The sequence below is a fragment of the Carya illinoinensis genome, chromosome 3, assembly GCF_018687715.1.
Source record: "Carya illinoinensis cultivar Pawnee chromosome 3, C.illinoinensisPawnee_v1, whole genome shotgun sequence".
NCBI lineage: Eukaryota > Viridiplantae > Streptophyta > Magnoliopsida > Fagales > Juglandaceae > Carya > Carya illinoinensis.
In genome coordinates this window covers 22,336,313-22,408,401 of record NC_056754.1, presented here as the reverse complement: position 1 = coordinate 22,408,401, position 72,089 = coordinate 22,336,313, and the positions used below count along the sequence as shown (strand labels likewise).

At 33.8% G+C, this 72,089-nt stretch overlaps 4 protein-coding genes across 9 annotated transcripts in view; 2 read left to right on the top strand and 2 right to left on the bottom strand.

The window, feature by feature from the left end:
- The window catches only part of LOC122303830 (vascular-related unknown protein 1), a 3,553-nt gene extending 2,095 nt beyond the window's left edge, over window positions 1-1,458 (bottom strand). Inside the window, exons 1-3 of one of the 3 annotated variants that reach the window (XM_043115801.1) lie at window positions 912-1,458; window positions 713-781; window positions 470-609 (exon numbers count right to left, since the gene is read on the bottom strand). In XM_043115801.1, the coding sequence (XP_042971735.1) occupies window positions 470-609; window positions 713-781; window positions 912-1,220 (518 nt within the window). In that variant the 5' untranslated portion in view covers window positions 1,221-1,458. The remainder of the gene's footprint in view (window positions 1-469; window positions 610-712; window positions 782-911) is intronic. The other 2 variants (XM_043115803.1, XM_043115802.1) reach the window with 2 other exon arrangements.
- A 17,229-nt stretch (window positions 1,459-18,687) lies between these two features.
- On the bottom strand, window positions 18,688-19,467 carry LOC122304621. Its single transcript, XM_043116880.1, has one exon. The coding sequence runs from the start codon at window positions 19,465-19,467 to the stop codon at window positions 18,688-18,690; it is 780 nt and encodes a 259-aa protein (XP_042972814.1).
- Window positions 19,468-41,506: 22,039 nt separating this feature from the next.
- Window positions 41,507-47,682, top strand: LOC122303820 (homeobox-leucine zipper protein HDG2-like). Of its 4 annotated transcripts, none has more exons than XM_043115790.1 (13): window positions 41,507-41,840; window positions 42,060-42,567; window positions 43,154-43,371; window positions 43,526-43,643; window positions 43,872-44,060; window positions 44,171-44,611; window positions 44,718-44,819; window positions 44,969-45,169; window positions 45,266-45,440; window positions 45,559-45,830; window positions 46,460-46,555; window positions 46,692-47,081; window positions 47,345-47,682. In XM_043115790.1, exons 2-12 carry the CDS (start codon window positions 42,463-42,465, stop codon window positions 47,058-47,060), a joined length of 2,286 nt encoding a protein of 761 aa, XP_042971724.1. In that variant the 5' UTR covers window positions 41,507-41,840; window positions 42,060-42,462; the 3' UTR covers window positions 47,061-47,081; window positions 47,345-47,682. The 4 variants fall into 4 exon arrangements, with proteins under 4 accessions (XP_042971724.1, XP_042971728.1, XP_042971727.1 ...); XM_043115794.1 differs by having other exon boundaries at window positions 43,135-43,371; XM_043115793.1 differs by having other exon boundaries at window positions 41,508-41,840; window positions 43,143-43,371.
- Window positions 47,683-57,297: 9,615 nt separating this feature from the next.
- LOC122304620 lies at window positions 57,298-59,922 on the top strand. Its single transcript, XM_043116879.1, has 3 exons — window positions 57,298-57,415; window positions 57,926-58,262; window positions 58,416-59,922. The coding sequence occupies exons 1-3, from the start codon at window positions 57,298-57,300 to the stop codon at window positions 59,920-59,922; spliced, it is 1,962 nt and encodes a 653-aa protein (XP_042972813.1).
- The last annotated feature ends 12,167 nt before the right edge of the window (window positions 59,923-72,089 follow it).

Genomic DNA, 72,089 nt, shown 5'->3' with positions numbered 1-72,089 from the left:
CCGTGAATTACCAAATAGCTGAATAACTTTTAAGGTGTAGATCAGGCCACCAGTACTAAAAGATAACAAAAAATAAATATAAATGCTTTCTATTGTTTCAGTACGTTTCCTGTTATTAATCTGTTCGGGTAATATTGTTTCCTTACCTATCCTGGAAATTAACGCCTGATCTTTACCTAACTGTAGCAAAAAAGATGAAAAACACTTGTTTTCAGATGCAATATTGCCTCAGTTTCTTGTCGATGATATGGATATACACAGCAAAGAGGTTATAGAAGAGAGAGAGAGAGAGAGAGAGAGAGAGAGAGAAGGGTTTAGAAAAGCATGGTGCTAACGATATATAATATGATGTCGAGGAAGTAATTTCTTTGTACGCTAAGATCGTGTCTTACAAGGAAGATGGGAGGGAGACTGAGATCGAGAGGCAGATATATATTCTAGTCGAAATTAACCAAAATAGTTCACTTACTTGGACAAAGGAACCAAACACAGCCCCCTCTTCCTTAACTCTGTGTAGTCATGATTATTCTTTCCACCAAAGTTCATGATTTCCCTTCTTTCATCTGCCTGCAGTTCTGGATTGTAATGATCTAAAGTATCTGCCTTGCTCTATAAAATCATCAGAACCAAAATAATTTATCAGGTTCTAATACCAAGCCAATCTTATTTTCTGGGAATTTTTTCCATTTGAAAACAAAAATTAAAAAATTACCAAGGAACTAATAATATGATGATCATGTGCCTTTCTTGGATTCATATCTCCTGGTTCCAAATCACCAACCTACTCACAAAAATGGGTGAAGAAAAGATTATCTAACAAAGGATATGTAAAATGAAAAAAAGAAAAGAAATTAAGTTGCAGAAATTACAACATAAGAGGAAGGAATTGAAAAGATGGTTAGTCATTTGACCTTGGGACTGCTAACTGGAGAGCTAGCAGTATCCTCCAAAGAATCGTCAAAAGAAATTATTTTGGTTCTTGTTTTCTTGAAACCCAATCTCTTGGGAATCTTCAGATTGCTATTGGAATTTTTCCATGTAGCAGAAGAAGCAGCATCAGAGACCACAGAAGAGGTATGCAAACTAGAATTAGAGGAACTGTGTCCTTCATAACTTGATAAATCTTCAAAGTATGCAGTCCAACCACTCTCTTCAGGGCTGGTTGTGGTTCCTTTAGAAGCAACAGCTTTGTTAATACATGAACTCAAAGAGTTTTCCATCAATCTAACGTGAAGAAAATAAAGATCGAAAAGATACGAGACTTCTGTTTTGCCAGGGGCTGAGATCGAGGGCTAGCTATTGTGAAGGAGGATTTATATCAGAGAACTATTATTAAAGAAGGTAGGGGGGATGAAAAAGGGAACCCCATATTGTGGAATCTCTGGGTGGGCCAGGTGGGTTGAGGAAGTTAATTAGCAGTTGGAACAAAAACCAAGGCTGAGAGAGAAAGGCAGAGAACGTGCAAGGAAAAAACAAATCATAGAAGGAGAGAGGGGTTGACCTTCGCGGTTCAGAGGTGTTTTTCACACAGCATTAGCGGCTATTTTCTTTGGTAGGACTTACCTTTCAAACATATCAATAAATCAGTCTATAAGAAACGCAAAACCAGCAAGACTGACGGACTCAAACATCTTGAACACTGATTCAATGTTAGGTCCACAAATGGTCTTGAAAAACTTCAAGTTGGACTGAGGACTAATTAAATTATGTAGCCCAAGTTGGACTTGGGGTAGGGCTCTGTATACAGTAAGCATTTTGGTTTTATGGATAACTTTCCTTTTTAAAAGGTTTTCCATCTCTTAAAAAAATGATCTAATCATAATTAGTTGTTTTAGTACTCTCTGTGTCAAAACAAATAAAAACCCACACTCATATCTCATAGAAATTTCCTTCCTTCTCAAAAAAAAAAAAAAAAAAAAAAAAGAAGAAGAAAGGAATTTCTTCCTAAGCAAATCTTACAACTCTTTCAACCCTATTTTTTAAAAGATCCCACGCCTCTTTCATATATAAAACACAAGAAAATCGCCTCAATAATTTCATAAATTCCAAAAAAAAAAGTCTTCATTCCAAGCATAGTAGTCAAATAAAAACTCGAATATTACCTTTACCTCAAGGATCAATGATGGGCATCATGTGCATATTTCTCAGCTGTTGTTGAAAGAATTATAAAAATTCTTGTTCTATGGCATGTATGCAAAATAATAGGTGCATTGCTAATATAATAATATTTATATGAAAGAAATAGTTATATATTAAACCTTTATCACATTTTAATTTCACTATGTTGATGTGGTATTGTCTATCATCTTTTAAATCTATTATTTTAAAATATAAATTATTGATCTCATGCACTACAACAGCTTCTATATTTTGTGACAGACCAGATTGTCACAGAAAAAATTTTAAATATCATAGAAACTTTTTTGTGACAGTTAGGAACCATTAATGTACCGACATGCTAAAGTTGATAAATATTTTTTGTGGTGGTTTACCATACAACTGTCACGAAAAATATTTTTTGTAATGGTTGATAGTCTGTTATTGGTTCCTTCGTGTGAACATGATGATAATTTGTGACAGTCAATTTCCATCACAAAAAGTACGTTTGAACATAAGTTTTTCCATTCGAATGTTTACCCGATCGTGTATCATTTAAACGTTACTTTTGTAACGTTCAATTATGTTAGTTCGTACGGTTAATATATACATTTACACGTACAATTTGTCTGAAGGTTTGAAATGTGATGTTCGAATTTTTAAGGCAATCGTCTATCTCACTAGTTCAAACATGAACAAATAGACATTCGGACGGTTTGTAAATGCGTTCCAACATTATAAATGTGATGTTCGAATGGTACTATATATAAAGTTCAAACATCGGGTTATTATTAGTTTGAACATAAAGGGATATACATTTGGATGTGTAAGGATACGTTTGCATGTTCAAACATGATAGTGTATGATCAAACATTGTTATTGCACATTCTGTATTTATGTTTGAACGTGATTACACATTTGAACGTGTGAGGTTTACATTCAAATGTATGGTCAATCAAAACTAATAATTAGATTAAATTAAATATCTTTCAGATTGTATCATACATAGCAAAGAGACAATCTCTAGCAATATTTGAAAGGGTACAAAATAAAATTAAACCTAATAGATGATAAATGTTTCAAATAGAGATTAAAGTTCATTTCTTTTTCTTTTCTTGACTACTGCGATTCTGCTACAGTAACATAATACACTCCATTTGGACCGACATCTCTCTCTGTATTTGTTTTTGAAGTTCAATGTATATTCTTTCCTCCTAGTCTCTTTTTTTCTCCTAGAAATGAGTCTCTAAATCTTACTATCAAGATAAGAGATTCTTCAACTCCTGTTGTCTCGACTTCATTTACTCAATTTCTTGATGCGTGGCGTCTAAATCTTTAATAAAATCATTAACTTCTAAACCTGCGGCTGTGGAAGATGAGCCAACACGCCTAAAAGAACGTCCTAGCCCTTTGACCAAGTCAGACTTAGTTCTAAGGACTTGCATAAATATGTTGATGTCACTGTGAAAAAATTCCTTAGAGGCATAATGTAGCTCAATCATTTTCTCTTGCAAGAATTATAGAAACTACAATGAGTAACAAACATATAAAAAAGCCCAAATAGAAACATAATAAAAAAATGATATCTATCTTGGCATAATTATTCACAAAATTGAATTACTTACGTAATTATCTCGATCGACAGGATCAATCCCCTCACAGTTGGCATTAGTATGGGTAGTAGCATACACATGAATAAGGGAGAATTTTTTAGGATTATTGTGTTTCTAATAAAGCCATATTAGCAAAATTAAATCATGTTAGCACTTAGTTAAAGAATATGATAAAAAGATTTATATATGATAACTAATTACGATTTTCTTTTCAAGACGTCAGAATGTCCTTAAACCAACTTGATGATGAATTGTTAAAGACGACCTATTCTATGCATTACTAAAACTAGAGTACTATTGGAGAACGTAATAATGTTAAATATAACCTATGAAACAATGACATCATTTAAATAAGTTAATAGAATAAATCTCAATTACTTGATAATTTGGCCTTCGCAAAAATGTCACAGTACTTCCCTCAATCATTTAAGTTCATTTATTGAAAAGGTGCACGAACAGCCTCTTCCAACATCTCACATATAAGCCAAAAATGCAATCCTATATATTAAATATGTGTAGTGGGGTATTGCTATTTATCAACTTAAGTTGTAAATTATACAAGTTAATAGGCGTGGTGTATTATATCAATTTTCCATATTCTAAATCAAATATATTACTCATTTTTAATTATTTTTCTAATTTAAATACATTTTTGTCGTGGGTATTGCCATTTATCAACTTAAAATGTGAATTATATAAGTTAATATGTGTGGGATATTAAATGTTTTTCCTAATTTAAATTAAAAAAAAAAAGGTTTGGTGGGTTTTTTTAACTAGCACTATACATGTTTCTAACAATATATATTCAACACAATTCACAACACAATCACATTAAATTTAACTTCACCCAAAACTAAAAATCATACAAATTTAATCACATTTATAAATTTTATTCAATTCTCTTCATTTTTCTCCACATAATACATGTTTCTAACTATATATATTCAACATAATTCGCAATACAATCACGTTACATTTAACTTCATACAAAACCAAACACCATACAAAGTTAATCACATTTATAAACTTTACTCATTTATCTTCCAACACAATACATGATGTTTCTACGATATATATTCAACACAATTCATAACACAATTACATTAAATTTAACTTCACACAAACCAAACACCATACAAAGTTAATCATATTTATAAAGTTTACTCATTTCTCTTAATTTTTCTAACAAAATACATGTTTCTAATAATATACTTAACACAGTGCACAACACAATTACATTAAATTTAACTTCCCATAAAACCAAAATCATATAGAGCTTAATAATTTTTCAAAGTGATAAATGCTATTACCAAACACCCAAATCCTTTAGAAATAACTATACGTCTATATATAGCACAAACAAATTTCAAATAATTTGTTTTTTAAAAAATATGCCTAAAATGTTCAAACATTTATACATCCAAATGTTAACTGCAATAAACCTTCGACTTTAAGTTCAAATGTTAACAAACCAATGTTCGAACATTAGTTCGAATATTAACGAAGAAGTGTTCGAACGCAAGTGGTATATTTGGAGGTTTGTTCGAATGTTAATTGTTTAAACATTCAAACATTTTGTTCATTTGAGGATGAGTACATTCGAACGTTGAGTCGTATGTTTGAACGTTATGTTATAATTTTGTATAATTACGAACATTTTTTATTTACATTCAAACATACTAACTCACTCAAAAATGAGTAACACAAAAACTATCCCAAGTGCATGATGATGTCGCATAATAATTAGGAATAATTTTCTAAATCGTCTCCTCAGAAAAAGTTACTTAAAATTAAACTCGTTTAAAATGATGAAAATATTAACAAAGAGAAAATAAAAATGATGGTATGTGCAATGGATGGAAGAGTGCAACAAGATTGAAAAGGGGCACTAGTCATGGACTAATTTCATATTTTTAGATTTTTTTGAGTGTCAAAAAGAAATGTAAAAGACTAACAAATTGAAATTAACAATCAAAGAATCAACTAAACTGAATAATCTTAATTAATCTGAAAATTAAACAATAAAACTGAAATTATTTAAGTCCTAATTAAATTTCAATCAATCTAATATGCAATGGAACTAAGAGATTAATAAAACTAAGCTAAGAATTAAACTAGATTAGAAAGTAATTGACAAAATACGAACTGAAAATTGAAAAGTCCTAAAATCAATATTCTAAAGTTCATCCTTATATTCAAATCACAAATTTTCAAAATTAATTCATAGCAATTGTAATCACTATTAAATGAAAGATTAAAAAAACGTGAAAAATAAATAACACAAAGTAAATAAACAACAAATAAATTGCCCAAACTTCTACGCAAAAAATCTCAAAATATTTCATGAACTTAAAACTGAAATTAAATAAAAGGTAGGGAATGAAAAGATCAAGCCAATTGAATGGAGATGGAAATTGAAAGCAGTGAAGGAGGCTAGACTATAGCAGCAATTAGACTCCTCAAGAAACTCTTCAACGGCGCTGTAGTTCCTCTTCTACCAATTAATAATTCCGTGCATTGTTGAATAGAAGCTCTCAAAAGAAAAATTGGTACGGCTGAAAAATGCTCCAAATAGAATATGTGTGTTCTGGCGCCCAGGAGAGAATTCTTTATATTTTTCGGCGTTGGGTGAATAAAAAAAATGCCTATATCTCTTGCACTGCACAAGTTAAAGTCTCCAAGATGTAAAATTATCTTTCGTGATTGATTGAATCTCTTTAAAGTTTTTGAAAGCCAAGTAAGTTCTGTCCAAGGTTAAAGTCGGTGTGAATTTAACTAAACCAAGAGGATTATAAGTGTGTGGCCCAAATGCCCACAAAGAAAAGAAATATATATGTGTAGGTCAAAAGTCTATCCAATAGTCATATTGGCCGTCCAAATCTTAAAGTTCTTTAATATAAAATGAAATCTCCAATTTGTACAATTCTCTTTGACTTCTCAAAATGAAAAGGTCTTTTTTTATTTATTTTTATTTTTTACATTTCTTTTGATCACTACATATAAAAATAAAATAAAATAAGAATAATAAAATATATAAAAAAAATTATGTGTTGTGCATATAAAGAAAAATTACTGAATTAAATCACAACTTCTAAAATTAAGTATAAACCATGCTATTAACCAATATAAAAAATAACTTAGATTTATTCATCTTAATCATTTTTTTTTCATATAAAACCAATAATAATATAATGAAAAATTAAAATATATTGGTTCTAAATGTATTAAAATATGCAATAAATCAGCTCAATCACGTACATATCAGAAATACTAGTTTCATATAATTAAAAAATATACCAATTGCATCATATTGCACACCATCATTTAATAACTAACAATGTCTTATAAAATTTCAAAATTAGATATTAAAAGTTATATACACTGGCAAAATTGATAAAATTCATTTCTTCTTCTTTTCTTGCACACCGCGATTCTGTTGCAATAATATAACATGCTTCATTTGCACCATCATCTCCCACTGCACTTGCTCTTGGACTTCGCTTCGTATTCTTTCCTCTTGGTCTCTCTGTTGGTTATGCAAACTCATCTTTAAATGAGACTATCACTCTAAGAGGAACTCTAACTCTTGCTGTCTTGACGTCATATACTTATTCTCGCGCCATGCAGCTTCTAAATGTTTGGTAAAATTATTAATTTATGAAGTCAATGAGGTTGAAAAGGATGAATCGAAATGCTTGAAAAATCGTTTCAAACCTCTTGCCATACTAGACTTGGGCATGAGCACTTGCGTGAATATGTCTATGTCACTAAAAGGGGATTCCCTAAAAACTGACTGTATCTCCATCATTTTTTCTTACTATTTGAAAGAAAACATACAATAAGTAACGTATTAAAAGAAATAAAAATAAAAAATAAATTCTTCTCAAGTGCTATAACTTGTACTCAAATTCTCGAAAGGGTTGAATCCATCGGTTGTGAGTCTCAGGCGTATGTTTCGAGCTTCTATACCAAACTCTGAGTATTGATTATCGAAAATTGTCACACAAGTGAGTCAACTAGATGCCTTATATATGCGTCATCTTTAACTCTTTTCTCCTCGTACCATATCATATAGTGACCTGTCTTTTTACACATATATAGTCTTTGCAATCTAAGTCTCAAGGGAAAATATCGTAACACCTTAATTAGCATGTTTTTCTTACCCTTTTACCTCGACTCTCCAGATATAGGACGTGCTTGTTTCTTCTCATTCTACTTCTAAAATAAAATAATCATTCTTGCATACATGTATGGACTTATACTCAAACCCTAATTCATTTCTCAACTGTTTTACTTCATAAAAGCTTTTCGACAATACAGACCCTTCGGGAAGTACCTTGTTAAATAAGTCTGATGCCATGTTTCTTGCTTTCATCGACATCTCACACAATGACTTAATGTGAATCCACCGTACAATAAATGACATTTTGGAATGTTTTATACAGCCTGGATAAAGCTCGCATTTTGCATCTTCCCACATTGCAACGAAATTTTCAGAATCAATCCCTCGCCCACTTGAGGTATTGTCGTCAATCTCATCCATAAACATCCTAGTTCTAATGTCATCCAACATCTTCTTCATCTCATCCTGATCATAATCATCATCCATGTACCGCAAATAATTCAGATGACCAAATAATACATCCTCTAACTGTTCATACGGCTCACCATGCAGTACTCATCGGGTATACCCCAAATTTATACCATTTACAAAGATATGACTTTCAACTTTATCGCACAGAAATTTTTACACTCTCAACATAGGTACTTAATGTAACCACGACTATCAGCAGAAGCCCGAGCAAAATCAATGAAATTTCTTACTCCACATGCATAGGGTATGTAATCCTTTTCAAGTCTATCACCTAGACATATCTAACGTTTGTCTATTTCTAAAAACATCTATTAGTAACACGTATAAGTGAAAATTTACATGCATGCCATGTTCCAATTGTCATTGCTTTTTTGATAAGGTAGTTGGTCATATCTCATTCAAGATTATATTATCAATATTGTACATATTTCGTCATTCTACTACTTTTCACGTCAGTAGAAATTTCAACAGCACCTCTCCATAATTCTGTAAGTATCCATGTTCACATAGAGAGATTGTGACCCTACGAACAGTATATCCAAAGAATAGTAGAGGAAGATACTAAAACTTCATACTAAACGTGTTCAGTACGAGTAAAAATAATGTATAATACAGATAATATAATCTCAAACTGTCCATACTGAACAATTTAGAAATTATTGGACACCTAAATGTACACTAATTCACAAATAGGTCTAAGGTTAATTATGCAATGTCACACAATAGCTTACAAAAAACACTACAAACAATATTGTTTGAATTAACATTGTCAAACAAATATAATAATGTTATATTGTTAAAATAGAGCTGAGATGAAATAATATGTTCACAAGTTTCCTGTAAGTAGACAATGAGAGAGAATGATATTGAAAAAATGTATAAATTTAGTCTAATTACTTAACTGTTACAAACTCTCCGGCGTTGACAACTCTGAACGCTGGAAAGCCTTTGACAGTCAAGCAATTTGACATATATTTCTTTGAGATAATTCTCTCTCATTATCTACAAGACAAAAATATTGTGAGTATATTCTTCAATCTCTCGCTAATTTAACAATATAACATTATTATCTGTTTGACATTGTTAATTTATAAAATTAAATAAAAAGTTATTATTTATGGAAAAGAAAGCTTCAAATTTTTCAACAGGCAATAAAGTATTTTAATTTTTATTCCTAAATTATAATTTTAATTGTTATTATATATGTTAATTACTTATTAATTGATATCTATGTAATTTTAAATTGTTATAATATAATTGTTATTATATATATTTTAATATAATTGATACTTATTGATTTCTTATTATTTATATAATAACTTAGTATAAGTTGATTTATTTTAATTTCTTACAAAAATAAGCATATATTAGTTATAATTAGTTATTATGCCTAAAATGTTTACTAATATTTATATACTTAATTAAGTGAGTTATTTATTTATATAGACAATAAGTATATATAAATTTCTAATTAAGCATTTATTTGATCCTTAGTTATTTACTCTCTATTTTATATTAAATAGAAAGTAATTTATTCCTTCCAACTCTCAACTTATTTAGTAGGTTCTAGACTTTTTATTTTTTATTTTTTTTCTGAAGAGTATTTTACTTTATATATATATATATATATAATATAATGATTTGGAAAGTCACAAGGGTATGAATATTTAATGTGTTATTATTAATTATAGTTATTATATGTATATTATATTTTATCTAGTTCCTAAGAAAGAAAAAATTCAAAAAAAGTTCACAAATTTATTCACAAACAAGAATCACAATAATTTCACTTATTCACAACATATTTAATAAATATTCACAAACAATAATCACAATAATTTCACATATTCACAACATATTTAATAAATATTCACTAACAATAATCACAATAATTTCACATATTGACAATATATTTAATAAATATTCACAATTTAAAAACATATTTCCCACATATTCAATAAAAATTCACAAACAATAATCACAACAATTTTACATATTCACGACATATTTAATAAATATTCACACACAATAATCACAATAATTTCACATATTCACAATATATTTAATAAATATTCACACACAAATTCACAATTTATAAACATATTCCCCACATATTCAATAAAAATTTACAATATACAAATATTCCTAATATATTCAATAAAAGTTCACATATTTATTTACAATGATATCTCATATTTGTGCATATATTGACATAATCACAATTAAATTCACAACAAAGTTTAGAAATATGCCTAACCCAACAAATACTATTATCAAGTCAAATGCTTCAACAAGTTCTACCAAATAATTATTCAAAAAATATACAAACAAAATTACTTCAAATCTCACAACTCATCCTTACAATAAAATAATTAACAAATAACACAAAAAGTAAAAGTAATCTCACCTTACCCCTCTTGAAGAATAAATCAATTAATACCAAGGAAAATTACTTTATAACTCTCTCACTCAAACTCTTTCTCACTCTACTCCTCTCTCACGAAAACTATCTCTCTCTCTCTAAACCACGACCTCTCACCCTCTTTATCCCTCTTTTGCACACGGGATGAAGTAGAAATAACTCTACCTTTAATCTCGTGTGTGTTTTTATGCAAAAAAATGTTTCATTTGTTCTAACTTTTGAATATTTAAGTTATATGTTCTAATTTTAAATTTAAATATTTGGACATTTTAGCTCATCACACAGCTAAGAAAATCAAGCGAAAAATTTCTCGCTTTTTTTCTCATGTTTGAAAGTATATAATTTGACATTTGAACGTTGAAATTTGATTATTTATATTTGAACGTTGAAATTTGCTCTCAAATTTTATCCGTTCATATTTGAACGTTAAATTAGAATGCTCGGATGTTTCATCTCATCAACCATCTAAGGAAATTGAGCAGGAAATTTCTTGCATTTTTTTCACATTAGAATGTAAATAATTTAACATTCGAATGTTTATAAATAGAGCTAAGGAAATAAGTAGGAAATTTTCCTCAATTTTTATCACGCTCGAACGTAAACATTGAAATTTGCCCTCAAAATTTCATCCATTCATATTTAGATGTTAAATTGGAATGTTTGAAAGTTACATTTTTTTATAACTAATATTATGATGTTAATATATAAATATTAATATGTTATAACTAATATTATATTAATATAATATGTTATAAATAATATTAGTATTAGTATATAAATATATAGTAAGTATATAGTAACATCACAATACTATATAGTAATACTATAAATATAATCAATAAAACTAATAATATCACAATATCAATAAAAACAATACTTACCTTATGATTAAGTAGAAAAAAAAAAAAAAAAAAAAAAAAAAAAAGATTGGAGAAATAGTTGATGGCACCCCAAGCATATTTCTCTTAAATATGTTAAGAAGACTGCACCAAAGATGTTTTCTTCTGATACTTTCTTGTTTTATTCCCTTTTCTCGATAGCATTGTCAGATATTTTTTCTAATTTATTTATTTTTAGCTAGTCTTTGGATTAGTATGAAATAAATGTTTGATCAATTGTTAAAATGAGCAACCCTTGCAAATACAAAAAGTTCAAAGAAAAACTATTTGAGTTTTAAAAAATTTTCTCTTATGCACTCAACTTTAAGAATTTTGGAAGAAGAGTTTTTTTTTTTCAACCACAATTGTTCAGACATTTTTTTTAACCTAAATGATGAGATTGTTTTATTATAGAAGATGATTTTATAGTTTCAAATGTGTTATATTTTTTTCTTCTGTTCAACCTAAAGGACAAGTTTTTTTTATTATAATTATATGATCAAATTATGTAATATTTATCATTGTATTTTTGAACTTTAAAATTTAAGTGTTATATGTTTACTCTGGAAATAACAAACATACAACATACATTCTCCATTTAAGATGTTAAAGAGTAGTAATAATAAGTGGAATAGTATATTTAGAAATTTTCATTAAAAAAATGAATTATAACTTTTTAATATTTTAAACATATAAAATTTGGTTTCTACTATTTTACTTAGACTTGTGTGAGAATGTTAAATCAATTACTTTTTATATTTTAATATTTCTTGTAGTGTCATAGAAAATTGAAATCATTAAGTAATTTTGAGTATTTCATTTTTGTGTCTTAATGGTGCTAAAAAGAGGTTATAAATTTTTTTGAAATAAATTAATATGATATGATTTTTATTATTAAAGTAAGAGTTACATAGCCTTTAGAGAGATGGAACGATGAAATTATTATTTATTATATTAAATAACATGGTGTAGAATATGTTAATATATATATACTACAACATTTGTAATCGTTTATTTTTTTGAAAACTTATATAATGGTGAAATTGTTTTATACATATTTATAAATAAATATTTGATAATTACTGAGAAACTATCTTCTTACAAAGAAGATAAGATTTAATAACATTCTTCAATAATCTATTAGTATAGTCCATAATTTAAAAATATTTTCTCCCATATAAATATGAATAACAAATCTTATATTAATAATATTGTTGATAGTATTATTAATATTGTTAATAGTATTATTAATACGACTGTTAATATGAAATTTCATTTATTGCAGTATTTTATTTTGTTTAATTGTTTTATTTTTTACATTAATTTTTGAACTTGCATATTACAATATTTAGTTTCAAATAATTTAATAATATCATTATTAAATTAAGAATTGAAGAAAATAAAATGCTTCTCAAAATAAAATGCTCCTTAAAAGAAACAATCAATATTATAAACACTATTAAAACATTAATAAAACAGGAAAATTTTTTAATTTTAAATTTGCAACTATTAATATATAAAATAATTAAATTTGGATCCCAATTTCGTAAAGGTAGAAGCCACTCTTACTGTTTCATTTTTCTGATTTTTTTTTCTTAATTTATGTTTTAGGGCCTAGTGAGTGCTTGGATCACTTTTTGAATTTTTTTCTCTCTATTTTAATTTTTTTTTTAGGTCTATAGTGAACTGATGATTTTTTAAATTTTTTATTTTTTGATTTTTCCCTAGGACTCTGCGAATATGATATGATTAGTTTTTAAACTTAAAAATTGACTCAAATTACTTTCATTTAACGTCAAAACAAAAAAGATAAAATAATAACAATATTTACCAAAAGACCATTCTATTTTGACTAACTTAAAATAAGACATAATTTTTCCCTTTTACATAAATAATAACTTTTTTTCCTACTAATGGTGGATCTCATGCGTTTCAAAAAGCAGCTAAAGGGTCAAAGACAAAGTAAATTATAACATTACATATCTATATCAATATTAATATGAAAATTAATATTAAAAAATAGGCAAAAAATAAAAATAATAGGAAATAGCAAATGAGAAGGCGAGAAAATTTTTTTTAAACAAAGGTTTAAAAAACATAATAAAAAATGAAAAAAAAAATATGGAGCTTACATATAAGTCAACGTTCTATTTAGGTATATAATTATAACTATTAAAAGTTTAACAGAAAGAGATTTTAAACGTTTATGATATTGTTTCAGTTACGTATAGGTAGACATGTATACATATATAGAGATATAATACATACAAAATCTTAGAAGAAGTTTTAGTAAAAGGAGAAGAAGTAAACATTTCATTCTAAATAAATTCATACAGATTACTTTAAATCAATTAAATTAGTTAATGCGTCTAAGAATAAAACAAATCTATTAAAAAAATCAAGCTAATGAGAAAAACACTTACTTGTACAAGAAACATATGATGTCAATCATTTTTGTCAAGTACATGTGCATTTATATAAATATGAAAAAATAGAATAAAACCTTTTCATGTAAAAAAGAAAGAATGTATAAGAAAATAGAAGATGAGAAAGAACATTAGAAGCAGACGAAATCGACAACAAGCAAATTCAAGAACATTAAAATAAGACGCTAACTTGTATATAAAATTTATGTTTCTTTCTTCACTTTTTATCTTGTTTTGTTCAATTTTTGTTTAGATTTCTTTTCTCATCTTCTCATTTCTTTTGTACTATTTTTTATTTTTTTCTTTATTTTTATCAACTGGCATTTTTTTCTTTATTTTTATGAATTGGGGCAACGTGCAAAACGTAGTGTTTAGTTTGAGATTTTATCGGATGTCATCGCCAACTTCCTCGGGATTTGTCGAGTAGTAAAGACATTAACTATAGCTGACTCTTAGATTGGCGACACAGCTGTGGTTCACACATTTACCTTAGCACACGGCATACTCGATGCAGATGTAGGCACTTCTGCATCATCTATTGGTCCAATTGAGCCATCATCAGTTAGAGATATAGATTTATTAGAGGTCAAGGGTACTAACCATAAGGCTCGGGATGATGTTCGAGATGAGGATTTCTATATCCTCATCAGGAGAGACTGCAAGCAAATCGAGAGGAGGAACGAATTCAACCAAATACATCTGCTACATTTCTTCCGCATGTTGCAACAAATGTGGATCCTATTGAACATAAGACCACATTTAGTCGGGACTCAGGCATAGTTTTTTATACAAGTGGCATGTGGAGATCGTATCGATTTGCCACTGTGTATCTTTGAGAGGATCCGTTACAAGGTGAGCATCGTCTCCATGGACAACCTCCCATATGGTGTCATCATCGACCGACTATTAATTGATAGGAGAGTGCTACTCCAGCCGGAGGAGAAGGTCACAAATCAGATGAGCCCCTTCAACATGAGCAAGCATCAACATAGCATTGGACAAGCGAGGGGGCATCCTTGATGTTAGCCACTTCCTATAGCGGATCTAGTTCCTCCGACGCAGCCTCAGCAGCCGAGAAGTACATTTGCAGGAGATGCACAGCCTGCTTAGGTGAATGTGGTGATCTCATAGCTGACTGCGCATATCGATCAACAGATTGTAATTGCAGAGGAGTCTGTCGCCGAGATAGCCCATCGTGTAAATATTCTTAACGAAAAGGTTGACACCTTGACTGAGGAATTACGAAGTACGAATTTTGTGAACAACGTGTTTGTCTGAGTGTTGTTTACAAAATTCTATCATATTTTATATTTTTCTTTTAATATATGTAAGGAACAATATTATTTAATATATCTATTACTTTTTAATTTCAATCCTCAATATACTTTAATGTTAGATAGATTTTTCAATTTTAATACTAAATCATTGAACTTCAAATATATATAAACATAAATATATATATTTATATATATATAAATATATAACTATATTTTACAAATTGTGTATAAATAAATGTTGAATTCAAAGTTTCAACTTTCGTGTAATTATATATTTACACATGGATTTTGATGATAATAAATGAATTCAAAAAATAAAGGAGTCTCAATCTCAAGTTGTCTACATAATGAAGTCAAGCACATCAAGGAACCAAGTATGAGCAAGAAGGGAATAAATTCACATTAAAGTCAGAGTAATGTTGTAAATCTCTTAAAATTTTGAAATTAGGATTAAGACTCAAAATTAATATTTTATCATAAAGCATTAAAATACATTTTCTACATATGCATGAATATTTTAAAAATTAAATTTGAAAAATTTTGAAAGATGATTAATTGTCATCTTTCACATATGCATGACATGATTAAAGATTTTTTTTTTGAAACAAGATATCTTTATTGCATTAGCAAACAGATTACGAGTATTCTACTTCTACTACTTGCTTAATACAAATAGGTATCTCCTCTAGATCATAAAGATCGGATTCACTTAAAAGGGCATCCTTGGCTAGCATGTGAACAACCATATTAGCATCCCTTTTAGCATGACAAACACTCCAAGACATGAAGGATTTGAGTACTTCTTTGGTATCTTCTAATTTTGAGTCTTAATCCTAATTTCTTCTAACTCAAAGAACTTATAATTTCAAAGAACTTATAATGGTGCCAAGAACCAATCCATTGTAGTCGCTGATTATAGCCCCAATTCCTATTAAGTTCTTTGAGGTATTGACAACAGCATCCCAATTCATTTTGTACCGATCGTCAGGGGGTTTCTTCCATCTTTGGGGGCTTTGATGACAAGCAGGCAATGTTGCAGTCAGGACCTTGGAGTTGCTTTCCCTAAAACACTGCAGGTCTTCATGAGCCTTGTTAATGATTTCCTTAGGGTGTCTAAGTTCTTTCCCGTGCACATAATCATTCCTTCTGGACCATATAAGCCTTAATATCATCCCCGCTTCTTCCAGTGTTGGCTTAGGCAATTTCCTATATAGTTGGCCCCAGATGGATTCAAATAGGGTGCCTTCCAATGAGAGTTTTTGTAGCTGCCTACTAGCTTGACACCATACATCTTGGGCTGCTCCACAACTCCACAGTACATGCGTGACAGATTCCTCCTCTAGATGACAAATGGGGCACATCTTATCCTCTGTAACTTTCCTCTTTTGCAAGTTTTTGAAAGTGGGTAATGAGTCATTACATGCCTTCCACAGGAACATTCTTACACTATTTGGCACCTGTAGCTTTCACATAACCTTCCAAGAATCTGATTGTGTTTGGACCATTGAAGAGCCACCACCTTCATTTGCTAGAAGTTCCCTATGCAGATTGTAGGCACTTTTCACTGTGAATATCCCATTATTAGTGCCTTCCCATATCATGCGGTCTCCTCTCTGACCCAAGCTGATGGAGATCTCTTTAATGATGTCCACCATTGACTGAGGGAACCATTTTGTTAATAGAGACTCATCCCAACACCTGAGAACTGGGTTTATTAGATCAGAAACCCATGTGACAGCGGCTGTATCATTGAGATGGGAGGGAGGGACTAGAAAATGGGGCCTTGGAAGCCATTTATCTTCCCAAATTTTCACCTGAAGGCCATTACCAATTCTCCAAGACAGACCTGCCCTTAACAGTTTTAGGCTAGCTTGCATGCTCCTCCAAGCTAGAGAGGGTCTACTTCCCAGCTTTGCCTCCAAGATAGAGCTATGAGGGAAATACTTCTATTTGAGTATGAGGGCAGGGAGAAACTCAAGGTTTGTAAGGACTTTCCAAACTTGCTTTGCTAGTAAGGCAAGATTGAAACTGCCAAAACTTCTAAAACCTAGCCCCCCTTGAGTCTTGGGCCTGTTTAGGATGCTCCATTTCACCCATTGAATTTTTGATCGATCCTCATTGAAGCCCCACCAAAACTTCCTTAATAACTGGTCCAGCCTATTGGTGATGGACTGAGGCAACAGAAAAATGCCCATGGCATATGTAGGGATGGCCTGAAGGACTGACTTGAGCAGGACTTCCTTTCCAGCTGCAGATAAACTATTAGTTTTCCAATTTGTGATTCGAGGCCACGCTCTGTCAATAAGACCATGGAATGTTGCTGTTTTGGCTCTCCTCACCATAGAAGGAAGACCAAGGTACTTCTCAAATGAAACTGTTGCAGGCACCCCAGCAATAAGGAGAATTGTCCTCTTGTTCTCTGGTGGAGTGTTCTTACTGAAAAAAATGGAGGACTTCTCTTTGTTTAGTACCTGGCCTGATCCAGTCTCATATAAGCTTAGAATCCTCATTAGTCTACTCCATTCAAGAGAGTTGAATTTGCAGAAGATCAAGCTATCATCAGCAAAAAAACAAATGACTAACTTTTAGAGGGCCTCTTCCCAATGGGATACTAGTAAGGCTGCCATCCAGCTTAGCCTTATTGAGAATGCTTGTTAAGGCTTCTGCAACAAGGATAAAGAGGTAAGGGGATAGAGGATCCCCTTGCCTCAATCCTCGAGAGGGTTTGAATGGAGATTGTGGAACACCATTTAGGAGGATTGAGTATGAAACTGAGGTTATGCAGTTCATCACTAGAGAAATCCATCTTCTATCAAATCCCATCTTGCTCATCACTGAGGAAAGAAAAGCCCACTCCACCCTATCGTATGCCTTGCTCATATCAAGCTTGAATGCCATGAAACCAGATTTTCCTGTCATTCTAGTTGTCATGGAGTGAAGGGTCTCATAGGCTACCAAAATATTATCTGTGATGGCCCTACCTGGTACAAAAGCACTTTGATTCAAGGAAATAAGGTTAGGTAAAACAGCCTTAATCCTATTTGACAGCACTTTGGAAACAATTTTATAAATAACATTACAAAGGCTTATTGGCCTGAAATCAGTAACAGTTTTTGGTTCCTTAACCTTTGGGATTAAGGTAATAAAAGTATCATTTACCCCCTCCAATGAGCTGCCTTTGTTTAGAGTTTTGAGCACAAAGCTGCAGACTTCCTTAGCAAGAATCTCCCAATTTGTTTGGTAAAACACTGCTGGGAACCCATCGGGTTCTGGGGAGCCCAAGCCTTTCATTTGGAAGACTGCTGTCTTGACCTCTTCCTCAATAAATTCCTGCAGCAGACCTTCATTCATCTGTGGTGAGACTCTGTGGGCCATGTGCATTAGGCATTCATCAATATCAGAGGGGTGGGATGTTGAGATAGATCAGAGAAATGGTTGGACAATGTAGTCCCAATTTGTTGCTTCTCAGTCACGAGTCTGTTACTACTATCCAGGATTTGAGATATTCTGTTGACTTTCCTTCTATGAGTTGCTTGCATATGAAAGTATTTTGTGTTTTTGTCCCCCACTTGTAACCAGTGCTGTTTTGCCCTTTGCTTCCATTTTATCTCCTCCTCAGCAAGCCTTTGTTCAATATCTTTCTGTAGGTTTTTGACAGATTCTACATGATCACCTCTGCCCTTGTCTTGCATCTCCCTCAGCTTACCTAATTTAACCTTGATCTCAGTAGGAGTCGTTTTGTTCACTTTGGCATTCCAAGTTTTTAGAGCAAACCTGCAATTAAGGAGTCTACTCTTCATCATAGTGGTCATATCCTGCCCACTTGTTGCCTTTCCCCAAGCCTCCTTGATGGTTTGAGCACAATTTTCCTTTAAAATCCAAGCTGTTTCAAATCTGAAGCATTTTCCTTCTGGGTAGCCATGGGATCCTTGCTTCTTTATTGATAGGGCTAGTGGTGAGTGGTCTAATTTTACTGCAGGTTCCACAGAGCACCAACTGTCCCTAGAAATTTCCTGCCATGATAGGTTAACTAGAGCTCGATCTAGTCTTTCTTTGGTAAAGTTTCTACCTCTTCTATTATTGGCCCAAGTGAATTTTGAGCCTCTGGTCTGAATGGGCATTAGAGAGCAGAATTCAAGTGCTTCCCTAAACACTTCCATCTGTTTGTATGGTCTAGGACATCCTCCTTCCTTCTCATTTTGACACGTAATCTCATTGTAGTCCCCATAGCATAACCATGGTGTTGAGGACTCTAGCTTGATGGCCTTTAAAAGATCCCAACTCCTCTTTCTTTTGGCAGTCACAGGGTGGCCATAGAAACCTGTGAAGAACTAGGTGGGGCTGCCCGGGTCATTTGTTACATGGACATTAATATGCCATCTCGATTAGTTGTAAATAACCATATTCATATGGCTCTTCCACATTAGTGCAAGACCACCACTACTCCCTCTGCTTTCAACAACCAGACATGAGTCAAACTTTAACCTATTACTGACTTCCATCACTCTATTTTTTGAGCATTTTGTTTCCATAATAAAGACCATTCCTGAGCTCTTATCCTTAACTAGTAAGCTAAGGAAGTAAACTGTCCGAGGGTTCCCAAGCCCTCGGCAGTTCCAGCTTATAAGACTCATACTTGTGGGCAGGGATGCATAGCAGCTCCCACCAATTCCATTTGTTCTTTGTTCTCAGCATCTCCATTCTTTTTACTTTTCTTCCTGCACTTGCTGTTTTCGTGGACAGATCCCATCTGGGGGTCATTATAAGCTGCTAGGGAGGTTCTTTTCTTACCGGCCTTCCTAGTAGTCATTCCACTCTCAACCACCAGTGGTTTTAGCCTGGCCTTCCTCTTCCATTTAGCTCTATCGTGGTTTTCCTCATGTTTGCAACATGAGACCCCTTCAGTGTTGCTGTCCCCCACCTGTGTTATCCCATTATGTCCTTCTTGGTCCAGATCATTACTGTCATCTACCTGGACTGCCACGTGTGCCACCTCAACATCCTTGCTGCTTTGTAGGAGAGGGTTGTCCACCTCAGCAACCAAAATCACTTTCCGAGGGGGGAACCTGCAGATAGTGTGGTGTAGGGACCATAGGGTGGTCTACATGCTGACAGGAGGGATGTAGGTTGCTAAAATCATGATACCTAGATAGGTCATTGGTTGTGTTTCCTGACCTAGTTGCCTTATTTGGCACCTTGGTGGGTGGGAAAAGATCCATATTTGGTAATGCTTTTTGCACTTTCCTACCTGCATTGTCATAGTTACCATAAGAAGGGTCAGCATGCTGAGGAGGGCTCGAGGATCTAGGGTTGCAGGCTGCATCAACTTGCTTTCCTGCTGCTAGTTCAAAGGTTTTCCCGCCCAAAACAGCTTCCCTGTCGTCCGGGAAGTCCTGCCTGGGCACTTCTTTTTCCATCGGAGCTTTCTTGCTTCTTTGGTAGGACTGGTAAGAGCTGACTTGAGAGCTTGCCCTGAGCCAGGTACCATACTGGAGCTGTTCTTCTACCCATTGCCTTCCATCCCATGAAGGTTTTGAGCAAGACTTTTTGGAATGTTGGAGAGTCCCACAGTGGAAACAAAAACTAGGCAATCTCTCGTATTTGAAGGATATCCATTCTTTCTTCTCTCCCAGGTTGAGGAAGCAGCCTCTTGATAGAGGTTTTGTAGTATCAACTAACACTTTGACTCTTAAGTATTGGCCCCAAGCCATGCCTTGATCATCAGCATCGACCAATAAGACTTGACCAATAGTTCCACCCAGCTTTTCACCCATTTTTTTGTTCATGCCTGCAAAAGGCAGGTTATGGAGTTGAATCTAGAAAGGTTCCAATGTGAGATTTATGGATTGTAAGTTTTGGCATCCAAAACAATCTTGTAAACATATCAGATTTCTGTCAAAGGACGAAGGCCTCCCTTGCATTACCTTCTGCTTCTCTTCTCTATCGTGGAACTCGATTAAGAACTTATTCTTCCCTACCTCTTTGAAGGTTACTGTCCCCTCTATTTTCCATACCTTGGTCATTGTAGACTTGAATGCACCTTTGTTGATATCTTTCTTTGATACAATGAGTGCTGCAATACACTTTTTGCTCTTCTCTGTTGAGGCCAAAACCTCCTCTTCTGATAGGTTAACAGATAGCTGCTCTTCTTCAATTAACCGTAGCCCCTCATATAAGTTGGAGAGCTCGACCTCCATTGTGTCTAGGCAGCTTACAGACACTCGTGGCTTTACAAAAGGAAGAAAGTAGAGAACAACCTCAATGCTCTACAAGAGACAAAGAGACGAATACCCCATCTTTCCTAGAGAGAGAGGGGACTTCCAAGTCAAAACAAGTACATGATTAAAGATTTGAACTTTGAAAATATTAAAGATGATTGATTATCATCTTTCAAATGTACATGCTTTATTTGAATATTTTCAAAAGTGATTGATGTTCTTTTTGACTTATGTAAAAAGTAGATGATTTTGTTTGAAAATTTTGAAAATATTAAATATGATTGATTGTTATCTTTCACATGTGCATGCTTTATTTGAATTTTTTCAAAAGTGATTGATACTCTTTTTGATTTATGCAAAAGATAAATGATTTTGTTTGAAAAATTTGAAAAGTAAAGTGTACTCCTTTTGTCATATTTCAAAAGTAAAAAAATTAGATTTGAAATTTTTAAAAAGTGAATGATGTTGTCTTTGACATGTGATTTTTTTTAAATTTGAATATAAAGTCTCATATGCCTATAAATAGATCATTTGAGAGTTTCAAATTCACAACACCAAGAGCATATAACATTTATTCAAAACTTTCATTCTCTCTTTTCTAAGCATTAAGCCTTAAACCTTATTTATTTTGAGAGATATATAGTTTGCACTGTATTAATCTTATTTCACTCATTGAAGAGTGTTTTCTGATAACCTACCCACTATCAGCTCTTGTATTAGTAAAATGATGTGTATAACCTTTGTGCATGTAGAAAGTGTTCTGCACAAGAAAGAGTTGAATCACCACGTGTAAGGTGATTGCAAGTGTAGAGGGTATTCTACACGGATCCTTTATAGCGGTGTTGTTCAAAGATATAATAGGTTTCTATCTCCACGTGAAAGAGGTTGAATAGTGAATTTGGGGATCCTCAAGGGGTAGCTTGAGGAGAGGATGTAGGCAGTAGAGCCGAACCTCTTTAACATACTGAGTTTGTTTCTCTCTTATCCTTACTCTTTATATTTACTATTGTTTTATATTTTATTTATATTTTTATATTATGGATTTGATTTATAATTGTTAATTTTTTAAATATAACCCAATTTACCCCCCTCTTGTGTTAGTTATCTAGGCAATAATAAATATATATTATAATTTTTAGACTTGTTTACAAATTATGCACTATAAAAACCACATAATTTTTAAATTAGAGCCACATTTAATTTAAAGTTAAAATTAACGTTCGAACGTTAATTACTAATGTTCGAACGTTGGCGTAAAAGCATTTCACGTTCACAAGTAAGTAGCCTCAATGTTCAAACGGAAATGTGACATTCGAATGTAAATTTCCTCTACGTTCAAACGTAAAAATAGAATCTCATCTGTCTTTAATGAAGTAACGGTTTCTAGAAACCATTATCAAAATACTTTTTAGTGACGATTTGGAAATTGTCACAATTTTTTAACTGTCACTATAAAGCAATTATGTTGCAGTGACGATATAAACCTTTAGTAGTAAAAACTAGTAACTTAAGAAATAAAAATACAAACCAAGAATTGAGTTACTAGGTAACTCTCTCTCTCTATAGCAAGCTGGTGGATGGGAATCTTCTTCGTCCATGTAAAGTTTGGAAGATAGGTCCAATGATGTTAAGCCTATAATATTTTGGAGTGATCCCGATGGATTGCTACTACAAAGTTGATTTTCATAAGATGAGTCCGTTGAAGGGCTAACTATAAGGCTTTGTTACGCTTAATGGGAGATGTCATGCCTAATATTTTTGAATCTTTAGATTATAGTGTACAAGAAAGTCTCTTAGATGAGATGGATCTCAGAGACCAGGAACGATTTTGGAGAGTGTGTACTCTTGGTAGCTAGGGTAGTACCATTACAGATTATCTTCCACAAGACCATCTCGAGCTCAGTTTCGATTCCGTACTAGCTCCGACGGTAGTTGTGTTCTAAAATAGAGAAAATGGTATACAAGACTAGCTGATCTGCTTTAGGAGGCAGTTCACAAGTATAATTGATTAAATAACTAAAAGAAAAAGAAAAAGCTCACTCGATGATTATGGTGTCTAGCTAGATGAGTAGATCTAGCGCTTTGCTCTGGGGTAGGTTGATTTGGTGGATGCTTGCATCGGTAGAAGCATTAAATCTTATTTGGAGTGGAATGTTCCACGCTTAGATACATTTTTCATTTCTCATTGGGACTTCATGTGATTGTCAGCTAGCTCAAATACATTGATCGTAAACACAAGTTAAATGGATAATTATTTAGTTTCTCAACCACCATATCTGCATTTATAGCTAGATGGAGCTAGGGTTTTAGAGATTCATGCAATCTCATGCAAGAATAGAACTACTATCTACTAACTTCATTCATGTTCTATAGATAAAGATTGAGGGACCCATGAGCTGCAGCTAGGGTACTGTTTCAATCAAATAATCAGGCCATTCAGAAGTACTCCACATGATTGATTTACAACAGTACCCATTATTTGATTGAAATCTGAAAAGAAAATGCGCATGCAATATGCTCCTATATAGTCATGAATGTCAGAATTAAAGCACTGCAGCCAACAGTTCTTAAGAGAACAACATATATGCAAAACCCAACATACAAAAAAGTGTAGAAAATGACTATTAAACAAAGTCGAGAAACCCATGTGGTCTTGTCTTGAGCTTTTATTTCGACTCGATCTGTAGTACAATAATGCATTAATTACCGTATTAACATCGATCAAAAGATAACATGCAATGTCACATAATCCAATCACTGCAAAATGTTAAGGAAAACATTATACAAATTCAACTGGCATGAGTGAGCAATCTGAAAATAAAAAAATAAAAAAACTTCTGAACTGTTTCTTTTTCTTTCTTTCTATTTCGATAATTTTCTGTTTACTTTGGTGGGCTTATAAAAAACATAGGAAAATTCCCCACTCTGCCTCGTGTAAGAGTGCAGGCCAATCTCAGTGTGACTAATTATCCTCTCAGACCAGCTAATATATATATATACACACATAGAAGTGTATATATTGACAAATAAGACTAAGCAAATTGTAGTATGCTTGTATTAATTGTGACATGGGAAAGAGCTATACATATTTTACGAGCATATATAATATGCAGGAGTTATGGTATTGCGTTTTCGTCAAAAATAATCATTTTGATTGTAAGATTTTGAACGTAAAAACTCGTTTTTTCCTTATAGAATTGGGAGGAATAGATTTACCTTTGAAAATTTGGGTTAATGGACTTAATTACTCTCGTCATTTTATTTTTAATTATAGGCAAACGCAAAATCATACTCCTATATTTGCATGGTTCCTTTAAAAGTTCAGCTTCGTATTGCAGCTAAAGTATCCTTCACGCCTCCAAAACTTCGGCCCTTTTGTATTTCCTGGGCCCAAGCTTTTCAAAATCTTGGGTCGGAATTATTTAAGCTGAAGTCCAAGAAGGCAATTTCTTTGGGAATGAAAATGATGTGGTCAAGGCATTAGTATCACACCCGTCCACGTACGGTAGGTGGGCTTTTTGTTTAGAATGTTTGGTCCGAGGATGTGTGAGCTTATTTGAAATTAAAATAGGAAGTGATCTGTTGGATTTTATCACAATATGAGAATTGGGTCAGAGATGTGGGCCTTTCTCACAATATATCAAGATCATGTCGAAGTGATGTGGAGAAGGAATATTTGGCAATTTGTATGTTATAAGATCATCATTTTCTTCTGCAACATCAAATCAAATCATACCTATTTTTAACAAAGAGGTACATTAATGGGATAATTTTTTAAGGATAATACTATATACAGTTATAAAGTGCATAAATACAATATAATTATTTTAAAAAAGAGTGAAGTTTATTATTAAAAAAATTAATTTTTTTTTTCATGTAGTCCTGTATTTACTCACTTTTTCAAAGTGATTATGTGGTGCTTACGTACTCTACAATTGCAAATATTATTTTTCATTTTTTTGATTTGGTACCTTTACCAAAAGTTCTTAATTTTATATCCAACTGAGACCGAAGTTTTGAGACAAATTAATGGATAATTAATTGAGCGATAATACATGGTTATATATATTGTCAAAGTACTTGGAATTGAAGCACAATCAATCTTTGGATTGGTCCCACGTACGTTGCTTAGTTGCTAGGTCTCTCTAATTTTCTCCCGCTGGTTATGCACCAATTAATACAATGCATGCACGATCCTTTTCCATAAAATCTGCATACATTATTTGTGGACGTTACCTCTAAACGTTTAATGTGGGAGGAAATGCAAGAAAACCTGAACCCCTTTGATCCCCATTAAAGCCATAGCTAGCAAGCTAGTCATGATCATGTTGTCCTCCCAGGCTAGCTAGCTAGGGAATATTGAAATATATATCATGTAGATAATGTTCTGTCAATTACTAGTTATATATCTGCAGTGCAGGGCCAGCAATGGCCAGTCAGGTAAAAAAGAAACAAGATTTTAAGTTTCACACTAATAAACATCAATCACAAGGAACACCTATATTACAAGAAAACATTTAAAGAAGTATCCCGGACATAAATCTCATCATACGTGGATTCAATTAATATTGTCTGACATTTAATTTCCGAGTAGCTTAGATAGATAGATGATATTAAAAGAATTTGCGAGTTCGATATCATTTCGAGGACTGCAGGCCAGCATGGTCTACGTACGGACTCATAAATTCATTACAAAGAATTGATATCTAATCACGATTCGAGGCAATTCCTTTGCACCATTCACTAATCAGCTTTTTGCTGTAGTATAGAAACACAATCAAATGATGATCTTCTTAAAAATAAAAAATAATAATGATAATAAAAACTCAATTTTTTTTTTTTATTTTAAAGTAGACAGATTCTTCAATTTTAATTATCATCCTCACTCTATCCTATAATATATATACTATTAGAGAAAAGATATTTGTAATCGTAAATTGTACAACTGCCGCTTAATTGCTTTAAAAAAAGTGAATAAAACATAAAACTCACATGAAAAAAAGTTAATTTTTTAATAGTGGATCTCGCTTCTTTTTTTAAAACAATTACGCGACGTTTACGCACTTTACGGTTGTATGTAGAATTACTCATATCATTAAATGATTGAAAAACCATTATCATCTTTTACTTATTTTCTAATCATTTGATATCATACATGAAGATGATGAAAAGATAATAATAAAGAGAATGATAAATAACATTCTTCTCCTAAGAATAATAGCTAAATTTATAAAGAGTCAAACCATTCTAAGAGTGTTTTGAGGGATTTGGGTACATGGCTATCAAGTTTAGCTAGGGCATCACCTAAGGTTTCCGCCTTATTGAAACCCTTAAAACAGAAAGAACTGGTGCTTGCTTTCTACAAGAAAAGGAAAGGGACAGAGTATATGAACAAAGAAACCAACCAATCATGTCCAAATGAAAAGTAAAGAAGAGTGCACACAAGATGTTTGAGAAAAATACTCAGTCACCTTGAGAGTACTAAGAGTCTTTGCATTCATTATATACTAAGGTACTACACGGTTTTATTATGACATATATTGAGGCTGGGTGAGGGGCTCCCATATGTAGGCTAGCCTTTGGGTGAGTTGCCATGTCTCACAGTCTTGATAGTCTTGGCGTGAATATATATTTGGTATGTGTCCATGATTGGTCCATAGCCATTGGGATTGAGCTGCTGCGTTAATAATCCCCCCAAATTGTACCAAGGAATAAGGCTAAGTTTGGACCAGAATGAATGGAGTTGCGGGTGGCCAAGTGGTTTGGTGAGAAGGTCGGCAAGTTGAAGAGAGGTTGGAACATGTTGTATTTGAAGAAGTCCAAGAGCGACGTTCTAATACGTAATGGTAGTCAATCTCAATGTGTTTACTTTAAGCATGAAAAATTGGCCGGGTTGATCTTCATATAAAGAGCATTGATATTGTCACATAGGAGGAGTGGCGTAGACAAAAGTTGAACACCAAGGTCATAGAGTAAAAATGAAATCCAAGTGAGCTCAGTAGTAGCTTGGGTCATAGCTTAATATTCGGCTTCAAAGCTTGATTTGGAAACAGTAGTTTGGTTCTTGGCAGATAGCCAGGATATACAATTACTTATGAGAAATACATACTAACTGAAGGTGGAACATTGAGTGAGGGGCCAACCTACCCAATCTACATCCAAAAAGGCAAATAAATCAAGTGTAGAATTTGAACTAAAGTGTAGGCCAAGATCAACAGTATCTTATAAATATTGAAGTGCTACTTGTTTGACAATTATTTTTGTTCTTAACAAGTCAAAATTTATATATATATATATATATATAGAGGGTTGGGGGGTTCGAACCTAGTTTTCCCATTTGGAGATTAGGTCTCATGCCATATGGTTGAAAGAACATTGGATTTGTTGGAAAATGCATAAATTGAGAAACATAGTTAATGCTATAGGAAAGATCCTGGCGGGTAAATATGAGATATTGATCAAGAGCACCATGTTTAAGTGGGCATAGATGGCTTTAACATGGGTTGGCTAGCCGTTGGGTGAGTTGCCATGTTTAACATTCTTGATAGTCTTGACGTGAATCTGTATTTGGTATGTGTACATGATTGGCTCAATGCCAAGGCTGCTAATCTACAAGAAGCAAGAAGCGGTATTGCAAAATGGTGAGCGAGTGCCTCATTCGTCGCCCAAAGTGGCTCATGAGCCCCACACGTCGCCCACTACCGGACCTCTAATCACCACATACGCCACTCCATCCAATTTCACCCCCTTCCAATTTCACTATTCTGTTTACACATTTTGGGATAAAAAAAAAAAAAAAAAAAACCCCACATTTGTTTTTCTCTCTTTCTTTCATCCTTCTCAAATTTTCTTCCCTTCCCACAAAGTTTTCAATTCTATTAAGTACTCTTCCTTTTTTTCATAGCTTATATAACAATTATATTTTTCTCATACGTTAATATGGGAAAAAAATGAAGAATATTAAAACAATTAGCTCAATCACAAAAAGGAACTTGTAAACTTATTATTAATAATAGTCCAAAAATCAGATCAAGTTCAATTTAATTAATGTTTTATAGAATTAGAAGACAAGGTGAATATATAACAGAAACAAAATGATTCTACAATTAATTATATACACGACTAATTAATTTGTAATATTAAAACAATTTTTAACGAAGAGTTCAAATTAAGTATAATAAAAAACTGAGAGGAAAGTAAAAAATAAAAATAAAGGTTTTTACTTTTAGAGATCTATCAGTGAAGTTTGATCGATAATCAATTTTTCACTTAGGAAGTAATGACTCTAATTTTAAGTAATTGTTTGAATATTTTGTATTTAATATAATAATTAATTTATTACAATATAAAAATAAAAAAAGGTCGATCTTATACTTAATTTTTGCCTCAAACCAAAATGCATGGCTGGCCAGGGTAGCAAAATCCATTAATCCAAGTGTGGCCATCACGCAAGTTAATTAATGAGGTGGTTGGCCACCCGTAAGGAGTCATGTCCAGGTGGTTGGAGGCCGGGTGTACTCCTGTTCATCGTAGATACACTCAACTCTATATTAATCCTTATTAGCCTAACCTTTCACGGTACTTTAAAAAGAAAACAGATCGAGAGATCGAAGAAGTTATCTAGTTGTTCTGATTTGCAGCTTAATTCCTTTAAGATTAGAACATATTCCAGGTGAAGGCTGAAGCAAATATATAATTTCTGATCGTGACCACTTTGCTACATGCAGAAAGTCCACTCCAATTTTTTCTTCAAAACTCTGGTCTTGCCATCACTGTCAATATAGTACTAGGATAGAAAAGAAGAAACCTTCAACTGCGTCGGTGGACTGCCGATCGAAGTTAGTTTGCCACTGACTTAGCAATTAAGGACTAGGTTGATATTGCAATCATGCAGCAGCTAGCCTTGCCAAATTTTCTTTGTCTGAACTCTTCAACGGAGAAATATTCTTGATCTTGGGTTTAATACAATTTTCTAGCTAGGTCTATGATGAGTAAGTACTACTACAAATGTCTGACCTTGTTAGAGCCACTTGTTTTCTCCCTCGATCAGGACCGTGAAAGCTACAGGCGGCCGAGACCTCCTATACATGATTAGATATACCATGGCATGGGGTTGTGTCGCACTCCCATGTTTCCGATCCTCCTTTTTTACTTTCATTGATATATTTAATATTATCTTATAATGTAAAAGCCAAAATATATAATGGGTATACCATGGGATATTACAAAAAATGACTGTCATAGATCGATAATCATGTATTTTATCAAACAATCAATCCAAAATATATGCGTCGATTGATCATTCCTTTTATTTTCTTTGCCGCCAATAATCACCGATCGACTTGCATCCTTCACATGAAGACATGCATGAGATCATTAATAATATTCCAATATATAGAAGATTAAGAGGGTCGTGGAGAAATTAACTGAAACAAGTACTTCAAATTTAAGTTATTCCAATATAGAGAGAGAGAGAGAGAGAGAGAGAGAGAGAGAGAGAGAGAGTATAAATTAAAGATTTATCAGTACCGAAGTATCACGAGATTAATAAATTCATATTGGGGGCAGGTGGAGGAACAAATTAATTACTTTATGGATCAGATCATATATTGTCATTCCCTAATTAATTAAATAAACAAAAAGATCATCCACAAGGAATTATTGGTCACGAGATCTGCAAATTAAAAGAGTTACAGAAAATCTAAAAAGGTGCAGAATCAGGTAATTATATATGTAGGCCGCCTACTTGATAGCCAAGGCAAGGACATATATGCAGCTGCTATGAACTGCATTAAATATAAGAATTTTGATATCTATAAATAAAATTACGTACTAATTTACATATTAATATTGATTTTTTTATATTTAAAATTTAAATTAATATTATTTTTAATAAAATATACTTTTAAACTAATTATAATAAATTAATGTATATATTAATGTATAATTATACTTATAACTAGATTTTTTTTTTTTTTTAACGCAAGGGATAGACTTTTATCAGGAGTGGAATCAATCGATATTATGGTTGGTTAAAACAATTAAATAAAAATCAACATAATTTGAGATTTTTTTATTCACGTTTAACTATATATGTATATATATAATATTAAACAATAGATCATACATAGGACAATGTCTATTTTAGGCTTTTAGCCACACGAAAAACAAAAGCTACATCGAATATATCTGATCAGTTGCATGCATGAGAATTGAAAAGAGATTATTATATCGTAATTATTAGCATGCATGTGTGTTTTCGAAAAGATCAAGATCAGATATATATTTATATATATATAGTTAATGTTGTAATTAATATATTATACGACCTAGTAATTCGAAACAACGAAGTAGTCAAACATTAACACAATAGGATCGAGACACATGATGCAAGCATGGATAAAATTAAATGGAGAGCTCATGCTCATATATATGCATGGACGTTGAAAAGGTAATTTTCATCATGTTAGTCATCTTCGTCTGTCTTTTTGTGCCTTAAAAGTTGACTTTATGGTTTATTTGTCTCTCTCTTTGGTCTTTTTCTCCTTCGATAAGCCAACATTAGACTTTTAGGAGATGGCAATATTGTCACAGACAGCTAGCTAGCGAGCCAGCCAAGCCCGAGATAGACGATATTGTCATACGACCAATTGACAGCAGAACCAATCTACGTCGTGGGTCCAAGCCGCTTGGAGACCTCATCTTCTAGTGATCATGTTGACATCTTATTTATTTCCTTTTAATTTTTTCTTTCCTTACAAGAAAGAAAGTGTAGCAGAAACCATACGCATGTGTGGCAGTTCATCATTCAGAATGGGCAAACTTATCCTGCGGTGAACGTACGTTGCTGTGCGCTGCTGAGAAACAAGATTGAATCGGTGGCGGCCTAATTTTCTTTTTTGTTTTACCAAATAAATCAAAGTACCAAATAGGTCAGGGGTGCTATTGTATGAACATGATCCACAAACCATATATAATTATATAAACACGACGTACGTAAACCCAACGAATTTTTACGATCGTACTAATAAATTAATTAAATTAATTTTTCATGTAGATAGGAGAAAATATAACACAAATAAATATGAATCAATAATTTTTGACAAGAGTAGTGTTATTATAAGAAGGCTGATTGGCAGGCATCAAAGATATACAACAAGTCATTCTCACAAGAACCGTATATATTATAATATGCTCTCGATAAGCCAAGCCAGCTCCGATCCACACAAAATCCATATCTATATATGATTCTACGCAATCGAATTCAAATGTCCTTTCTGGCATTATTATGAAGCAGCCACGTTCATGGCCCTCTAGCCACAAACTTTGCTTTCGCCTTTCCTCTCTAATAGTACGTACAGTACTGGCTACTGTTCTATTAAATACAATATTATATATACGATCGATATAAATAATAACGGGGATTAATTAATCATGATAGCCAATAATAATATTGTTTGTCACCAAGTAAACATTGATATTGCAAGGCCGATGCATGATTATATTCCCTCAATATTAAAATTAATTAGGAGAAAAAGTAAAGATGGATATATATATATATATAGGGGAAAGGGACTGTATTTATGTTGTGCTAATTTTTTCAAAGATATATCATATATGTACATGGTCCTGAATCTAATGCATGTTGATTGAACTCATGCTGGCTGCTAGGTACATTATTATTATTATTATTGTTGTTGTTGTTGTTGATTTTAATTCATATATACTGTATGTATTATTGAATATTTTCAAGAGTTCTGATATTATATGAAATCAACATTTATCCAAAAAATTTAAGTTAATAAGATGTAAATTTAATTATTTATATTATATTTATAATATATATTACGAATATTTGCACGCACGAGTTGAAATAATAAAAGATAATTTGATTGAAGAGAATAATATAATATGTTATAAAAATAGGTATGTGTTAATATATATTGTTCTTGTGAAAAATATACAAGTGTGGAGCATGTGGTAGCTACGTAGATATAGGACTGTTCATCTAGGCTGGATTTTACCCAGCCCGAGCCGAAACCTGAATTCCGGTTGAAGTTTCCCGCCCAGATTTGATCCGGGCCAAAACCCATATTATAAAAACTGTATATATCCGATTCGGATCTTGGTATGAAATCTGGGTTCCGTATTCATAATCCGATATAACCAGATTTGTATAAAAGGCAAAAAACAATTCTCATTCCTGATTCAGGATCCTTGTGACCTCGTTTCCCCCAGACCCCCTCTCTCTCTCTCTCTCTCTCTCTCTCTCTCTCTCTCTCTCTCAACCCTAGCCACGAAACCCTAGCCACCGCCATGATGATCTCAATGGTTACTTGATGGAGAGGAGTAGTAGATTTGAGTACACTCTCTCACCGATTGCAGAAGCTCACCTTTGAGAATCATCTCTTCATTGGCCAAAATAGTCAACCTAAGATCATAGTACACCTCTTCGGCCACTAACACACTCATACCCATCAAGCTCTCAAACTCATCTCTCACTAACATCCATTTGAGCCTTCTAGACCTGGTAATTAGTTCTCACTTGTCCAGAAATTTTATTGCTACAAAATCAGAGTTTTTGGTTGGATTCTATTTCACCCTTTTGGTTATCTGTCTCTCTTTTGTAGCCAAAGTCCAGTAACTTCACGTGTATGAGTTCAACGAGCGTGATTGTGGAAGCCTTGCCTACCTACGATTGAGCCATAAATCGGTCAATGCCCTTAGCGAACTAGTCCCTTTTAGAAACAAGGTAATTTTGATGAGCTAGCTTTTGGGTATGTTTTGTTCTCTCTTTGTTGATTTTGGATTTGTTTTTATGTGAATGTTTGAATGGAATAATCTTTTAGGAGTGCTTTTATGGGTTAGATATGAATTTGTGAGACCTAGAAGGGAGAAGAATAAAAATAGCCATAACCACAGTTTCTTTGTGAGATCTGGATCTAGATTTGTGAGATTTGGATTTGGATTTACTATTAATAAATGGTATTAATAGTTTGACTATTTTTATAAAAGGGTCTCCTAATAAGATTGGTCAGCAAAGAAATAGTTTCACCAGTGTACACGTGCTAAGTGTAGTAAATTGTATAAAGATTATGCTTGAATTCGTCACCTTTTACAATTTTCTGGGTGGCATTTCCTGATTCAAATTGCCAGGTTCTTTCTTGTTTAGAGCTACTACATGTGTTGAATATCTGGCTTTATGCATTGAGATATGCTTTATCCAGATTCAGTGTTGTTGGATGACTGAGTTTCTAACTTTCTACTAGAAAGGTTGGGAAAGATAAAGAAAAGATAGCACTTGGAAATTTAGGATGTCCAAATTTTAAGCTTTGCTCACATGCCCTTTTTTCATATTTAATTCTCTAGTTATGGAGTCTTCTATTTAGTCAACAAATTGCAGAAGGAAAATAGAAAAAGTGGAAGCAAGATAATGTAAAATAAGAAAAATAAAATAAAAATGGAGAAGGTTTAGTCGTTGCCTCACTGCATTCCATCATCATATTGGATAAGGAGGATCTAAGAGGTATGGGAGAAACTTCTTTTACCCTTCAAACCACAGCCAAAACAAAACCTTCAATTTATTGTAACATAGAGAGAGGGGGAAGGGAGGGGTGTTTATTGTTTCTTACAAGAGTTTTGATAACTGCTTCTCTTTGCAATGTTTTGTTAACTTCGAGCATTCCATTTTCTTTAGACAAAATCTCTCCACATCCCTTATCATCTCTGCCATTGACATGAATATGTTATGAATTAGAAAGCATAGAAACACTAGGTTTTTGATTGATTTTTCTATACTTAATCTGAATGGAAGCACTAGGACTACTAGTACCTGAGACTGTAGGTTGCATCTCCTAGCTCAAATAGAAGATGTTAGGTAATACATTGACCTTAATGTGGTTGAGCAAGAAAAGATGAAGGGTCCCAGTTCTTTCTTAAATCGTGTGTGTAGTGGGCAAATGTATATTTGTGTTCATATATGTTTCCAATTTATTTGATAGAAAAGAAAATAAATTAATGTGCTCATTTAATTTGCATGCTAACAAACATTGCCAGAAAATTTGCACTTACAAAAATATTTTTATTTTTATTTTTATTTTCCTTGCTAAGTAATATGGTTTTGTGATTTTAGGATATTAAAAAAATTGTGGTATTTGAAGGTGCATTCGAGAAGATTTTCAGCATCATCAAAGAGAAAGGAGGTTCAAGGAAAGAGGTCTAGAAAATTTTTCAAAGTTGTGTTTTGTAATTCATGTATTGTAATTTTGTGTTTTGTAATGTATTGTAATGTATAAATATTAAATAATCTAATATGTAGTGAATTGCATTGTATGACGTTGCATGTAATATGGATATATTTTCTTTTACCTATATTTAGTTAAAAAGGTAATTAGTTTCTAACTTTAGTTTCTTTTACATAATTTTTTTGAAATATATGCTTTTAAACAACAAAAAAGTCTTTTTTTGTTGGGAAAAAATTTAACAATGTTCAATGCTATTATGCTTTTCAACATAATTTCTTGAAATATGGACTTTTAGGTAAAAAAAAATAGTTTTTGACATTATTTTTTTATTTGAGAAAAATTTAACCAAAGGTTTGAAGTTTCTATTATTAAAAAAAGAAAAAGAAAAAAAAAGAGTTGAACCCGGAACCTAGAATACGAGTTTTAAAAAATTCAAATTCATCAAGGTTCTGGACGGAGTCTAATCCGGGTTAACACAGTCTGGGTTTTGGCCCAGATTTGACATCTGGGTTCTGGTCTGGATATGTCGAATTCTCAGGTCGGAATCCAGATGTACAGTCCAAGATAGATTTTAAGAAAACATATGGAAAATGAAAGGTAGTTAAGTATGCAATTGGGCTAATTGAAAGTAAATAATTGGTAGAGTGATGGATCAGATACTACTGCATTTTATGTGGGGGGTTTTGTGGGTTGGGGGGTGGTTGCGGCCGTGGGGGTTGCGAAGAGGGGCAGCACAGCACTACTGCCTGCATTAATGCGGGCTTGCTAGCTGGCGATATATTGATCAGCTAGCTAGCTGTATATATGGCGCGCAATAGGGACGCTGAAACCTCAAGCAGACACATGACCATTAACGACGTATCGTTCCAGAACTGAAAGTGGGAATTACCAGAAATTAATAAACTGCGTTAATGTTCTTATAAATTAATTTGTATGTGACAGTAGTTCTGTTTAGACTTTTTGAATATTTTTGTACCAAAATTTTTGTATATATACCACTTTTGCATCCACCATCATCATAGTGTCATTATCGATCAATTAATATATATATATATATATATATATATATATATATATATATATTTATATAAGTTTGTTATTCATCGGAAAAAAAAATTGATGAAAGTACTAACTCATCCTTTTTCAACGTATAACGTGCAACCGTAGTGAGGCCCTGCATGCTGCAGAGAGCTCTCACACGCACCCTGAAACCCTGGACCCATCCCATCTCATGATCTATCATGAGGGCGCCGAGACTACTTTTCTTAAGTCTTATATTATTAATTTTGCCCTTTTTATTATTTATTACATGCATCTTCAAATGCATACAGACATGCATGACGTGTGTCATGTATATATCATTTATAAGATAATACAATTGACGTACGTATGTGAGTTCCAAGCGGGCAGGGTGTGCAAGAGCCGCATGAACGCAGTAAATGTTTGCTAGCTAACTCATTTAATTGGCAAAGATCACATGCACCCAGAGAGAGAGAGAGAGATCAGCAGCTAGCTCTTCAATCTGCATCCAGCGCAGGGAAGGCCCTGGCTTCAGCCTTCAGCCTTCAGGCCGGGGTTAATAAATTAAATTGGCTTACATGCGATCGAGACCGGACATAAGGTCACCGCGTCCTTAGCCAGTGATCTTCATCAAGCTATATAGGAAATCACTGAACTCCCACAAAACCCTAATTCAACACGTAAGTGAATACTCTCTCAAATTAATTATATTGTTTGCAAATTAATTACAAATTAATTAATGAGAATATATCTTGAGCATTTTATGGTAATTAATAAATTTTGTAGCTAGCTTTTATAAAAAGCAAGCTAGCTGGGCTAGCTTCATATATATTGCATGCAGATCTTATTCCCGGATTTTCTTATAATTACCTAATTAATTCCTCATTTGAGATTCCAGATAGAGTTTTCCACTTTGGAAATATTTACGTCAATTGAGATGAGAAGATCATGATCAATATTCAACAGCTAGCTCTTACTATATCATGATCAGGAAAAGTCGACGTCTATATTAATTAATATTAATGTTTTAACCTGTAGCGATTACGAATACATTTATCCGACCATCGTAATCGTGCTGACCAGTTTACATCATGAATTCCTTCCAGCCTCATGTGTTAATGATCATATTCCCTTATTTCAACATTAATTCACTAACGCATATTGCGTGGAAAAATGAGTACCATATATATATATATATATATATATATATATATATCTACCTGCATCTGACATGGGAATTCAGAATATTAATGATATTGGCAGTTATATATAAAATGTACAAGTGTCGTTCATTTTGTTTTTTTAATTGTGAGTAAATTGTATAGAACAGCTTAGCTACATGAAAATATTAATTTTATAATGATAAATCATAGTACTCTTTTTAAAAAGAAATGTGCAACACTTGCTCGATCTATCCATAACTATATATCTATATATTCAGATAGCATCACTCATTAACTTCTTACGTACCACACACACATATATATTAATAATATATATATATATATATATATATATATTTATATGGGCTCATGTCTTGGTTTCATGAGACAGCTAACTAGCTAGTGCAGTGTCATACTCGCATGTATTAATACCACCTATGTCACCCCTCTCCACACTAATAAATACATTAATTAATTCATGAGTACTCTACAGTTGTTTCTTTCTTTATAATGGACAATATTGAATCAATGGTACGGTAGTACTACTACGTCTGGGCAGCAAAATTCATATCTAAATCATTAATAAAGGTGTAAATTGTTGGGTTCATTCAACTCGCAAAATACTTCTTAGTTGTACATATATATATATAGAATAATGCTATACATGTACCATACCACTATCTCACTTACATCTTCCATTATATATGATGTGGCGTATTTATTACTATTTGATGATAAAAAATATGCAATAAATGATTATTTAATAATGATAAATATACTATAATTTACTTGATGGGATGTAAATAAGATTGTGGTGTGGTATATAGAATTTTTCATATAATATATCATCTGATCATAATGAAGAATCAATTGTTTATGCAAAAACCAGCTAGACAGCTGTATACCTGCCTATCACACACATACACACACCAGATATCAGCAGAGGAAAGAAGGGAAAAAAAAAAAAAAATGCAAAATTCATATATATTGCCATACTTGCATGCTTTCCCAAAACAGGCCATACTATCATGATCTGACTGAAAGAGAAGAGAGGAGGAGGGGGGGGGGGGGGGGGGGGGGGGGGGGGGGGGGGGGGGGGGGAAACCATTGGGCCTGATGATCTGAATGAAAGAAAAAAAAAGTATTGTAATTTGTTCTAGTGTCAGTCAGGTATATACTACATTGGTAATTCTTTTCATTATTACTATTATTATTTTCTTTTAAGTATTTTTTTAACATCTTTAACCATTAAGAAATTTTTTGAGAAAATACAATTCTATAGATAGTCATTTCTTTACCACCAAGTAAAAAATTTAAAATTAAAAAAATTAAAATACTTGAACGGTAACTTTGATAAAAGTTAGAATGCTTATAATCATCGATAACATTGAGAAAGCTAAATAGCATTTTCCATATATATATATAGTCATTCAAATATATTCATTATTATCTTATGGATGAACACAATATAAAGTTAGATATATCTAGAGGTTTTGAAATTTTGTTAATTTTGGAGAGTTTCAATATTTTCATTCAAAATGTTTATGGTTGGTAGAAAAGTACTGCAAAAATGGGATAGAAATTTAAAGGAATAAGAGATAAAAGAGAAAATCCATATATAATTAATTGCAGAAAATAAAAAACATGATCTTTCGACTTTAGAAACATATGTATATATATTATATGTTATATTAACTAGTCAAAAATATTTTTTAATTTTTATTAAAAATTCAAACTAATATTTGAGTTTTATAAATAAAAAATAATAATCATGCTGATTATTATTATTATTAAGATATTATATATTAGAGTTTTTTAGAGGCACGTACCTGTAAGTTTTTCTAAAAACTTTAGTCGTACTCAGGGGTTATTTTTAATTCTTGTAGACTAATAATTTTCTTTAAAACCTATTTTTTATTTATGATTGGGGTAGGTTTTTTAAATTTTTAAATTTTGGAGGATTAATAATATTGATTATTACAAAATTTAGGGGAATATATACATTTTGGCGAACTGTTTTGGATTTTTAATTAATATATTCTACTATAAAACTTGATTTTAAATTTTTTTGGGGAAATAGTACTTTTGACAATTCTATTTTTTAAATGGGGGGTTTTTTCATTAAAGTAATACTACTCATTATCCTAATTCTTATCATCCTCCCATCATCTTATAATGTGATATTAAATGATTGGAGATTATTTATTAATATATTTCACTTGTGAACCTAACATCTAATGTCATATTATAGAATGATGATAGGATGATGAGAATTAAGATGATGAATAGATTTTTTCGGTTAATTAATGGATCGAGGTGAGACTTTTAGTGAATAAATATTTTGGTTATTGAAATGGTTAATTTTAAGAGATCAGAAAAATATTTCATCCCTAGTGCATGTGGGAAAGCTTCCACCATGCAGGCCGGCGAGAAGCTTTTATTTTGATAAAGATTGATATTAGGGTTGATATATAATCTTTTACACGATTACGATTGATATTAGGGTTGATGTATAATCTTTTACACGATTACGAACTACTTGATGCAAATTCAATACGAAATCATAATATTAATTAGGATTGACCATCTTATGATTAATGTTTTTCTTAATTAGTTTATATTTAAAAAAAATTGATACAGCCAATCACATAAGTTGAGTGCGTAAAGAATACACAAAAGTAACTGCACAAAGAATTTTTTTATTAGTGCCAGTTCAATATGTTGTAAAGCTTAAGGTGGAAATTTTGAGCTAGCCTTTTTTTCATTTTAAAAAAAAAAAACAATTAACTTAATTTTTACATTACTCTTTTATTTAAAAATAATTCATATTCTTTTGTAAAGTAAATTACTGATTATAATTTTATATCACATTTTTAACTAATAATCGATTTAATATTTGTTAGAAAATTGTCGGTTTAGAGAGGATTTGATTTAATTTAATTTTACAAGACGTGCTTTAGACTCTTGAGATTGGTTTAGATTCAGAGATGAAAATATATGGTTTTAGATGAAAAATAAAAATTAAATAAAATATTATTAGAATATTTTTTTCTTATTAATATTATTGTTTTGGAATTTGAAAATATTGAATTGTTCATTTTATTTTGTGTGGGAATTTAAAAAGAATTATAATGATAAAATAATATGAGATGAAATACTTTTCAAATCTAAACGGGGGCCTTAGAAATAATTATAATCATTATTTTTAATAAATTTTTATAAACAATCTATGCATTTGGAAAAATTGTCCCTTGCCTCTTCAAAGGATAATATAAAAACTTTTTGTGAATACTTGAAAATTAGATTTTACTATTTATAATTTTTAGATTATATATTAAATTAATAATGATAAAAGAGAAGTGTATTTTTATAAGGAAAGTATGATAGATAATTATTACGTGAGAATATTTTTAAAACTAATAATGAGATAAGATCTAATTGATACTTTTGATGTTTTCTTATTAAGTTAATTTATTTTTTTAATTAGGTTATTTTTTTAAATTAATTTTACTTAAAAAAATTTTAGAGCCTTTATTCCCACATAGGCCCTAGGCAATTACCTAAGTTGACTAATAGAAGAGCCCGTACGTCCAGTTCTTTATTCAAGTTTGTTGGATTAGGATTAGCTAGCTCTTATACAATCCAGGCAGCTTGATTTGACGTACGTACATATGATGATTTAGAGCAGAAAATATTTGTTATAACAAATTAATATGAAGTCAACAAGAAATTAATGCAATTAGCTTGCCGTGGGGTTAAGGACTCATATATGACACAATAATTCCGACGTAACAAAACTCAAACCAGGAGTGATAGCACTACTACTACTGCTAGATACATCAATACCAATACTCCTACATATTTATATATCACAATTGGATATATGTCTCATAATCATTTTCTTTCCAATCAATCCCTTCCTCGATTATAAAAATAATATTAGATATAATTTTACGGTGTTCAAGTTTCGGACACTTCCTTGTAAAAATAATAGATCAAATCTATTATTTTTTTTAAGTAGATTTTAAATTTATTCACGTGAAAAAAAAATTGATGATTAGATGCGTATTTACAGTACTCCCTTTAGAAAAGCACGTTGAAGCATGACTGATTAGAAACTTTCAAAATTAAAAGGGCAAATTGTATTTTGTGCATATATATTGCATGCAAGTAAACAAATATTTAAGAAGTTAATTAGATTAGTGATGATTAATAATCTGCATGCATGCATGGTTCATGATCATTCACTTTTCACGATCGATCGAGTTACTTTCATTATTTTCTTTTCCCAATGATGATATTGGAAAAAGAAAGGTTTTAGTTTAAAACTTAACATCGAGTAAATCTACAAATATTGAAATAGGTGATGGTTGCAAAGGTATTAATGGAAAAAAACGTGTGGAGTCTGGTAGCTAGCCGTCATTCGTAACACACGAATACGCTGCATGTCCTGGGTTGAAAATTTAAACAGCAACTGCTCTCTCTCTCTCTCTCTCTCTCTCTCTCTCTCTCTCTCAGAGCAATTACACCCCTTCTCCCACCATTAAATGCATTCGCACCCTCTCAATACGCTCGGCAGTAATTGCTCGCTAGCTGCAACATTTCTCTCCGTCTTCTCCCAGGCCCTTTCTCCTTCCTTCACTGCACTTCTTCATTTCCTGCTCTCTCTCTCTCTCTCGCTCTCTGTGGATTTTCTTCTTCTTCTCCGTCTGTATCACTATTCTCTCCCCCATATCTATCCAAAACTCATACCTGTATTTCCAAAAGCTCTTACCAAAACCACTTTTGTAGCCCCAAAGAGTGATTTCACTGCAGCGAGTTAGCCCCAAAACAGATCTGACCCTTCGCATTTTTCGAAGGCTTGCTCCAAACGTCGTATATATAAGTGGTAGGTGGAATTTTTGTACATCTCAGTCTTCGGTTAGTATATAACATTCAGTCCTCTCTCTTTAAGATCATTTTGATGCAGCCAAGCCAAAAAAAATAGCGGAAAACTAGGTTTCACTTTGTGTGGAAAAATCTATGTTTGATATTTGATATGATGCCTTGATCTTTTGTACCATATCTTACATTTTTTTTTTCCATACATTTCTGTTGCTGTGGATAGGTCTAAAGAAAGAAAGGAAAAGGAAGTGTGGAGATCATATAGAAAGTGAGGAGGCACAGTTGGATTCTCCGAGATCTTCGCGGACGTTATATATTTTTCATTCGTCTTCCTCTGATTTTGGTCTGTCCAAAGCCGTATCAGATTTGTCAACCCTATCTTTCTTGGTATTATACTTCCCTTTTTTCAGGTTTCACGCAGGAAATAGATAGGCTTCAGACCCTTTCCTAAGACCAAAAAATCTCAAGTCAGCTTTGCCTGTTCATGAACTTTGCCGAGACCTAGTACTAATGCCAGAGAATCTAGGAAAGAAATAAAGGAGCCCCCAAATATATATATATATATCCAAGTGGACGTGTAAAAACTGTACACTGCTTAAGGGATCGTTGTTTGTGATTTGTGAAATATGCCGGGCGGGATTATGATTCCAGCGAGAAACATACGACCGATGATTGGAATTAACGGGACTGTCGGTGGATTTGGATCGTCCTCAGGGCTTACCCTTGGTCAGGTTAGTCGTTGAGTTGATGATCTCTCATCATCTTGTTCTTTGATCTCATTTTCTGCTACTACGTTTTTAATTTTTGGCTAATCAATCAAATTTGATTTTCGTTTTCTAGAGCCCTATTGTTAATTAGAATGATGGGTCCATGTTTATTGCCAAAAACAGAAGTCAAGTTTCGATCTGCTAGCTAGCTAGCTTGTCTTCACCAGACAAATTGCTCTTTACCGACTTTATTAAGAACGCCAGAAACATTGATGATTGTTTTGTGAATTTGGTCTTAAAGACTAGCTAATTGCTGTGTCAAGCAAAATCCTTTTGAATTAAAAAAAATACGGCGAAAGCATTTATTTTAAGAGAGCAATCCTGATATTGATTTCTTTTTTTCCCCAAATTGCATCCAAACATGAGTACTTTTGCTCGGTAAATATCAAATAGCTAATTTCTCATGTAAACATTTCATTTAGGCTTCTTATGTATCTACATGTTAGGAAATGTGGGTTTCCTTTCTTTTGAGTAGAAATTTTGCATTCCTTTTGTTAGATTGAATACCCATAAGCCTTCGGAATCTTAAAGATCTGTAGATATGTTCCAGCCTAACATGATGGAAGGTCATCAGCTTCACCATATGCTAGACATGACTCAGAACACATCTGAAAGTGATATTGCCCGCATTCGAGATGACGACTTCGACAGTGCTACTAAATCCGGCAGCGACAACCATGAAGGTGCCTCCGGTGACGACCAAGACCAACGACCAAAAAAGAAGCGCTACCATCGCCACACTCAGCACCAGATCCAGGAAATGGAAGCGTAAGCTCCACCCTTCACAAATTGTTCACACAATATTACTTCTATTTCGTTTTCAATATCTTTAATTATATCGAAATCTAAAGAATCCTTCTTTCTTTTCGTTTTTTCTTTTAATTCTTTTCTGTTTTTTTTTTTTTTTTGGTAATATTTTTAGTTTTTTCAAGGAGTGTCCACACCCAGATGACAAGCAAAGGAAAGAACTGGGCCGTGAATTAGGGTTAGAGCCGTTGCAAGTCAAATTTTGGTTCCAAAACAAGCGAACTCAAATGAAGGTAAAAAACGTATTAGTGAATCTTGACTCGTACTTTAAATATATAAACTCTGATCAGAATATGCTATCAAAGTGCCGTGTTTACGATATCTTCGTTTTCTTTAATATTGGAAAGTGGGCTTGCTTACATTATATAGCTAGTCAACCTACCTTTCTCGTTTCATTGTTTCCAATAATTCTCCATTTCCAATTTTAGCTTCTTGCTCATTCTCTGATTTCTCTCTCACAGACCCAGCATGAGCGCCATGAGAACACAGCACTTAGGACTGAGAATGAAAAGCTTCGGGCTGATAGCATGAGGTACAGAGACGCTCTCAGCAATTCCTCATGTCCCAATTGTGGTGGCCCAACTGCAATAGGAGAAATGTCCTTCGATGAGCATCATTTGAGACTCGAAAATGCCCGATTAAGGGAAGAGGTACTAGCAATATATGGAAGTATTCATAGTTTTCTGGGTGAGTTATTTTTGTTAACATTGTACGCAAAATCGATGGTCATATTCGACTACTTTTTCCCTTCGATTTTCAGATTGATAGGATTTCAGCTATCGCAGCAAAGTATGTTGGCAAGCCAGTTGTGAGCTACCCTCTTCTTTCTCCTCCGGTTCCTCCTCCCCGGCCACTAGAGCTAGGAGTAGGGAATTTTGGAGGGCAGCCCGGCATTGGAGGAGATATGTATGGTGTCGGAGACCTTCTTAGGTCAATCAGTGCACCGACTGAAGCAGATAAACCTATGATAATTGAGCTTGCGGTTGCAGCTATGGAGGAACTAGTCAAAATGGCACAAATGGGAGAACCCTTATGGATGACAAACCATGATGGTACTTCTACTCTACATGAAGACGAATATATTAGAACATTTCCTCGGGGGATTGGACCCAGACCTACGGGCTTCAAATGCGAAGCTTCACGAGAAACTGCAGTTGTTATCATGAACCACATCAACCTTGTTGAGCTTGTAATGGATGTGGTAGGCTTGATTCTATTCTATGAACAGTTTTAGGTCATCAATCTTCAAATAATTTACTAATATTGAGCCCTATTAATCTTTGTCATTCCGTTATGCTTATATTCAGGATCAGTGGTCTACAGTGTTTTCTGGGATTGTCTCAAGAGCTATGACACTGGAAGTACTATCAACTGGTGTGGCAGGGAATTACAATGGAGCCCTGCAAGTGGTAAGTATATGTATAGAACATACATGTTCTTTTCTCTTGAATAATTGTACGTACCGTGTAGAAGTAGTTGGGCCATCAAAATAGAAAACCCAATTATGTGTTTTAATAATTAATCTGATTCTAATATAAACTCAAATTTGTTTCTTTAGATGACAGCAGAATTCCAAGTTCTTTCACCCTTAGTTCCAACTCGTGAGAGTTATTACGTAAGGTACTGTAAGCAGCTTTCCGATGGGACCTGGGCAGTGGTTGATGTTTCCTTGGACACTTTGCGCCCTAGTCCTGCAGTCAGGTGTCGAAGAAGACCTTCCGGCTGTTTAATTCAGGAAATGCCTAATGGATACTCAAAGGTGATGATCATAATAGTACTATCAATTCGGGCCAGATTACTAATTTCAGTTGGCTTTTATTTATTAGTCCTTTTATTTGCTAATTTTTATATATAGGTAACATGGGTTGAGCATGTAGAAGTTGATGATAGAGGTGTTCACAATCTATATCATCAGCTTGTTAGCTCAGGTCATGCATTTGGTGCAAAACGTTGGGTGGCTACCCTAGATCGGCAATGTGAAAGGCTTGCAAGCGCTATGGCCTCAAACATTCCTTCTGGTGATGTTGGTGGTAATTATTAAAACAAACGCCATTTTTTCTAATTTAAGTTTTAAAAAAAATGTTATATAAAAGTGGAAAACTATTGCGTTTGAAATTTTAAATGTTACCCTTATCTGTCACTATTTAGTCATAACAAATCAAGAAGGAAGAAAGAGTATGTTGAAACTGGCTGAGAGAATGGTGATAAGCTTTTGTGCCGGAGTAAGTGCCTCTACTGCACACACATGGACGACGCTGTCTGGAACAGGGGCAGATGATGTAAGGGTGATGACCCGAAAGAGCATAGATGATCCAGGCAGACCTCCTGGCATTGTTCTTAGTGCCGCTACTTCCTTCTGGCTTCCAGTTTCTCCAAAGAGAGTTTTTGATTTTCTGCGTGATGAGAACTCTCGAAACGAGGTACATAAACATAATATCCAGAAAATCTGAAATTAGTTAATCAATTTGGAAAATTAATCTTTTCCATATATGATTAACCCATATATATTATGTATTAGGCTTCCACAATCTTGGTGGAAACCCATATAATCATGTAAGTTCTAGTTGTCTAGGAAAATAATATGATAATTAGCATGGTGTATACTGTCTATAGAGAGATAAAAAAAAAAAGAGTGCCAAAGGAATACTGTTCTGATTCGAAGCAAGTCATACAAAGTCATTGAAATGAAGCACAGATGTATTTCATAAGCAAATGTAATTACCATGTTAATAAGTCATATTGTCAGCTGTGATGCCAAGGAAGAAATTTTTCTTGTTCATTTAATATTATAGTTAATATAATATTATAGTTAATTTAGGCATATATCTACACCTGTAAGTATAGGTATCTTCTTAATTACCAGCTTTAGACCAGGCTATGCAACCAAAACACATGGACATTAGAACTATTATGATTCTGCAACTAAGATATGGAAAGTTCATTGTTTTTCTAGGGAATCTATTGCCCATTCTTATCTTATATATTAAGATCGATGCACTTCTATCTGAGGACTGATAAAGTTTTCCACTTCTATACATATGATATGCAGTGGGATATTCTTTCGAATGGTGGAGTTGTTCAAGAAATGGCACATATTGCAAATGGGCGGGACACAGGCAACTGCGTGTCTCTACTTCGAGTAAATGTAAATTCCTATATATTATATATATTGTGATCCTTATTGACGTCGAATGTACTACACGTTACCCGGCCATTTATATTCTTTAACACGTTTTGATGTTCTACATATATATATTTATGTATATTGCATAAATTTGTAGAGTGCCAATTCAAGCCAGAGCAACATGTTGATATTACAAGAGAGTTGCACTGATCGAACAGCCTCTTTCGTGATATATGCTCCTGTTGACATTGTTGCAATGAATCTCGTACTAAATGGTGGGGACCCAGACTATGTCGCCCTTCTGCCCTCAGGATTTGCCATTCTCCCTGATGGAACCTCAGACCTTGGAGGAGGCGCCATTGGGGAAGCTGACTCTGGCGGATCTCTCCTTACTGTTGCTTTTCAGATCTTGGTTGATTCTGTTCCCACCGCAAAACTTTCTCTTGGGTCAGTTGCAACTGTTAACAATCTTATTGCTTGCACCGTGGAGAGGATTAAGGCTTCTTTGTCAGCCGAGAACGCATGATCTGCAAACCTTAAATCGTAGGTAAGTCAGAAGCTAGTAATTGGAAAGCTTACAAGTTGTTCTTTCTCTGCATGGCATCTCTCCTTTTTTTCGTTACATTTAGTAAACGACCCTTCCCTTGGCGCGCATATACTATCAATGTTTGGCTTTTCATATATGGGGGTACCACTTCTTATTAGCTTAGAATTCATTACATTCATACACTGATCAGAGTCTGAGACCTAGTGTGGGTTGCAGCAGTACGTGTTCTTATCACCTTTGATCATCGTCTATCATTGTTGCAGTAATTAACAGAAGAAGGAAATTGAAGGCAAGGAAACTGAGAGATGGAAACAAATGTGATGAAGAATTTCGGCTTATGCACGTACAAGATTGGAAGAAGTCAAGAGCGCACCTTACTGCATGATCCTTTCTAAGCAGTTAACCAAGTGTGCATTAAGGATTAGGGGTTCGGGTATTGACTTAATTCCTCAAAACGATTAAAAGCAAAGAGCTTAAGATCTTATAATATAATATTACAAATAGTACTTGATCTACTGTGGAACTCCCAGCTTTCGCCTTTCTGAAGTACTACTTTGTAGTTAACTAAGGTTTTAAATGAGTGAAGCTTAAATATTAGCAAGTGTCTTCTTAATTTTCCTTCTTTGCTTTTGATCATTTAACTATTTCTTAGCTGTGTTTTGCTAAGGCACTACTGCGTGAGAAAGTGAAACCTCTAACGGCCTATACTACCGGCGTTTCTTTTCCTAGTACCATTTTGTAATCTTCTGAAACGCATCATGCATTGATATATATCGCTTTCATAGCCTTGTTTTTGTATAATATATTGCACAGTCAGGTCTCATATCGATCCTCGATCTAGAAATAGATCTACAATCGCCTACAATTTTAGGAATGGATCGAGGAAGTAAGAAAATCATCGAGCCATATAACAAGTTGCTAGCTGGATACTATATACTGCTTATATCCTCGATCATCAACCTTCGAGACACCCAACCAAATTATAAGCACCTGCATCGATCAATAAGTGCTACCTTGATGCACTCTAAGTTGAATTAACCATGTCACTTAATATATAGGAACGAACCCGCAAGCTCCTTTTGCGCGCTTATCAATAAAACTTGCAAGCACCTTTAATTTGCAGTTATTTAATGTAATGAAATGATCGGTATGATCGATATATAGAAGTAACACATGACTAGTACAAGAAAACTGCTCAATTATGACCAGTTATTTTGTGTAAAAATAATTATTTTATGTTAAAATGAATCTGTTTTGGTTGTAGGCAATCATTTTCATCACATATAATTTGTCACAAATTATCATTTTTCTTGTAATAGTGACATGACTAACCTATATATATATACTAGGACAAGATCAATGTGCAAAGCCAGTTTACCTAGTTGGGTAAAATGATTATTTTTTTTAAAATAATATATATTTCATTAAAAAAGTTGATTTCAATTAATAATTTATGGCATAGGGGAAAAAATGTGAATTCTAGCAAATATTTGGGCATAATGATAATTAAGTAGAGTACATTAATTACATGCTTGCATAGATTAGAAGATAAAAATATTAGTTCAAAATATAATATAGCCCAATACATATTTATAACATCGATAGTTTTAGCAAAATTGTTTGCGATAAGTTTAATACAAGTCCAACAAAAACATTAGTTTAAAATATGAGTCATTTGATGTTTCTATTATGATCCATCATTATGTGTCATCCTGTATAGGATCAATAGAGATGCTATTGAAATTCTTGTGCTATTGATGGTTGAGTCGGTCAGGGTCTATAAAATGTTGAATCATCCACTCTTTTTGTGAAACTTGTGCAACAATATTTTCTATATATAGTAAATGTTCCTGCAAAGTAAATTTTTAATAGTCTTGCATTATTAATAAAAACTTAAAGAACTTATATGCTAGAAATTGATGTATTGTAAATTAACACAAATCTTAGATGCAAGGTTTTTAATTAAATTACTACGCATGTTATAAATAAAAATAAAATTGGTATAACAAACAAGTATATAAATATCAATTAAAATTATTTTTGTTATAATTTGCTTTTAATAGATTTATTTTTAAAGTAATTTGCTTTTAAGATATGTTTCATTCTTTTAAAAAAATTATATTTATATTAATAAAACTATTATTACTAATTCTAAAAATTATAGTTAACTGTATATGTCGTGTATTTATCATCTCCAAAATAAATAAATAATTGTCTAAGTATAGTAAAACGGTAATGTCATTGACCTATTCTGTTAAAAAATGAAGATAATACAACAGACAAAAACTCATCAAATTCTTTGAATGATCTGAAGAGTAGCAAGAGTTGATGACGGAATTAAAAGACCTTACGGGAGGAGGACAATTCCTATTTAGACACAAAAGACATTGTAAGTTTTGAATGTTCTTCAAGAGAATATGTTCTTCCATTTTTACTCTGCATATTATTTTTCAACAAACAATCAACTTCCCTGATGATGGTTCAAATTATATGTTAAATTAAACAGTCGTGAAGTATAAAATATAGGGTAGTTGCTTTGAAAAAGAGTGAGATCTACTATTGTCTATTAATTATTGGCTCTTTATTTCAAATTATTTTTACGGTTGGGTTTTACTATTTTATTTTATTATTACTAAGTTGTTGTGATTTTAAAATGAGTATATCTTAAATGGGACTTATTAAAATAAGGGAGGAGTATAATTATAGGATTTTATGACATTACTCTTAGTTTTGCTATTTTATTTATTTTAAGTATAAAGCTCTTTTAAATCTCAACCCCATTGTTCGTTTGTCTTTTGAGGCTGATTTTGTGAAAGTGTTGTCAAAAGAATCTTGTGAAGTTAATGGAGTTCTTTATCATGCTTTTCATTGGACTCCAGACTTTAATGAGGATCCTGAACCTTCAAGTGTTCCCATTTGGATCTCATTGCCAGGTTTACCTCCTAATTTTTATCAAGAGTCCTTTTTACACATCCTTATGGCCTCTATTGAGCATTTTATTTGTCCAGATAATCCTACTTGCTACGCAACTCAAACGGATGGTGTAGGAGTTTGTTTGGAGATGAATGCAGCCAAGGAGCCTATCCCTTATTTCTAGATTGGTACCCCTGGGTTAATAACTAGTCGAAAACAAGAGGTGATTTATGAGACATTGCCGGTGTGTTGTGGTAAGTGTAAGATGCAAGGGCATAATGCTAAAACCTATCGAGTTGGGAAAATGGTGAATGATGAGAAAGCACAGTTCTGAAAGAAAGGAGAATCATCAAATGGTGGAATAAGTGACGGTGCAATGCCAAATTTTGATTTGATGGATAACAAAATGGAGTTTAACCCTGAGATGAAAATTGTTGACCCGAGAGGAAACTCGTCTAAGAGTTCCATTGTGGATGCTCTCCTGTCCCCTACTCTAGGGAATAATACAGATGGTGTTCTAGTGGCTGCTGATGGGATGATTAATGCACTTGGGGAAGAAGAAGGTAACCCTTCACTACCTCAATCTCAGACAGATACAATATTTCTTGTAGAGTCTGATCCTCTGCTCATGGAAGAGCATGACTCCATTGTGAGAAATGAAGGGCCAAACACTGAGCAAAAATTGGATGAGGAGATACTGAATGAGAACTTCTTTTCTCTAGAAGATGATATTGTTTCAGAACCTGAACCTGAAATATCCTAGGAGGTCCTCTCGCAGGATAAAGAGTATCACATGGAAATTGAAGGAAAAGTCAACAAGAAAAAATATAAGAAGAAGCAGTTTGTGAAAATTAGGACTTCTACTTGGGTTCTTGTCCAATCAACTACATTGTCTCAATGATTGAATTGATGTTTGTATGGAATATCAGGGGTATTGGAACTTCCAGGAGTCACTTAAAAAAGTTAATTAGTAAGCACAAACCAAAGATTGTGGGATTATTAGAACCTTATCAAAATTCAGACAAGGTTGATGAGATTCTTACATTTTGATTCATTTATTTCTAATGAAGAAGAAGGTGGGAAAATCTGGGTTTTCTGGGAAAACTTTATTGCTGTGCATGTTATGCAGATGGGAACTTCTCTTTGGGTGGATATAAGGGCATATCAGTTTCTGTGTAATTTTGTTTATGCAAAGTGAACCATGAACGACCGGAAGGTCTTGTGGGAGGAATTAAGTTATCAGCGTATGGGCTCGAAGCCTTGTCTATTTGCTAGCGATTTCAACATAATCCACTGTGATCCAGAGAGAAGAGGAGGGAGACGAAGACCGAGAGCTACAATGGAAGATTTCAATAACTGGGTTCAGCAAGGAGGTTTGATTTAGATGAACTCAAAGGGTAGAGTTTTTACTTGGTGTAATGGTTAGTCTAGACTTGCTCGCTCTTGAGCTAAATTAGATCGGGTCTTTATGGATGCTTCATTGCTTTCCTCATTTCCAAATGCCATCTGTTCCTATCTGCCGAGATCGACATCTAACCACTCTCCAACGTTTATTGAATTCAAGATGGATCCTTTTTCTTATGGTCCTTCACCGTTTCATTTTCAACAAATGTGGATTGATCATCTGCAATTTTTAGAGTGTGTTCGGAGTGCTTGGTTTGAAGATGTTGTTGGTTAGGGACTTATGAAGTTGGCAACTAAAATGAAGAGAACAAAGGTTGCTTTGCGTGAATGTAATAAGATGGTCTTTTGATATGCTGGAGACTCAAATTGAGGGGCTTGAAAATAAATTGCAATCAAGTTGGGATGAAAAGACAGAGAAGGAGCTGATTTGTACTTCTACATAATTGGCTTCCTACAGGCACCACGAAGATACAAGATTGGCTCAAATGGCCAAATTAAAATGGCTAGTGGAAAAAAGGTGCAAATGAGTGGTGGAAATGAGCTTTTCGAATTGGGTGATCTTTGAGTCACCGAAAAGTATTCATCAAGGGGTTGTGAATTTTTTTTTTTTTCTTAACTTTCTGTAGGGGGAGTCGACTAGAGAATTACTAGATTTTTCACAAATCATCTTATCAGTTATATCTGAGGATGAGAACCTTAATATGTGCTCTGTCCCTTCTATGGCAAAAGTTTTTTTGATGTTATCTTCCATTTTGTCCAATAGTACTTAAAGTACTGATGGGTTTGGTTCGGGCTTTTTCAAGAGTTGTTGGGAGGTGGTGAATACCGATGTTTTGGAAGCTATTTTTGAATTTTTTTTAATCTCCAAATAGCTTCCAAGAATTTTTATGGCTTCTCTTCTTGTCTTAATTCCAAAGGTCAATATGCCTTCGAGTTTTGATAAGTTTAGACCAATTAGTCTTTACTTGATTTTTTATAAAATCTGCTCCAAAGTTATTGTTAATCGTGTGACAAGTTTCCTCTTAAGAATGATCTCATAGGAACAAGGCGCTTTTATTCCTGGGAGAAGCATATTTGAGAATATTAGCCTTACGCAGGAAATGATCCACTCTAACAATAAGAAGGCCCACGGCGGAAACATCAGGCTCAAAGTGGACATGGCAAAGGCTTATGATCGAGTAGATTGGAATTTTCTTTTGGAGGTTCTTTGATGTTTTCGTTTCTCTGATCAGTTTTGAGATCTTATCAGGGCTTGTATCTCATCTCCTTGGTATTTTATTTTGATGAATATCCCTACAAAAGGTTTTTTCCAAGGAGGTCATGGTTTGCAACAAGGCAATCCCATTTCACCCTATCTTTTCATCATATTACATGAAGAAGTTCTCTGACTGATCATGCATAGTGTGGCAACAAAGAAATTTTGTCAATTCTCACAGGCTCGAGGTACAACTATAATTTCTCATTTTATGTATGTTGATGATATGGTGCTTTTTACGAATGGCAGTACGAGATCCATCATGGAGCTTTTAGGTGTCCTAAAAAAACATGAAGATTGGTCTAATCAATGTATAAATCATGCAAAGACTACCATATTTTTTTCTCCAAAAATTCCCATGGCTTGCAAGAGATCGCTACTAAGGAAGACAGGCTTTTCGGAAGGAACTTTTCCTTTTAAGTATCTGGGGCCCCTATTATCTTGGGAAGGCTAAAACATGTGCACTTGGAGGAAATGGTGACTAAAGTCCAAAATAAAATCGCGGGATGGAAGATGAAACTTATATCATAAGGCAAAAGACTAATCTTATTACAGCACATCCTATCTAGTATGGCCTTTCATCTTTTTGCTATTTTACGAGTCCCAAAATCCATCATTAATGTCCTTCAATGAATGATGAGTATATTTTTTTGGGGAGAGGCGAATGGGAAAAGAAATAAAAAATGGGTGGCATGGAAAACCATTTGTCGACCGGTTGAGAAAGGTGGCCTGGGCTTGAGACTCCTTGATGATATGCAACAAGCCCTGCACACTAGGTTTGCTGGAATCTTATTCAAGGTAAATCTCTTTGGACAATTTTTGTTAAAGAAAATTATGTAGAATCTAAACCTTGGACCTTGGTTGATGTAACTCGGGTACAAGATTTTGGAAAATGATTGTTAAAAGCCTCCCAATGGTCATGAATAACTTGAAGTGGCAGCTAAAGGAGGGGAATGTTTTCTTTTGATATGATAAATGGAGAGATAGTGGTCCTTTATTTGTGGACATGAAAGTCATGGGACAACCTCTTCTTAAAGTCAAGGATTGTAAACTATCTAATAGTTGGGATATGGACTTCATTATGCGCTTAGTTGGTCCGAATAATGTTGATGAGATTTTGGAGACTTTAAGAAATAGCAAGCTGGGCTTGGACGTTTTGATTTGCACAAAAAATGAAACAGGTTTTTTTTTTTGTTTTTCCACTAAGTCGGCTTGGGATTGTGTTCGTATCAGGGCTTGCAACTTAAAATGGCACTCGTGGATGTGGCATAAAAGACTCCCGCTTAAAATTTCTATTTGTATGTGGAAGACTTAGAATATGGCTTTGAGTGTGGATGATCAACTTCATTGTATTGGCCTCCCTATTACTTCCCGATGTGATTACTGTGAGGATGGTAACTATGAAGATCAGAATCATGTGCTTTTTACAGGAGATTTTGCTAGTAAGGTTTGGCATCACTTTGGAGCGCTTTTTGGTCTCCCGCTCGGCTGCACTTGGAAAGAAACCATGTACATTTGGTTTTGCCGTGCAAAATCCTCGACTCAAGTGAGAATAATAGTAGGGATTTTACCAATGATCATCATATGGAGAATTTGGAGGAGGAGATGCTTGGCGCATATGGAGGGTCAGTTAGAATCTGAGACGGAATTGATCCATTCCATTCGCCGATGGATTGGTATCCTATGTCAAGATGTGCATAAAATTTCTCACCTTTCCCAGTTTGATATGCAGATTATGGAGAGTTTGCAAGTTTCACTCGTGTTTTCTCTAGAATGTCAATGTAGAGCAATTGCTTGGCAATGTCCAGTGGTTAGCTGGTTTAAATTGAACACAGACAGTAGCAGTATGGGCAACCCAGTCTCCTCGTGTGTGGGTGTGATCATTAGAAATTATCAAGGTATTTTAATTCATGCCTTTTCTTCTTTCATTGGCACTGGGTCTAATAATAAAGGAGAGCTATTAGGCCTTCTTCAAGCCTCACGGTATGCAAATCTTTGGGTTTTAATTACATTGAAATAGAACTTGATTCGATGGTTGTGATATCTTGGTGCAGAAGTAAGAGATGTGGAGTGTGGTATTTGGAGGATTTCTGGGAGGAAGTCCTTAACATTATGAACTCCATGGTTTGTTCTGTGAACCGTATTTTTAGAGAGAAAAATAAAGTGGTAGATTGGTTGGAGAGGAAAGGGGCTGCAGGTTCAGATTTGGTTGGTCCAATTTGGAGGAGACTCCCCGAGTGCTACGAGGTTTAATTCGTATGGACTACTTAGGGATGCCTTCTTTACATCTAAAATAGTTTTTGGTTTTATAGATTATTGTATATTGTTTTTTTTAGGCATGTTTGGAGGTCTGTTTTTAATTCTAGTTTGCAATTTGTTTTTGGTTAGGTTGGTCCTTTTTTGCATGCTGGGTTTTGGTATTTTGCAATTATGTAAATCCCTAGATGCTTGAAATGTAACCACAAATAAGAATTTATTAATAAAATTAGGGATGGTTCACTCTTGGACAAGTGGCCCTAACTCTTCCCAAAAAAACATTCCTTAAACTTTCCTTCACCTAAACTCAAAACTTGCATTACTTCAAAACACATTTAAGCTTAGGTCACCTACCCTTATAGCACTGCTCTTACACATATCCCTTACATCATCTTTTTCTACTTCATGTTCTTCTCGGCCTCAACCCCTAGATCTTAGAGTCTGTCTAAGGGTCTGTTTGCATATGCGACAGAAAACACATGAAGTTAAGAAGAAACTTACTAATGATATTGTGTGGGGTTGTGGGGTAAAGATACAACGGCCTTTGTTCCTTCACTTCCCTTGTTCGAGTGGTCAAGTGGTGATTAGTGGCCTTTAACTACACCACTATAGTGACTTAGTGCGGCAAAAGATAAATTACAACAACCCTTGTCCTCCTTTGTTTTCAGCCAACAAAATAGAGTGCGCGAAACGGTGTGAAACATAGATAACCTATACTAAAATGACAAAAATACTTTATCAATGATCCATGATCAACATATGAGCAATATCTCAACAACTTCTACACATGGTAACTTTGCAAAACTCCCACAACCTTGAAACGTTATTCTTCCCCGTGAGGCTGAGCCAAGATTCAGGACTCTCGGCAACACAAAGTTGAGAGGGGAAAGAAAGAAGAAGAAGAAGAAAAATATGTAAAATGACCGAGAACTTAGAAATTGACTTATGAAAGATAAAGAGAAGTATTTATTGGATGGTAAGTCATTAAGTATTCCATGTGTTACATTTTTACCCTAGCTACTAGGTAAGGTCTTTTGGGCTAGTTTGGTCACATTTTGGGCTTCGTGAAAGTCTTGGTTCTTTGTGCTTCCAAACTAATTTCTAACTCAATTTCTAACTCTAAACCCTGGAAACTTAAGTACTAAAACCTTAAAGGCTTAAACTCCTAGTCCTTTCCTAACTTAATCCAAATAATAATAAATCATAGTGTATATATATCTAATAATTAATAGCCAATCATACAATAAAATTGTTCTAACTTTTACGTACAATTAATCGAGAGGTACAAGACCTGTGGATATTTCATTCTTTAGAGTTAATGTCGATTTATCTTTGACATGCACATGATAAAAAAAACATTAATGTATAAAACTATCATTATTAATAAATCTCAAGATTATAGCCATTTGTAGTTTACTGGTTTTTATGGACATCTTGAAGCTAGCAAGAGGCGAGGTTCATGGGATTTATTGGTGTCTCTGAAACCTGCCAATCACATACCTTGGTTCACTTGTGGAGATTTCAATGAAATTCTAAAACAAGATGAAAAAAGACGAGGGAATGAGAGAAGTAAGGCTCAGATGAACAAATTCAGACAGGCCATAGAGATGGGGGAACTGTTTGATGTGGGATGGTTTGGCTCAAAGTTTACTTGGTGTAACAAACATAGAGATGCAACTTTTACAGTTGAGAGACTGGATAGAGGGTTAGCAAATAAAGGATGACTTGACTGTTTTAAAGCACTAAAGGTTGAAAATTGGGTTGCTAGAAGCTCGGATCATAGACCACTATGTTTCTCATATGGGTAGCAGTCTCCATTCTTTAGAGGGGGCCACCAATTATTTAAATATGAAGTGGCCTACGGTAAAGATGAAGGTTGCAGAAAGATTATTAGGGAGGTTTGGTTGCATGAGAGCCCTCATGATGACTCTATCAGAATTGTTCAACACAACCTCAAAATGAGTAGAGTGTCTCTATCAAAATGGAGAATATCTTCTAGTTCAGATTTCGATAAGGCAATAGAAGAGAAGTCAGCAATCCTTCAACAGTTGCAAAATGTTCAAAGCCAACATAATGAAGTAGAGGTTGTGAAACTTCAGGAGGAATTGGGTGTCTTACTACAAAAGGAAGATCTCAAATGGAGGCAAAGGGAAAAAAAGCATTGGTATCAAGAGGGGGATAGAAATACAAGGTATTTTAAGAAGTGATGAGGCTGAAATTGCTTATGCTTTTAAAGAACATTTTTAGAATATATACTCATCCTCAAACTCGAGGACAGTAGACATTGAGGCTTGTCTTCAATGCATAAGCAACAGAGTGTCAAGGGAGATGAATGCAGATCTAGTGGCTCTTTTCCAGCAGGAGGAGGTTTCTTGTGCCCTTCAATAGATGGGGGCTTTCAAATCTCCTGGTCCAGATGGATTTGAAGTAGACTTTTATCAACACCATTGGGATGATGTGGGTCCTAAGGTGAGTAAGGCTGTTCTAGAGGTGTTAAATGGGGGAGGTATGCCAAGTGACTTGAACATGAAAAATCTTGTTTTAATTCCAAAAGTAGATACTCCCCTTTCTGTTAATCATTTCAGACCTATTTCTCTATGTAATATTCTGTACAAGCTAATAGCAAAAGTCTTAGTGAATAGACTTAAGCATGTTTTACCTCACATAATTTCTAGTCTTCAAAGTGCTTTTGTACTTGGGCAGATTAATAATTGACAATGTAATGGTGGCCTATGAGATCCTACATACCATGAAAGCAAGACAGAAAGGAAGGGAGGGAAGCATAGCACTAAAACTCGACATGTCTAAAGCCTATGAAAGAATAGAGTGGTCTTTTTTTAAATCAATCATGAAGAGGATGGGTTTTTGTGAAAACTGGATCCAGCTAATGTTGGCTTGTGTGAAATCAGTCTCATATTCTATTGTTATTAATGGAAAGGTGGGAGAGAGGTTCACTCCAACAAGAGGTTTAAGGCAAGGAGACCCCATGTCTCCTTACCTTTTTATCTATGTGCAGAAGGGCATAGTTCTATGCTGAGTCAAGCTGAAATTAATGGAAGGATTAAAGGGATAGCAGCTGCAAGAGGAGGGACTCGAATTAATCATTTTCTCTTTGCAAATGATTTTGTGATTTTCAGTAAAGCAAGTAGAGATGAGTGGCTGGCTATTCATGATATACTGAAGCTGTATGAGGTCTCCTCAGGCCAGATGTTAAATAGGCAGAAGACAACTTTGCTCTTCAGTTCTAATACAAGAGAATTAGTTAAGAGGGAAATTTTGCAAGAAGCTGGTGATGATTCCTTGGGGGTTTATGGTAAATACCTGGGTCTTCCTACTATGATTGGTAGATCCAAGTATGAAACTTTCAAAGATATTAAAGAAAGGGTGTGAAGGAAGGTCAGCAGCTGGAAAAACTCTTTTCTGTCAAGTGCTGGGAGAGAGGCTCTAATTAAGGCTGTTTTACAGTCTATTCCTACTTATACTATAAATGTGTTCAAATTCTCAAGGAAGCTAAGTAGAGAGCTCAATTCCATGCTTGCAAGATTCTGGTGGAATGACAATAAAGAGGGTAGAGGCATCCATTGGAGAGGGTGGGGCTTAATGGGTAATAATAAGAAGGAGGGTGGGATGGGTTTTAGAGATATTGATAATTTTAACAAGGCTATGCTTGCCAAGCAAGAGTGGATGCTGCAAACTAGTGTAGATTCATTGGCAGCAAGGATTTTTAAGGAAAAGTACTACAGGAAAGGCCAATTTGTTGAGGCTAAAATTGGCTACAAATCTTCATATATGTGGAGGAGTTTATTGTCTACACAAGCCTTGGTCAAATCAGGTTGTGTGTGGAGGGTGGGAAACGGGAAAAGTATTTCCATTTGGATTGATAGATGGCTTCCCAATGCAGTAGGCTTTAAGGTAAGATCCCTAGTCAATCGGTTAGAGGCTGACTCTAAGGTGAGTTCTCTTATTTTTGAAGATATCCATTCCTGGAATGAGGTGTTGATTGGGGAAATTTTTAGTAGAAATGAAGCTGCTCAAATTTGTAGCGTACCATTGAGTTGGTATGGAGAGGATGATAAAATCCTATGGGGTTACACTAAGGATGGAAGGTTTTCCATGAAAAGTGCATATCACCTGTGTAATGACATGGAAGGAGAGGGGCTTGGTGAATGTTCAAACAGACAAGCTCAGAAAAACGTTTGGGAAGGAATATGGAGTCTTGTTGTTCCTAACTCTGCTAAACAATTTTTGTGGAAGGCTATTAACAGCATCTTGCCAACAAAACATAACTTATGTAAGAGAAGAATTCTTGAAGATGCTTCTTGTCCAATTTGTTGTTTAAATGAGGAAACTATTGGTCATGTTTTATGGTCGTGTCCAGCTACTTCTGATGTGTGGGCAGAAAAGGACAGTGGCCTACAGAAGTGGATTTGTGAAGAGAGGGAATTCTTCAAAATCTGGACTGATATGCAGGAAAGTTTGCAGAAAAATAGAGTAGAAGAGATTGTTATGATCTTGAGAGGTTTATGGTCTAGAAGGAATAAATTGGTCTTTGAAAGCAAATTTGAGAGTCCAAGCAGAGTGGTCACTAATGCAATATCTAGCCTCAAGTGCTTTCAAGCATCTCAAGCTGAGATGAAACAGCTTAAGGTTCCTAACACAAACAGGAGGATGGATACTAAGTGGAAGCCACCTGATGTGGGAGTTTCTAAACTCAACTTTGATGCGGCTATAGACAAAGTTGAAAACAGAATGGGATTGTGCATAGTAGCAAGAAATCATTTGGGGGAGCTTCTGTTTTCCTACAGTGCTTCAAGATTGTTTAGTGGCACTTCTGATATGGCTGAAGCTGCTAGTCTTTGGAAGGCTATGGATCTAGCAATAGAGCTGGATATAAGAAATGTAGTGTATGAAGGAGATCATGAAAGAATCATTAAAGGGGTGACAGAGGAAAAGGAAGCATTTGCTTGGATGGATCAGATGTTCAAAGATATGCAGGGCAGGCTACTAAATTGACTTGACTGGTCAGTGAAGTTCATACATAGAGAAGTCAATAGTGTAGCTTATGAACTGGCCAAGAGAGCCTTGAAAATTGAAGGGGAATGGTGCTGGATTGAAGAAGGACCTGCAGAGATTGCTAGTCTTATTATTAGAGAAAGACCTTGTTCTAATGTAGAGCTTTGAGATGATTTTGAAGTGCTTGTAATCAGGTGCTATTTTGCACATTTTATGACGATGAATGAAAGGTATTATTTTGATGATTCAAAAAAAAAAAAAAAAGATTATAGCCATTTGCTCCCTCTTAGGGCTCATTTGGATGCCAAACTCAGCTTAGTGCACTTCACTTTTAGACTTCGGCATTCAAACGGTCAGGCCAGCTAATTTCAATAAAGTTCAAATATGAACTCAAGTGTGGCTCCACATGCTGCCAAATTTGATGAAAAACCAGCACTTTCTGATACAATTCCCACATTAACCACTACTAGGCCCCACCTTAAGGTTGCCAACCCACTTTCTGATAAAATTTTTGCATTTTTTTTCCTTTATGTTTTAGGTTTGCGCTAGCTTTATGGGGGACAATACTAACATATGAACAGTAACAACAATGGTGGGACCCAATATTTTTAATTATTTATATAAACAGTACTAAACTCATCTAAATATCCAAACACATCTAAACTCATCTTAGGTTGGCTCATAAAACTCACTTCACCATCTCAACTCACTACTATTTATAAAGAGCTAAGCTCAGCTTAACATTCAAATGCAGCCTTAGACTCATCTCGTGTCTCATCAACAATAATGCAGAATTTAGAATTCTTAACACCTTCACAAATTTTATTCCACACTTTTTTTTGCAAAAACTTCCAAAAATTGTGAATTTTGGGTGAAGTATACTTCAAAGATTTAGAAGCATTTTCCAAAACAAGGTTTGCAACCTTATTACTATACCGAACATCTCAAAAACATTGTCTCAATTTTTTTAATTATGGATCTCATCATGACCTCTTAAAGCACATCCTTGAAATGCAAACCATTGAACAATGATGTTTTTACCTGAAGTCGATTGTTGAGACTTGCTTGCACCTCTGTGCATTTATTACTTTATCAATATGTACATGTTGTGATTGTTTCAATAAATGCTTACAAGATTTCACAACATTATTAGGATAATAATAAGGATCCTCTCCGATTTAAAAATGCACAATGTTTTCCATTATTAATTTTCTTCCAACTTCTAAATCTCCTAATAGTAAATACATCTCATCCATGATGTGCAGATGCTTTCATTGTAAAAAGATAATATGGTAAACAATCTACAGCTTCTTTTAATAGAGAATACTTATACCAAGATGTAAATTGTATGAACCAATAAGCTTGAAAACGACAAGAATGCTTTTCTAGACCAAAAAATGGGTATTTCGAGACATATTGACATAGATTCATTTTTAAATAAGTCCTTATTTCATCACGTTGATTGATTGGATAAGCACACATAAGAGGATGTAGTCATGGATCTCATTGTAGAGAAGATATGTCAACTTCTTTAAAATCAAGTGTTGAAATGTAAAAGCAATCTCTTCAGGCTCCACCATTAGAGAGTTAAGAGGATCTTTATTAGGTTCAACCCTTAGAGTTTTAGAAGAATGCTATAGAATGTCAACTTCTTTTCTTTTAAAGAATTAGTTGATAATTTTTTATTTAGATATAATTCATGAACTTAAATTTAAAGTCAATTACAATATATAAAATAAAACTAGACATGAGATATGAATTCAATTACTCATGAGACAAGGATTTAAAGTCAAACTACAATCATAAAATAAATAATTATTCAATAGAGATAATCTGAGCAAAACCTAGGACTAATCAATCTATTTTAGAAATAGGAAGTAGAATTCTAATTAGCAGCTAAAACTAGAGGTGGCAAGACAAGATGTATTAATAAGACTTAATTTCATAAATAAATTTATGAACTTTATTGTTTACATAACTATTCCAAAAATACAAAATATTAATATTTTTTCTATGTCAAATAATGTATATTTTCTTATTAAAATTAAATAACCTAAAACAATATTGTAATTAGATTCATTGCAGCAGGAATTATTAGAAATGAAAGAATCACAAAACCCACGGTTCCACCGAAAACAAATGTAAAAAAAAAACTAAACAAGCATCAATAAATGAAAGAAGCAAAACAAGCTTCCTCATCCCGCTCTCTCTCTAAACTCTCACCCTTCTCTCTAAACTTCCCCAAAAACCAGAGGCATGCAACATGGAGTGGGAGCTTCAGCTCCACCCTCCCTTTCTCTGCTATGTACAATGTTCATTTTTGCTTTGTTTTTGTTTTGGTTGTTTCAGGCCAATAAGGGAGGAGCGCCGATCGGGTCTTCCAGCTGTCGAACGTTAACACGCACCCCACCAAGATGTTGGCCAGCCACCGATCTTGAAGATCACCGAACACGGTGCCATACGAAGTGGAGTGTAGCCCGCACGAGCAGGACGAAGACTCAGACTCCGTCGACGAGTGGCTATCATGCACCACCGAGGAGACATCCACCGACGCATAGCTCGGCTTTTTTGGGACCTTGGACTCCAAATCTTCAACTATAGACCTTTGGCTCTCCTCACAGAGTAGCTATTGTTGTGGTTTGTCCCTTTGGTTTCAGAGAATTTTTTTGGCTTTTTGTTCTTTTTGTTTCATGTTTTGACATGAGTGTGGTGATGAGCTGTTCGATCGGTCTCAATTTGGGGCAAGGTTGAGAGTGGCAGGAGATGTTATGGTTGGTGGCTATACAGCCGACCTTCACTGTGGAGGTTTTTGTGGTTCGTACGCGTGTTGGGTGCTCGTGCGATCTAGGCTAGTGATGTCGATGCTTGTGGTGGGTGTGTTATCGGGACTCATGCCTGTGCTCATGATTCGGTTGTTTTGTACTGTAGTCTTTACTTTTTAATTAGTTATAGTGTAGAAATATACTATTGGACTTAGTGCCCATAGTAGTAGTACCCCATACTCTGCCTCCCTGGAGCTTGGAGGAGGCCATCCCGTTCTGTATATACAGAGTGCTTTCTCTCTTTTTAGAGAAATTTAGAAGTTAAGATAATATCTGTCATTAGGTATGCAGGAAAACTTTAGAGCATATGCATTAGTTGGTTTATAATCTGGTTTTCCTATATTAATAAGTCACAGTTGTAACTTTGTTTGTTGAATGAATGCAATAAAATATATTTCCATAAATTAAAAAAAATTAAAAGATAAAAGATAAAAGAAGAACAATAAGAAGCAAAACAAAGAAAAGAAAGAAAAGAAGTCAAACCTTGTAGGCTTGTAGCCTTGTACTTTTTCTTTCTAGGTTTTGCTAGATAGAAGTATATTTTGTACATTAATTCGTGTACTGATAATTTTTTATTTAAAAAAATTTTGAAAGTAGAAGAAAATTACCTATCATATAAAAATTATTTTTATTTTCAGTTTATATTATTTCGTTAAATATATATCTTATATATCAATATCGATATGCGAATTGATATGCGAAATTTACTTACAAGTGTTGTAAAATAATATTGTTGTAAAATAAATTGTATGACCACAGTGAGCTAGCCGCAAAATGCATAGTGCATAGTGCTAGCATAGTGAGCTAGCCACAAAATGCATAGTGCATAGTGCTAGCATAGTGAGCTAGCCGCAAAATGCATAGTGCTAGTCGTAAAAAGCATAGCACCCTTTGTACTCCTATATATATCCTTGAATCTTTTAAAAAATTCATAAGTTTCATAACCTCTTTGAGTTCTATCTCTTTCTCTCTCATTTCGATAGTTTTATAACACGTTATCAGCACGAAAGTTCTGACGATTTTGAAGCTAGTAGTCCTCTACTTCAAGTAAGTTTTTCAATATATTTTTATAATTTTTAAAATAAACATGAAATGTTAAATATACTTATATTCCTGATTTATATATGTAGAAAATGTCAAATCTTACAAAATTGGAATTCGTTGCTCTTGACATTTCTAGAAAAAATTATTTATCTTGGATCCTTAATGCCGAGATCCATCTGGATGAGATGAACCTGGGAGATACAATTAAAGAAGGAAATCAAGGGTCCCTGCAGGATCATGCTAAGACAATGATTTTCCTTCGGCACCATCTTCATGAAGAATTAAAAACTGAGTATCTAACGGTGAAAGATCCACTTATTTTGTGGAATAATTTAAGGGAGAGATATGAACACCAGAAAACTGTAATCCTCCCAAAAGCTCGTCATGATTGGATGCACCTGAGGTTGCAAGATTTCAAGAGTGTTGGTGAGTATAACTCTGCACTCTTTAAAATTAGCTCGCTATTGAAATTATGTTATGAAAAAGTCACTGATGATGACTTATTAGAGAAGACATATACTACTTTTCATGCCTCGAATGTGCTCCTACAGCAGTAGTATCGAGAGCGAAAGTTCAAAAAATATTCTGAACTTATATCTTGTCTTCTATTAGCTAAGCAAAATAATGAGCTTTTGTTAAGAAATCACCAGTCACGTCCTACTGGTTCTATATCATTCCCCGAAGTGAATGGTACTAGATTTACATCATTCCCAGAAGCGAATGGTGCATCTTTTCAAAGGAAAAGAGGGCATGAACGTGGTAAGAAAAACTATAGAAGTGGAGGTCCTAGAAGTGACCATACTAAAAGGGATAATAATAGATATATACCGTACCACCAGAAGTGGTTCAACTCAGAGAAGGGCAAAGGTCCTCAAAACAAATTTTTAAAGAAAGATGAAGATGGATGCCATAGATGTGGTATGATTGGACATTGGGCTCGTACCTATCGTACAGCTAAGCACTTGGTTGACTTGCTGAACCATCATATGCTTTAAATTCTAAATTCTATAGATGGAGAAGATATTACAAGCCTTGATGTTTCTGATTTCTTTGAGGATTCTAGTGGTAGAGTTGATCATGGAAGTGTTCCTTTTTAATTAATGTATTTCCTTTATATTATTATAAAATATTTTTATATTCTGTAATATTTCGTAATAATGAAAGTTTTATATATTTTGTAGAATCATGAGTCTTATTGATGAACTTTCTATATCCGAGATGAATAATAAAGATGTATGTCTAGCTGACAGTGCTACAACTCACACAATTCTTAAGGATAAAAAATATTTTCAAAATCTAACATTGAGTAAAGCCTATGTTCATACCATTTCTGGTTCATCGAATCTAATTGAAAGCTCCGGAAGAGCTTATATTGTGTTGCCTAATGGCACCAAATTTTGTATTGATGATGCTCTATTTTCTTCACAATCCAGAAGAAATTTATTAAGTTTTAAAGATATACATCGTAATGGTTGTCATATTGAAACCATTAACAAAGACAAGAAAGAGCATCTTCTCATTACTAAAATAATTTCGAGACAGAAGCTCGTATTAGAAAAACTGTCTGCCCTCTCATCTAGATTGTATTATACAGAAATGAAAACAATTGAATTACATGTTGTAATGCACCAGAAGTGCATTGATCCCAAAATATTTATGACTTGGCATGATCACCTTGGACATCCGGGATCAATAATGATGAGACGAATAATTGATAATTCGTATGGGCATCCCCTAAAGAATCAGAAGATTATCTTACCCAATGAATATCCATGCTCTGCATGTTCTCAAGGTAAATTGATTATCAAACCATCTATCTCAAAGGTTGTTTTTGAATCTCCATCTTTTTTACAAAGGATTCATAGGGATATATGTGGGCCTATTCAAACATCAAGTGGACCGTTCAGATATTTTATGGTTTTAATTGATGCATCAAGTCGATGGTCACATGTTTGTCTACTTTCCACTAGAAATGTTGCATTTGCTAAACTTCTTGCACAAATAATTAAGCTACGAGCACAATTCCCTGACTATCCAATTAAAACTATTCGATTGGATAACGCAGGAGAATTTACATTTCAAGCTTTTGATAATTATTGCATGTCAATAGGAATAGATGTTGAACATCCAGTTGCCCACACACACACTCAAAATGGTTTAGCTGAATCATTGATTAAAAGACTTCAGCTAATCGCTAAACCTTTACTCATGAAATCAAATCTTTATATTTCTGCTTGGGGACATGCTATAATTCATGCAGCATCATTAATTCGAGTTAGGCCATCAGCATATCACAAATATTCACCATTATAGCTTGCATTTGGCCATCAACCAAATATTTCTCATCTTCATATTTTTGGATGTACTATATATGTTCCAATTGCACCTCCACAATGTACAAAGATGAGCCCTCAACGTAGACTTGGGATATATGTTGGGTTTGATTCTCCATCTATTATCAGATACCTTGAGCCTCTTACAGGGGATATGTTTAAGGCACGTTTTGAGGATTGTCATTTTGATGAATCCATTTTTCCAACATTGGGTAATGAGAAGTCGATGCCTGAAGCACGACAGGAAATTACTTGGGAAAATAAAACTCTTTCCCAATTTGATCCTCGTACAAAAGAATGCAATCTAGAGGTTCAAAAGATTATTCATTTGCAAAGTGTTGCAAGCCAATTACCGGATGTATTTACTGACACTAAAGGTGTGGTAAAATCATATATTCCTGCTGTTAATATTCCAGCAAGGATTGCAGTCCCTGAAGGACAAGTTGTCAAAACAGCAATAGGCGAGTCTAAGATACGCCTGAAGCGTGGATGGCCTATTAGTGCTAAGGACAAAATTCCTCGAAAGAGGAAAATACAAAATGAATTTGGTACTCCTGAAGAGTCCATACCAACACAGGCCATAAGAGTAATTGATGCTCCTGAAGAGAGTAAATCTCCTGAGAAAGAACCTCCTGAAGAGGTATTTCATTAAATGTCTTCCCTTGAAGAGGGACAGGTACCTGAAAATAACGAGATCTCGATACATTTCATGAGTACAGGAGAAATTTTGAATAGAAATAAAACTGTTGTCGACAACATATTTTCATATAAAATGGCTCTTGGCATTACCAAAAGTAATGAAGAAATTGAGCCAAGAACTGTAGAAGAATGGCGACGTAGAAATGACTGGCCAAAATGGAAATCAGCTATTGAAGATGAATTAAACTCGCTAGCAAAGCGAGAGGTCTTTGGACCAATTGTACAAACACCAAAGGGTGTAATGCCTGTTGGATATAAATGGGTATTTATACATAAACGTAATGAAAGTAATGAAATTGTGCGATATAAAGCACGACTTGTTGCACAAGGTTTCCTGCAGAAACCGGGGATTGATTATGAGGAAACATACTCTCCTGTTATGGATGCAATCACATTCAGATATTTGATCAGTTTGGCAGTTATAAAAAGATTGGATATGCAGTTGATAGATGTGGTCACTGCATATTTATATGGATCATTAGATCATGACATATATATGAAAATCCCTGAAGGATATAAAATGCCTGAAGCTTCTAATCTGAGTACATCCAGAAGCATGTATTCTATTAAACTTCAAAGATCTTTATATGGATTAAAGCAATCTAGATGCATGTGGTATAAATGCCTTAGCGAATATCTATTGAAAGAAGGATTTGAGAATAATCCAATATGCCCATGTGTTTTTATTAAGAAATCAGACTCCGAATTTGTTATAATTGCAGTTTATGTTGATGATCTAAATCTTGTTGGAACTCCTGAAGAGATCAGAAGAACCGTTACATATTTAAAGAATGAATTTGAAATGAAGGATCTTGGCAAAACGAAATTTTGTCTCGGCCTGCAGCTCGAGCGTTTGCCAAATGGAATTCTCATTCATCAGTCAAATTATACAGAAAAAGTCTTGAAACACTTTTACATGGACAAAGCTCATCTCCTGAGTACTCCAATGGTTGTTCGATCACTTGATGTGCAGAATGATCCATTTCGTCCTTGTGAAGACAATGAAGAAATTCTTGGTCCTGAAATACCTTATCTTAGTGCAATTGGAGCCCTGATGTATCTTGCAAATTGCACTCGGCCTGATATTGCATTTTTAGTTAATTTACTTGCAAGATATAGTTCCGCACCAACTCGAAGACATTGGAATGACATTAAACATATCCTTAGATACCTTCGAGGTACGGTTGATATGGGATTATTTTATCAACATGGTTCAAGTCCACAATTAGTTGGATATGTAGATGCAGGTTATCTTTCAGATCCACACAGAGGTAGATCTCAAACTGGATATGTATTTACTTATGGAAATTCTGCTATATCATGGAGATCTGTCAAACAAACACTATCTGCTACCTCTTCAAATCACTCAGAGATCATTGCAATTCATGAAGCAAGTCGAGAATGCATTTGGCTAAGATCAATGATCCAACATATTCAAGAAAAGTGTGGTCTTCCAATGATTAATGATAGTCCAACAACTTTATACGAAGATAATGCTGCTTGTATTACTCAAATTAGAGGAGGATATATCAAAGGTGATAGAACCAAACATATTTCACCTAAATTCTTTTATACTCATGAACTTTAGGAGAAAGGTGAAATTAAAGTCAAGCAGATACGATCAAGTGATAATCTGGCAGATTTGTTCACAAAAGCATTACCAACTGCAACATTTAAGAAGATTGTGCAGAATATTGGAATGCGGAGACTTGAAGACCTTTAATCATGCACTTTTCAGGGGGAGTAATGTCTTGAAGATTTATGCTGATTGTACTCTTTTTCCTTCACTAAGGTTTTATCCCACTGGGTTTTCCTTTGCAAGGTTTTAATGAGGCAATCTTAAAGCATTTTACGATACACATGAATATTGTACTCTTTTTCCTTCGCCATTGGTTTTTTCCCACATGGTTTTTCCTTGGCAAGGTTTTAACGAGGTATATTCTTTATATGTGGTCATCCAAAGAGGGAGTGTTGTAAAATAACATTGTTGTAAAATAAATTATATGACCACAGTGAGCTAGCCGCAAAGTGCATAGTGCATAGTGCTAGCATAGTGAGCTAGCCGCAAAATGCATAGTGCATAGTGCTAGCATAGTGAGCTAGCCGCAAAATGCATAGTGCATAGTGCTAGCATAGTGAGCTAGACGCAAAATGCATAGTGCTAGTCGTAAAAAGCATAGTACCCTTTGTACTCCTATATATATCGTTGAATCCTTTAAGAAATTCATAAATTTCATAACCTCTCTGAGTTCTATCTCTTTCTCTCTCCTTTTGATAGTTTTATAACAACAAGAAAATTTTTGCTTTATTTAAAGAATTGAAAGAATAATGAACAACGTGACGGTAGGGTCAAAAAAATTGTCCCGGTGCATGCGCCCCACTAAGCTCCAAACAAAATAAGACAACAACTATCGGAATTCTTGTTTTTATCTTTAATAGTTGGTAAAACGTGTCATCACCATCTATTAGATATTTTTATTTCATTATATTTATTTTGTGTGAGATGGATTTTATTTGTTTCATTTTTAGATTCGGCTAAACTTTTTTAAATACTAATAGTCTATAAGGTTAGGATAATTTTGTAGGGGCCGGGGACCATCACAAGATGAAATTAATATCATCCATGCCCCTTCGTTCCCCTCCCAAGTTGCTACAAAATTCACTCATCTGTAATAAAGCTCTTCTGAAACGTCTCCCTCTCATAACTATGTCAGGTGGCCCGAGTGTTTTTCAACGCCGACTTCACCGTGACGAGGTTAATGCCATGAATTGTAAAACAAAAATTTTACTTTGGGGATGGTGAATCATAGATCGAAATGATGAGATTTCACCCTTTAAATAGGCGCACATAGATCAAAGCACACAACTCACACCAGTCTTCTCCCACTACAAAGAATTTGACTTTTTGCAGTGCTCAAAAGCGTTGCAAAAACTACTTAAAAACACTGCAAAACTTCAATTGCAGCATTGAATAGTTCCTTGCACATTCGACACTGTTAACTCTTTTTTTTTTTTTTTTTTTTTTTTTTTTTTTTTTTTTTTATCAATAGCAATGTGTATGAAAAAAATGCTGAGAAAGGTGTAAACATTTCTTGCCTAAAGCGCTGTAATAACTCTACTGCAGCAAGATATATCCTTGCAAATACCAAAATAAACGCTGCAAATAATAAAGATAAAAGTAGCGTTAGGCGTTATTGTTGCATTTAATGAAGGTGGCAACGCTTTAAAATCGCTGTAATTACAAAAAAAATGCTGCAAATACTTTATAGCAATTGCAATAATTGTTAATTACACTGCTTATAATATTTTTTGCAACTTTTTTATATCGCTGTAATTATCTCTTTAGCACTGTAAATACGCACGCTCGAAAGTAACAAATGTTACTTTTGTTGCTTTTAAATTTTTTGCAAGGGCCAAAAATCGCTGCAACTACTCTATAGGGCGCTGTAAATACCCCATTCAAAAGCAACAATTCTCTCGTTTTGTTGCTTTTACATTTTTTACAAGGACTGGAAATTGCTGCAACTAGTCTATATGGCACTGTAAATACCGAATTCAAAAGCAAAAATTGTTTCCTTTGGTTGCTTTTACATAAACGCTACAATTACTCTGTGCTAAAGCAGCATTTTATTTATTTTGCTGTGTTTTGCTATTTTGCAACGTTGAAATTCACTGTAATTAATTGAATGCAGCAATTCAATTAATGTTTCCAACGCATTAGGCGTACAGTTGGGGAGGTAATTTGCAGCGGTCTAAACTCGCTGCAAATATTTTTACTACCTTTTTTCTTCTTCTTCGCTTCTCTTAACGTCTTTGGTGTTAAAGTTTCATTTTCACACTAAAAGTAACTAAAGTTATATTATTATTATTTAAATCAATTATTTTAATTAAATCTGGAATTTAGTGACTGACTTGACTAATTTCATTTTTCAAAGACCATGATGAAATAATAAATTATATAATTGTGTTAATATAAAAAACTGTAGTTAATTACTAAACACTTTTCAATCAATAGCTATCGTAAGTAACGACACACTTTTCAATCAATCATTAAGTAATTAAATATTTTGGTTTCATAATAGAAAATCCAGATATTCCCTTATATGCACTGATAAATATTTGGATCAAATTATAAAGCATCACTTTCATGTAATATAATAAATCAAACACATTCATTCATCTAAATCCAGTTGGAAATTCACATTAATGTAGTTATGGGCTATACATTGGGGTGGACCAATTGGAACCAAGAGCCTACAACTTACAAATTACAGAATATATAGAACACTGCAGTGTTTCTAAACATTAGATGAAACCCTTAACATTCATTTAGCTATTTTCACAATGTCCTCAAACTTTGTGATAAGTAACGAATTATTAAACCAAGTGCACCTGGGCATTGTTGCAGAGATAGAACAACTTCATCACACCTGCTTCATGTGGGGGGAATTCATTATCACATTTTTTTTTCGAGGCCTCGCTCTTCAATGATGGACCTGGTAGTGATAAATACTTATGACTAGTCATATGATTGCACATAATTATGTATAGTAGCACCCACTGGAAATAGTATATCACCAGAAAATACTACTTAAGCTTTCAAGTATTGAAGCAGGATACCCAAAATTAGTTATGCAACTAATCACATTATATTATGCCAATTAAAAATTTTTATTTTCTTTGAAACTACACTATCACAAATTTCAAACCACCATTATAACAAAAAACAAAAAGGAAACCATATATTTGAGACACAATCCATTAAGACGTAGATATAGTTATTGAAGAGGCACATAAATTTAGAAAGCTTCGTGTGTCACATGGCCCAACATTGTCATGTTTAAAAAAAATCAAACCAGGTACAGTGTTTGGAAGGGATCTTCTCAATGATATCTCATTAGTTCTGCTCTTAAGAGGTTAAATAATCCTAATTGGTGCTAGAAAGGAGAAACCATGCCAGGAGATAATAAATGTGTTTGATATATTTCTGTGAAAAGCTTTTTGGAAAGTGTATCTAACCCGCAACATATGTTTAAAGACAATGGGCTCTGTTTATATTCTTATCTTTGCCACCTATTTAATGCAACAGAGAGGATTTAAGGAATTCTAGTGTCATCAAGTGTAAGCTTCTATGGCAACTAATAGCATAAAATATGTCTTGAATATATAGAACCTAAGTCCTACACTGACAAATGATCTATGGTACTTATCACTTCTTTTTCAAACCCTATATCTTCTTTGACAGAGAAGTGATATGTACGTGTTGACT

Coding starts and splice junctions, on each gene's coding strand:
- LOC122304621 (XM_043116880.1), bottom strand. CDS start 19,467: ATGGAAGTGTTTAGGGAAGCACTTGAATTCTGCTCTCTAATGCCCATT.
- LOC122303820 (XM_043115790.1), top strand. CDS start 42,463: ATGCCGGGCGGGATTATGATTCCAGCGAGAAACATACGACCGATGATT. Junction 44,061..44,170: donor ATGCCCGATTAAGGGAAGAG/GTACTAGCAATA, acceptor TTCGATTTTCAG/ATTGATAGGATTTCAGCTAT. Junction 44,820..44,968: donor ACAATGGAGCCCTGCAAGTG/GTAAGTATATGT, acceptor TTGTTTCTTTAG/ATGACAGCAGAATTCCAAGT.
- LOC122304620 (XM_043116879.1), top strand. CDS start 57,298: ATGGGGGCTTTCAAATCTCCTGGTCCAGATGGATTTGAAGTAGACTTT. Junction 57,416..57,925: donor AGAGGTGTTAAATGGGGGAG/GTATGCCAAGTG, acceptor ATCTATGTGCAG/AAGGGCATAGTTCTATGCTG. Junction 58,263..58,415: donor ACTATGATTGGTAGATCCAA/GTATGAAACTTT, acceptor CAAATTCTCAAG/GAAGCTAAGTAGAGAGCTCA.